Source organism: Tasmannia lanceolata, unplaced genomic scaffold, assembly GCF_043159265.1.
Source record: "Tasmannia lanceolata isolate RefF3 unplaced genomic scaffold, GAP_Taslan_0.1 ptg000023l, whole genome shotgun sequence".
NCBI lineage: Eukaryota > Viridiplantae > Streptophyta > Magnoliopsida > Canellales > Winteraceae > Tasmannia > Tasmannia lanceolata.
In genome coordinates, this window is record NW_027518700.1 from 13,638,205 (window position 1) to 13,710,293 (window position 72,089).

Here is a 72,089-nt window from a genome sequence, read left to right on the forward strand (position 1 = left end):
TTATCCAAACAGTCCATTGTGGACTGTGGAGACTATTTCAATGTTGAAAAAGAAAAACACATTTACAAAACTTCTTCAGATGAAAGCCAAATTCGGGTTTCAGGTCAGGTCGGGTTGCCCGACAGCCCAACCCGACCCGACCCGATTTCCAATTCGTGTTGATTTTTCCCAACCCAACCCAACCCGATTTGCGAAAAAGCTTAACCCGACCCAACCCAAATTCGGGTTGAACTCGTCAGGTTCCCAACCCGCGTGGGAACATCCAAGTGACAACGATGGTTTCAAATTATATATAGTGCTAATGTCCTCACTATCATATTTTATAATGGCACTACTCACCGTATTTTGATGATCGCACTCCTCACTTTATTAAAATGTACGGTATGGCCCATACCATAGGATGATCCAAACCGTCCATTAGATGGGCCACTGCCTACATAGGTTGTGCCCCAAAAATAATTTTCATAGGTTGATCCGAACCCTCCGATCTATAGCGGGTTATAGGTTGATCCAAACCGTCCATGTGATGGAACACAACATCAATCGGGGTTCCCCGTAAAATCATTTCCATAAGTTGATCCTAGCCCTCCAATCGATATAGGCTGATCCTAGCCCTCCAGTCGATAGAGGTTTCCATAATTGTTGTTCCTCTTCAGGTGCCCGGAATCCGTCAATATTTTGCAAGTGTCCTACATGAGTAATATAAAGTAGTTTTTTTCGTCATTGTCATATGTCTTTACATCTTCTTGGTAGTTTTTTTCGTAATTGTAATAGACAGGTACCCTGGTCGGTACTTTTTGTAAGTAGATTACGATTTTACCCTCAAATAATTTCTCTGTTAGATATCAGCAATGGGGTTAATGGGAAAAGAGTAATGGTGATGTGTAAATCTCACATAAAATGAAAAGAAATTCCTTTTAGATTACGATTTTACCCTCAAATAATTTCTCTATTAGATATCACCTATGGGGTTAATGGTAAAATAGTAATGGTGATGTGTAAATCTCACATAAAAAGAAAAGAAATTCCTTTTTTCTCTAGCTATATAATAGTAGATAGATATCTATCTACTACAATAAGCTGGGATGAAAAGAGGAGAGTTTTTTCGATTTTTTTGAAAATTACGTGAGAATTACACGTCACATTTTTTGACTTTTTTGAACAAATGCACCCATTCAACTCATATAATTTCAATCCTACACCCCCTCCTTTATGCTTTTAACAAAGGCACCCATTAAATCATATAATTTCAATCCTACTCCCTCCTTTATGCTTTTAACAAAGGCACCCATTAAAGCCCTATAATTTCAATCTTACCCCCCTCCTTTATGGTTTTTTAATAAAAAAAATCTATAGGGTGATATTAACCATCCGATTTAAGATAAGAGGAATTATGGAAACATTTATAGATTGGAGGGCTAGGATCAGCCTATGGAAATGATTTTTGGAGCACAACCTATTTATGTTGTGTTCCATCACATGGACGGTTTGGATCAACCTATGACGTGGTCCGTACAGTTCTTTGTCGGCCCGTGCATCGCACGGGTTTTTTACTAGTATCTATATAGTAGAAGAGAAAATAAGAGAATTTTTTATAGAATTACACATCACTCTTTTTGACTTTTTTTTAACAAAGGCACCCATTCAACACACATATTTTCAATCCTGCCCCTTCTTTATGCTTTTTAAGAAAGGCACCCATTAAAGCCAAATAATTTCAATCCTAACCCCTCCTTTATGCTTGTTTAATAAAAAATCTATAGGGTGATCTTAACCATCCGATTTAAGAGGAACAACATATTATGGAAACCTCTATAGATTGGAGGGCTAGGATCAGCCTAGTGTATATATACTATATATAGTATATAAAGTATATATACTAGTATGTATATATACTATATGAGAAAACATTTCCTACACACTTGTGTAGGTAAGTTACCTACACACTAGCTTAAAATACAGTGGGGGCCCGCCCACATTGTTTGGGTGATCCAAACCATTCATTTGAATGGTCCTCACATAGATAGGGCATCCACAAAAAATCAGATCCATAGGATCATCCCAACCATTCAAACTATGGAGGCAAAAAATGGACTAATTTGTGAAGGTTTATACATGTCCATTTTACCTCCACAAATCGAAGGGTTGGGATGATCCTATGGATCTGATTTTTTGTGGACACCCTTTCTCTGTGAGGACCATTCAAATGAATGGTTTGGATCACCCAAACAATGTGGGCCCCCACTGTATTTTAAGCTAGTGTGTAGGTAACTTACCTACACAAGTGTGTAGGAAATGTTTTCTCATACTATATATATACTAGTAAAAAACCCTGTGCGATGCACGGGCCGACAAAGAACTGTACGGACCACATCGTAGGTTGATCCAAACCGTCCATGTGATGGAACACAACATAAATAGGTTGTGCCCCAAAAATCATTTCCATAGGCTGATCCTAGCCCTCCAATCTATAGAGGTTTCCATAATTCCTCTTAAATCAAATGGTTAAGATCACCCTATAGATTTTTTATTAAAAAAACATAAAGGAGGGGGGTAAGATTGAAATTATCTGACTTTAATGGGTGCCTTCGTTAATAAGCATAAAGGAGGGGGTAGGATTGAAAATATGTGGGTTGAATGGGTGCCTTTGTTAAAAGAAGTAAAAAAAAAAGTGATGTGTAATTCTCATAGAATTTTCAAAAAACTCAAAAGATTCTCTTCTATTTTTCCCCCGCTATATATATATACTCGCAAAAAACCCCGTGCGATGCACGGGCCGACAAAGAATTGTACAGACCACATCATAGGTTGATCTAAACCGTCCATGTGATGGAACACAACATAAATAGGTTGTGCCCGTAAAATAATTTCCATAGGCTGATCCTAGCCCTCCAATCTATAAAGGTTTCGATAATTGTTGTTCCTCTTAAGGTGCCCAGAATTCGTCAATATTTTTATAGGTGTCCTGCATTCGTAATATCAAACTTTCCGTAATTTGACCCGCACATTGTGAATAAGGAAAAGTAGTTCCCGATTTCCAACCCGACTGGGTTCGACCTGACCTAACCCGATTTGCAATTTCCTCAACCCGACCCAATCTGATTTCCAATTCGGGTTGGGTTGGGTTGGGTTGACCCGATTTGATATGGTACCAATTGTTGACCACCTCAACTCAAGCCGGGTTGTTTTGGATTTTGAGAACCAATAGTGGGTTAGCAATAATCAGTTTTTAACTCACAATCGGTTCTCAAAATCCAAACCAAACAGGGAGTAAGAATTAACGAAGGGAAATGTTATCGGCACTACTATATTTTGATGATCACACTCCTCACTTTATTAAAGTACGGTATGGCCCACACCATAGGATTACCCAAACTGTCCATTGTGGACTGTGGAGACTATTTCAGTGTTGAAAAAGAAAAACACATATACAGAACTTCTTCAGATGGAACCCAAATTCTGGTTTCGGGTCGGGTCGGGTTGCCTGACAGCCCAATCCGACCCGACCCGATTTCCAATTCGGGTTGATTTTTTCCAACCCAACCCAACCCGATTGCGAAAAAGCTTAACCTGACCCAACCCAAATTCAGGTTGAACCTGTCAGGTTCGGGTTGAACCCGACCCGCGTGGGAACATCCAAGTAACAACGATGGTTTCAAATTATATATAGTGCTAATGTCCTCACTATCATATTTTATAATGGCATTACTCCCCGTATTTTGATGATCGCACTCCTCACTTTATTAAAATGTACGGTATGGCCCGTACCATAGGATGATCTAAACCGTCCATTAGATGGGCCACTGCCTACATAGGTTGTGCCCCAAAAATAATTTTCATAGGTTGATCCGAACCCTCCGATCTATAGCGGGTTATATGTTGATCCAAACTGTCAATGTGATGGAACACAACATCAATCGGTTGTGCTGGTAAAATCATTTCCATAGGTTGATCCGAGCCCTCCAATCGATATAGGTTAATCCTAGTCCTCCAATCGATAGAGATTTCCATAATCGTTGTTCCTCTTTAGGTGCCCGGAATCCGTCAATATTTTGCAAGCGTCCTGCATGCGTAATATAAAGTAGTTCTTTCGTCATTGTCATATGTCTTTACCTCTTCTTGGTAGTTTTTTTTCGTAATTGTCATAGACTGGTGCCCTGGGTCGGTTTCTTATGTAGATTACGATTTTACCCTCAAATAATTTCTCATAGAGATAGATGTTAGATATCAGGAAAGGGGTTAATGGTAAAAGAGTAATGCTGATGTGTAAATCTCAGAGAAAAAGAAAAGAATTTCATTTTTTCTCTAGCTATATTGTAGTAGATATATATATATATGAGGAAAGTGTTGGTGAGCTTTAAGCTCACCAAACTTATGGTGAGCTTAAGCGCCCAATCACATTGGTTCCTACTTTGTTAGGATGATCCAAAGCATTCATTTGAAAGGCCCTTACATAGATGGGATGTGTACCAAAAATCAGCTCCATAGGATCATCCTAACCCATCCATTTGGGGAGGTAAAAATGGACATACATTATTTGTCCACAAATCTGCCCATTTTTGTCCTCCACAAATGGAGAGGTTAGGATGATCCTATGGAGCTGATTTTTGATACACACCCTATCTATGATAGGGCCTTGCAAATGAATGGTTTGGATCACCACAGAAAATGTGGGACCCATGTGATTGGGGCGCTTAAGCTCCCCATAAGTTTGGTGAGCTTAAGCTCACCAACACTTTCCTCAAAATAACACTTTTGAAACTGCCCTATTCTAAAAGCATGGGTTTTGGCAAAGGCACCCATTCCAAGCAATTAATCCTAAACTCGACTTTGGTAATGACACCCATTCCGAGCAATTAATCGTAAGTCAAATGTTAGTAACGACACCCATTCCAAGCAGTTATTTATAAGATAAATTTTGATAATGATACTCACTAGAAAAAAAGAACCATAAGTTCAATTGACAAGGACACCTATTTAAAAAAAAATTCACAATGGGCCGGGCATTACAAAACACATCTCAGTTTTTTTGTCTCATGGAAAAATACCCAACTAAATTTATTTTCTCCCCTTGTATCACAACGTAGCACGAGTTTTTTTACAAGTACTAATATAGAAGAAAACAAAAGGAGCCATTAAAAAAAAAGGAAAAAAAAAATGGAACATACAAAATGAAAGAGCTGTGCACCTTTCTAAAGTCAATCAAGGGATAGGTCCACCATCGATCTAGAGCTCTTTGAAAGCATTGGTGAAGAGGGACTTGGTATTCTGGCCATCTTCCCAATCTAATTCTTCAAACCATTCTCTTTCCGCGATAAATTTTCGAATGCTAGGATCAGGAAGGGAGCTTCTTCAATTTTGTACATCTGTCTATCCGCATATATTCCAAGGAAGTGAAAGACACTCTCGTACTACAAATGCTCCTAAATCCCTTTAATCGCTCAAGGTGTAGGAAGCGTAAACTTGGGAGTGCATTGTTGAGAACTAGCATGTTATCCCCCTCTTCAATAATTTCCTCAATTTTATCACAACCACAGATGATAAGATACTCCAAATTATCCAGATGATGTTCCAGATTAGAGGAGAAGAGAGTACCACTCAGTTGTTCACAGGAACCAATATCCAATGTTTTCAATTGTCGAAGACTTAGGCTTCCATGTTTCACGCTTAACTCCTTCAGATTTGGTAAATTAGAAAGTCTCATCCACTCAATATTGTGTCCTACGTCTCCGTTGTCTATAATGCAATCCACTTGAGAACAATTGGCAATCACAAGGTCTCTTAAGGTCAGAGAATGGCCTGCTATTTCAGAAATTCCTTGTTTTAGACCATTACATGCATAAATACCTGTTAGGTCTAAAATTGGTAACAGGTTATGGTAGGGCCGGAAGGGCTGATCTGACAAGCCACAACTGAAGGGCTAGTGGAGTCCTGCGCTGCACAAGCACAGACAAGGATGCAAAGGGTCAGAAGACCAACCGGAGTGGTGCTCCGGACGGGCGCTTCGACACTCAAGTCAGTATGAGCAGGAGTGCAGAGCAATGTCAGAGCAAAAAGCTTAGAGTTTTGATCTCAGATCCCTCACCTTAGCACAAGTGAAGGCTATTTATAGTGGTTCTGAGCCACCTGTCCAGGACAGGTGGTAGCCCCTGTATGGACCAGATCTCATACCTAGGAGGGGCAGGTGGAAGTCCCCGATTGGTCTAGGTGTCATACGTAGGAGGGACATGTGTTGGCTTTGCAGTGGTCCCTGTGAGGGCCACGTGTCAACAGCCGATTGGTTGAAGATTTTGGACCCCATCAGTTGCCCCCTGGTTCTCCGAGTCGTGACAGCGGCTAGGGGAAGCAAAAAGAGGGTTAAAACAGCATCCGGCCGGCCTTAAGGCCTCTGGGCAGCTGAGGCCGGCCTCGGACGGGGCCAGAAAAAACCGCGGCCGGACAGGGGCCTCCGGGCGGCCTGGTCCGGCCTTGAAGGTTGGCCTGAAGGAGCACGGCCGGACAGGAGCCTCTTGGCGATCCAGTCCGGTCAAAATTTGGACCAGAAGTCTGGCCGGCCAAACCTACTAGGCGTCATGGCCGGGCAGATATCCTGTCCGGCTTAGGCGCTGGGTGGCCGGGCCGGGCAGGTCTTTTGGCGTCTAGCGATTGCGCCATATCCTGTCCGGCTTAGGCGCTGGACGGCCAGGCCGGGCAGGTCTTTTGTCGCCTAGCGATTGCGCCATATCCTGTCCGGCTAAGACGCTGGACGGCCAGGCCGGGCAGGTCTTTTGTCGCCTAGCGATTGCGCCATATCCTGTCCGGCTAAGGCGCTGGACGGCCAGGCCGGGCAGGTCTTTTGTCGCCTAGCGATTGCGCCATATCCTGTCCGGCTAAGGCGCTGGACGGCCAGGCCGGGCAGGTCTTTTGTCGCCTAGCGATTGCGCCATATCCTGTCCGGCTTAGGCGCTGGACGGCCAGGCCGAGCAGGTCTTTTGTCGCCTAGCGATTGCGCCATATCCTGTCCGGCTAAGGCGCTGGACGGCCAGGCCGGGCAGGTCTTTTGTCGCCTAGCGATTGCGCTATATCCTGTCCGGCTTAGGCGCTGGACGGCCAGGCCGGGCAGGTCTTTTGGCGTCTAGCGATTGCGTCATATCCTGTCCGGCTTAGGCGCTGGACGGCTAGGCCGGGCAGGTCTTTTGCCGCCTAATCACTTTGGAACTTGTGCCTCGCATTTAATGCGGTAGGTGACGTGGCGCACTCCGGCTGGTGGGAAAAGGGCGGGATTTTTCCCGCTCTTCCCAGCCTATATATACCGGAGTTTTTACTCCTCATTTTTCACTTTTCACATTCTTCTCTCCTCCTCTGCTGCTCGGCTAGTCAAATTTCTGCCCGCTTCGGATCAGTGAGCCCGGAGATCTTCGTTCAACACTTCAGTTCGGTAATTTCTTTTAGCTTTTCTTGTCTTCCCTTTTAATGTCTAGCACTAGTTCGGAGTCGGACTCTGGCTCAAAGGAGTCCGGTTCGATCAGTAGTACGGGGTCCGGGGCGTCGGAGAGGACGAGACCGGCCTCTCCTACGGAGGCCGGTGTTGAGGACGAAGAGATAATAATTGTAGACGAGGAGAGCGGGGAGGAAGTGATTGTGGACTTAGACACAATCCCAGTCCGTGGGGACGGACCGCACCGGGTAGAAACCAGTGGCGACGAAGAAGACATTGAGGCGGTAATTCCTCGCTTGCCGCGCGCGCCCGTCGAGGTGATAGCGGAGGCATGGATGGAGGCCAATCCGCAGTACAACATCGGGGCCCTGCGCGAGGTGAACCGTCTGGGGCCGGACAAACTTCAGGCCGTCAGGGACAAATACTGTATCCCTGATCGGTATACTTTGAGGGCGGCCGTCGAAGGGGACCGGGCTAGCAACGATAGTGCAGATCTCTGCCTATACGAAGAAGCCTTCCGGGCCGGGCTCAGGCTTCCCTTACATCCGTTTTTTGTCGATGTGCTAAGGTACTACGGGCTGGCGGTTACACAGGTCGTGCCGAACTCTTGGAGGACGCTGGTCGGCTTCCTTTATTTTTTGGGAGTTCGTCTCCGTAGGAACCCCACCATACCCGTCTTCAGGATGTGTGCGCACCTGAAGAGGCACAAGGAGGGCGGCTGGATCTATATCAGCCAACGGGCCGAAGTGAAAATGATCACTGGCATACCTACTTCCATTCACACATGGAAGAACAGGTTTTTCTACGCTAGGGACACCGAGCCGGGCTCCCATTGGCCGTTCTCGTTGGAATGGAGAACGCCGGACACCCAGAACCTTAGTCAGAAGCCAGCCCTTAAGGGTTACGACTACATGACCTTCGCTTTGATCAAAGAAGAGCTGAAGCGCGGTCAAATAAACTGCTCGGAGTTCTCCGAGGAGGCCGTCCTGGTAGCGCTCGGGATCAGTCGTGCGAGGCCGGCACGTACGTAGACTCTTTAGGGCCAGCTTTTATTTTTTGAACTGTTCCTTTCTTTTTCTTTTTTATAGTTCTAACTGTGTTCTGTTCTCGCGTCTAGAAATGGTGAAGCAGATGTCCATGCTGGACAAGATCAGGCAGACCTCCCAAGCGTCCCCAACGCAGGAGCAGCCCCAAACCAAGGGCAAGAAAAGAAAGGTTCCGGAGTCAACTCCGGCAATGGCCGCACTGGCCGAGCCACTTAAAAGCAGCCGGGCGACGCATAAGCTTTCCGTTAAGTCGAGCCGGGCAAATTTCGCCGGACAGAGCTCCGGATCTGCAGGGGTGACAGAGCCCCAACACAGCGGGCCGGTCCTGGGCATCCCTGCCGCCACGGCGGCGAGAGGCGACAACGTCTTCCGCCCAAACTGGGCGGTGCAGAAAACGGACACCGGCCTGGGGGATAGCCGGGTGGCCACGGAATTGATGTACCAGGGCGTCCTCCCACGCGACCGGCGGGACGTCGAGAAAGAGGCGCCGGAGACCTGCGAAGAGGCAATCACCTCCGCCCTCTATCAACTCCAGGTCTACTCAAGGGACATGGCCAAGAAGCGTTATCTCTTCTCCGAGACGCTCACACAGATAGAGTCCGAGAAGAGCCAGCTCCAAAAGGACAAGGACGGGCTTACCGAAGCTGTCAAGATCAAAGAGGCCGAATGCAACAGCTGGAAGGACGAGCTGCAGAGGGTCAAAAACCAGGCCGTGCAGGATCTCCTAAATGCGCAGGAGAGAGCCGGTCAGAGGGAGAAGGCGGCTATCAAGGCGGCCGTGAAAGCGGCAGTGAGGGAGGCCGTGAAAGAAACTGAGAAGAGGAAGGACACACAGTTCTTCAACCTGGGCCTCCAGGCCTATAAGGCGGGGTTCCTCTTCTGCTCCGAACAGGTGAAGAAGACTTACCCCGACATTTCCCTGGACGGACTGGCCGTCCCGTATGCACCTCCGGAGGAGGAAGACGAACCGGACTCCTCCCAACCCATCGAGGTGGAACAGGAAGTCGTTCTGGCTTCCGAGGTCACCGCCCCAACCACTGAGGCCGGCCAAGTTGCAGCCCCTACTTCAGGCGCAGTCACCGAAGAGGTGGTCGACGAGGAGGCCTGAGTGGCAGCCCTCTTGCTCCTATCTTTAATTTTGGTTGTGTATTTTTGTAACGGCCCATGAGGCTCATTCTTTGTAAGCCAGCTCGGCGAAAAGAGCACTTTTGTAATATGAATAGAAATTCGATTTTGTCCAACTGTCTGTACGGCTGCCTTGCTTTTTGTACTTATGACTTCTGTACTGCTTCCTTGTCTTTCTGCCGAGCTGGAGTGGTTGTCCGGATGTAATTGGCCGAACTGGTCTGTAAGCCGATTAAGACGAGTCGGAGTGAACCACTCTTGCCCTCTAAGTCTGCAAACACTTAGAGTCTTTGAGGTGGTTTTCCACTAAGGAGGGTCCATGGTTGGAACCGATCTCCACACCAAATTGGACGCGCCAGAGTGCACCACTGCCGCTCTCTAAGTCTGCAAACACTTAGGCTGAGAGCTAAGTCTGCAAACACTTAGAGTCTTTTGGCGTCTAGCGATTGTGCCATATTCTGTCCGACTAAGGCGCTGGACGACCAGGCCGGGCAGGTCTTTTGGCGTCTAGCGATTGCGCCATATCCTGTCCGGCTAAGGCTGTGGACGGCCAGGCCGGGCAGGTCTTTTAGGTGGTTTTCCACTAGGGCGGGTCCATGGTTGGAACTGCTCTCCACACCAAATTGGACGCGCCGGAGTGCACCACTGCCGCTCTCTAAGTCTTCAAACACTTAGGCTGAGAGCTAAGTCTGCAAACACTTAGAGTCTTTTGGCGTATATCGATTGCGCCATATCCTGTCCGGCTAAGGCTGTGGACGGCCAGGCCGGGCAGGTCTTTTGGCGTTTAGCGATTGCGCCATATCCTGTCCGGCTAAGGCGCTGGACGGCCAGGTCGGGCAGGTCTTTTGGCGTCTAGCGATTGCGCCATATCCTGTCCGGCTAAGGCGCTGGACGGCCAGGCCGGGCAGGTCTTTTAGGTGGTTTTCCACTAGGGCGGGTCCATAGTTGGAATTGATCTCCACACCAAATTGGACGCGCCGGAGTGCACCACTGCCGTTCTCTAAGTCTGCAAACACTTAGGCTGAGAGCTAAGTCTGCAAACACTTAGAGTCTTTTAGGTGTCTAGCGATTGCGTCATATCCTGTCCGGCTTAGGGGCTGGATGGCCAGGCCGGGCAGGTCTTCGAGGTGGTTTTCCACTAGGGCGGGTCCATGGTTGGAACTGATCTCCAAACCAAATTGGACGCGCCGGAGTGCACCACTGCCGCTCTCTAAGTCTGCAAACACTTAGTCTGAGAGCTAAGTCTGCAAACACTTAGAGTCTTTTATTGGAGGAGCTGGCATATATTAGTGACTCAAAAATGAGGGACATTGTTTAGTGACAACTCCACTTTGTTTCTCTTTGAAATTTAATTACAGAGATTCTTTACAGGCCTTCAAGCATTGGCTCTGCGGAACTGAGCAAGATCCTGCTGCGCGGCCTCTGACAGGGCAGAGCCGATCTGGACAACCCTCAGGTAGTCATCGCTGTACAAAGGGACGCATTCTTCCCTTTCAGTGCCGCTACATAGCACCGCCTCGACTGGGGCTGATCCCCTCTGAGAACCCCTACACCTCCTGGTGTAGTGAACTTCATCTTCTGATGATAGGCGGAGGGAACAGCTTGGAGGAGATTCTGGCCGGGGCGTCCCAGGATAGCATTGTAGGCCGACTTAGCCCTTACCACCAAGAAGTTCACCATGGCGAAGGACTGGCAGGGCGGCTCCCCGATAAGAACTGGAAGCTCGATCTGTCCTTCAACTTTGACAACTTCTCCGGAGAACCCGAACAGATCAGAGTTGGCCGGCTTCAGACGGTCAGTTCCGATCAGCATCTGCTCAAAGGCGTGATAATAGAGGATGTCTGAGGAGCTCCCGTTGTCGACCAAGATCTTCTTCATTTCCCAGTTCGCCACCAGCATGGTGATGACCAGGGCATCATCATGCGGGAGGATCAGGCCGTCGAGATCTGCATCTGAAAAGGATATCTCGTTCTCTAGCCTGGCCTTCTTGCTGCAGGTATGGACGGCGTTGACCTGCTGGGCATAAGTCCTGCGGGCTGATGAAGAGGTTCCTCCTGCGGTCGGCCCTCCTGAATGGTACCAATAACACCATGAGGTTGAGGTTGAGGTACCTGAGGAGGGGGGCTGGCCGGGGCAGGAGCTTGGATGCGGTCATCCAGAGGTTGAGTGCCCCGGGGGCTTCTGCCTCTGTTCCTCGGCTTGTCCTTGCGCTCTCTTCTGTTGTCATTATTTTTTAAGTACCTTCTGAGGTACCCTCTGCTGATTAGCTGCTCGATCTCCTCCTTCAAATGAAGGCACGCGTTGGTGTCATGGCCGTGGTCCTTGTGGAACCTGCAGTACTGGGACATGTTTCTTTTCCCCGTCGAGGTTTGCCTCTCCGGCCACCGGATGAAATCCTCTTCCCGAATGGCTGCCAGGATCTGTGCTCTGGACGCGGTCAGCCGCGTGTAATGCTCTCTCGGGTGGGGGCTTCTCCCCTTTCGGGAAGGGCTTCTCTCCTTCTTCTGAGGTTTATCATCCCTACGCTGCTTGGTAGGGTTCTTCTCCTCAGGCCTTCTCTTGCTAGCAGAGTCCAGGGCGGCGAGAGTTTCCTCCACCGAGATGTACTCCTCCGCCCCGGCCATCAGGTCTGCGAGGGACTGCGGATTGCCCCGGGCCACTGCTCGTCTGAAGTCAGTTGATCGGGCGCCGGCCAGAAGGGCATTCGTGGCCGCGAAGGGATCCAGGTTGGGAACCTGAAGGGCTTCCCTATTAAAGCGACCAACGAACACTTTCAAGGCCTCATCATCTCCCTGCCTGAGGGCCATCAGCGAAGCCGTCGTCTTCCTGGGTCTTCTGCTGCTCAGAAAGTGGCGGGCCAGGTCGTCCCCAAAGTCATCGAAATTGTCCACGGACCTAGGTTTGAGCCGCGAGTACCAGTCCCTCGCGGCTCCAGTCAATGTGGTGGGGAATGCCCTGCAAAGGAATCCATCCGACGCCCCGTGAAGGAGCATTGTAGTCCTGAAAGTCTCCAAGTGGTCCACGGGGTCAGTGGTCCCGTCATACTGCGAAATCTGCGGCATCTTCCAGCCCGCGGGGGCTGCCGCGCTGAGCACTCTGTCCGAAAATGGGGGAGTGCGTGTGAAGATCCGGGAGGCAGGCCGGCCCTGCTCTCTGGCGAGCTCTTCAATCCGGTGGTCGATCTGCTGGATCCTTAGTAACATCGGGTCGTCTCTCTTCTCTGCCCGGTGGACGGGCCTCTCTCTTCTTGCCGGCGGGCTCATTGCAGAGCCGGACTGACTGGCCGGACTCCTTCGCCGGTGCCGCGATCCTTCTCCGTGCGTGGGGTCTCTCATGCTACCATGCTTTTGTACGGAAGGAGATCGTGACCGGTGATGTAGGCGAGGCTCGGGGCGCACATGCTTGTCCCAGGAGAGGTGATCTCGTCTTGTGGAGTGACGAGTCTGATCCCGGGGGGGCAAGGGCGTGTGCTCTCTGCGGGAGCTTCCCCTCCTCTGGGTGGGCTGAGAAGCCTCGACTGGGTGCTGCTGGAGTGCGGGGGGCGGATTCCTGAACTGCGCAATCACAGCTGTCATTTCTTGGAAAAGGGCCCGCATCTCCCTTGGGGTCGGGGTAGGGTCTGAGCGGTCCGAGCGGGTCGGACTTTGCTCCCCTACCGTCCCGGCCTCTATCTGCGAGGCCAGTCGCTCGCTTCTTCCTTCGCGGGGGGCTGTAGCCCGGGTCGTCCGGGAGGTTGGCACATGCTTTCCGTTTTTCCCTACCATTGCTTGAGTGAGGTTCCGAACAGCTTTTTGTTCCGGGGTCCCACGGATAGCGCCAAATCTGTTAGGTCTAAAATTGGTAACAGGTTATGGTAGGGCCGGAAGGGCTGATCTGACAAGCCACAACTGAAGGGCTAGTGAAGTCCTGCGCTGCACAAGCACAGACAAGGATACAAAGGGTCAGAAAACCAACCCGGAGTGGTGCTCCGGACGGGTGCTTCGACACTCAAGTCAGTATGAGCAGGAGTGCAGAGCAATGTCAGAGCAAAAAGCTTAGGGTTTTGATCTCAGATCCCTCACCTTAGCACAAGTGAAGGCTATTTATAGTGGTTCTGAGCCACCTGTCCAGGACAGGTGGTAGCCCCTGTATGGACCAGATCTCATACCTAGGAGGGGCAGGTGGAAGTTCCCGATTGGTCCAAGTGTCATACCTAGCAGGGACAGGTGTTGGCTTTGCAGTGGTCCCTGTGAGGGCTACGTGTCAACAGCCGATTGGTTGCAGATTTTGGACCCCATCAATACCTATGCCTTCTGCGTACTCTTGTATTATCTTACAACGAGGAGGGAAATACTCACATCCATAGAAGCACACTTTTTTATCGCCACCCGGTTGAATCAGAAGTGTATTGGTTTTACCAACTTCAAAATTGAATTTCCTCAAACTCGAAAGTTGTCGCCGATGGAAAGAATCTTGAGAAAGACAATCAATATCCTTTATTTTGATATCAAGTGAGTACAGGTGTGTTAACGTTGCTAGCTCCGTTAAGCTATAACCAGTGCCTTCATTCACATCTTCTAGCCCTCCTTCCTTTGCCCATTTTATAGGTGTCCCGATCATGCTTAGCTCCTCTAGACTAGATAAACTACATATCGTTGTGCATGGAATTGTTGTCACACGAGACAAATATGATATATCCAAACTCTCAAGGTTAACCAATTCTCCAATGCCTTGAGGTAGTTCTCTAATGCTTTTACATGCTCTGAGATTTAGAAATTGTAGTTGTTTTAGATGTCCAATGGTGGTACCTCTATCAAATCGCGACAAAATTTTAAAATGAGTGCACGTTGATTCACTAATGAAGATAAGGACATTGGAAGCGATTCAATATTGGTGTAACTAAGATCAAGAACCCTAAGCTGTGGCATAAGTTCAAAGAAGCTACTAGGGATGGTCCTTAAGACGTTTTGTTGGAGGAATAAGGACACCGAAGTAGGGCAATTTGGCCTAGTTGGAAGCCTTTCTATTTGGTTTCTCATCAATGAAACCCTCTCAACCCCTTCCCACATATTTTCCTTGGGTGCCTCCTTTAGTCCCATCCCAGCTTTTGCCAGGAATTTTTGGCCTTCTTTCATCGACGATGATGTGATCCATATTGCCAAGTCACGGATCAAGAGTCATGCATTTTGACAGAATTCGTATTCAACTCCTCCAACAGACAAGCGTCCTTTAATCTTTTAATGATGTGGTGCCCTTTCTTTGATGCATCCTCCAAATTATCAACATTATTAGCAAATCCTTCCATTGTCCAATATCGTACCAGTCCATCTACATCTAAATAAAAACCAGCTAAGAAAGGCTCCTCTATATTTCACTTCACCCTGCAAGCCATATTCAAGAAAAAAACACATATATAGAAATTAGTAAGCTATTCTATTGGAATTAAACAAAATAAAAGAGCTAATAGAAACCTACAGTGCCTTACTAATCCAAGAGCTATCATGGCCTTTTAAAATTAAAACACTTCTAATGCAATACTAGTTACCTAAATTGAAATCCCTAAAGAGCATAAATCTCATTAATACTTTATTATTTAGGACCTTTGCTCAGAAGACTTAGTTACTAATAACAAAACATCATATATATAGGATTTTGATAATGGCACCCAACTCAGAAAATAACATTTTTGAAACTGCCCTATTCTAAAAGCATTGGTTTTGGCAAAGGCAACCATTCCAAGCAATTAATCCTAAACTCGACTTTGGTAATGACACCCATTCCGAGCAATTAATCCTAAACTCGATTTTGATAACGACACCCATTCCGTAAACTGGATTTTGGTAACGACACCCATTCCAAGCAATTAATCGTAAGTCTAATGTTGGTAACGACAGCCATTCCAAGCAATTAATCGTAAGTCTAATGTTGGTAACGACACCCATTCCAAGCATTACAAAACACTTCTCATTTTCTTTTGTCTCATGGAAAAATACGCAACTAAATTTATTTTCTCCCCCTGCGCACCTGTCATCTCCTTTTACAGCACCGATTAATGCATGCTCTGTCGTCTTCCCAAAGCATTGGTGAAGAGGGACTTGGTATTCTCGCCATCTTCCCAATTTAACTCTTCAAACCATTCCCTTTCCGCTTTAAATATTTGAATGCTAGGGCAGGAAGGGAGCTTCTTCAATATTGTACAGCTACATATATGCATCGTTTCCAAGGAAGTGAAAGACACCCTCGGACTACAAATGCTTCTTAATCCCTTTAATCCCTCAAGCCGTAGGTGGCGTAAACTTGGGAGTGCATTGTTGAGAACTAGCATGTTATCCCCCTCTTCTATAATTTCCTCAATTTTATCACAATCACGGATGCCAAGATTCTCCAACTTATCCAGTTGATGTACAACGTTAGAGGAGAAAAGAGCACCACTCAACTGTTCACAGGAATCAATACTCAAGGTTTTCAATTGTCGGAGACTTAGGCTTCCATGTCCCATGATTAGCTTCTTCAGATTTGATAACCCAGAGAGTCTCATCCACTCAATATTGTGTCCTACGTCTCCGTTGTCTATAATGCAATCCACTTGAGGACAATTGGCAATCACAAGGTTTCTTAAGGTCAGAGAATGGCCTGCTATTTCAGAAATTCCTCGTTTTAGACCCTTACATGCAGAAATACTTATGCCATCTGCGTACTCTTGTATGATCTTACAGCAAGGAGGGAAATACTCACATCCATTGACGCACAATTTTTTATCGCCATGCGGTGGAATCAGATACATATCGTTTTTGCCAAATTGAAGATTGAATTTCCTCAGACTTGAAAGTTGTCGTCGATGGAAAGAATCTTGAGAAAGACAATCAATATCTGTTACTGTGATATCAAGTGAGTACAGGTGTGTTAACGTTGCTAGCTCCGCTAAGCTATAACCAGTGCCTTCCTTCACATCTTCTAGCCCTCCTTCCTTTGCCCATTTTATAGGTGTCCCGATCATGCTTAGCTCCTCTAGACTAGATAAACTACATATCGTTGTGCATGGAATTGTTGTCACACGAGACAAATATGATAAATCCAAACTCTCAAGATTAACCAATTCTCCAATGCCTTGAGGTAGTTCTCGAATGCCTTTACATGCTCTGAGATTTAGAAATTGTAGTTGTTTTAGATGTCCCAATGGTGGTACCTCTATCAAATCGCGACAAGATATTAAAATGAGTGCACGTAGATTCACTAATGAAGATAAGGACATTGGAAGCGATTCAATATTGGTGTGACTAAGATCAAGAACCCTAAGCTGTGGCATAAGTTCAAAGAAGCTACTAGGGATGGTCCTTAAGACATAGTTTTGTTGGAGGAATAAGGACAGCAAAGTAGGGCAATTTGGCCCAGTTGGAAGCCTTTCTATTTGGTTTTTCATCAATGAAACCCTCTCAACCCCTTCCCACATATTTTCTTTGGGTGCCTCCTTTAGTCCCATCCCAGCTTTTACCAGGAATTTTGGGCCTTCTTTCATCGACGATGATGTGATCCATTTTGCCAAGTCACGGATCAAGTCATGCATTTTGACAGAATTCGTATTCAACTCCTCCAACAGACAAGCGTCCTTTAATCTTTTAATGATGTGGTGCCCTTTATTTGATGCATCCTCCAAGTTATCAACATTATTAGCAAATCCTTCCATTGTCCAATATCGTACCAGCCCATCTACATCTATAGGATAATCCTCTGGAAATAGTGCACAATACAAGAAGCAGAGTTTGATGTTATCTTCCTCTAAGGAGTCATAACTGAGTTTCAAAGATTGAAAAACTTTAGGCTCCATACCTTTTTTCGACTTAAGCTTTTGGAGTATTTGGTAGTTTGATATGGCATCAGAGCAATTGCCTCACAGCACGTGTTGAATTATAAATGATCAAATAACACAGACTCTAACAGCTAAAGCTTGTGAAGTAATTGGTAGTTCGACAAATATAACAAAACAAAAAAGAAGTGTGGAAAAGAAAAGCATCTGCCCACTAAGAATGTGGGGAGTTTTGGTCCACATCTCTCATTTTTGGTGCAGCACTTCACATGTAGTGGTAGGGCCCAAAAAAGGAATCCCAGGCTGTGATTTTACTCTCACCATAACTGGGAACATACACTATAGGATACAAAAGCAAATCCAGAAAGTGACATCTCACGAAGTCACAAACATTATTTCTCCACTATCTCTCTTCCATTATTTCTCCACTATCCTATGGAAGGCTTTGCTGAGTTGAGTTGAGTTGAGTTGAGATCTCTCTTCCATTTTATGGAAATCATCAGCATTATTTGGGAAATGTTATCATCACTACTGTATTTTGATGATCGCACTCCTCCCTTTATTAAAAGTACGGTATGGCCAGCACCATAGGATGATCCAAACCGTCCATTAGATGAGCCACATCCTAAATAGGCTGCGCCCCAAAAATCATTCTCATAGGTAGATACTAACCCTCCGATCTATAGAGGGTTAGTACCAACCACTAACATTCAGATCGGAGGATTAGGTTCAACCTATGGAAATGATTTTTAGGGCACACCTATTTAGGTTGTGGCCCATCTAATGGACAGTTTGGATCATCCTATGGTGAGGGCAAGGTTTTAAATTTCGGTTTCGGTACCTATTTCGGACCCCACCGAAATCCGAAATTCGGTATTTCTTCTCGAAATGTCGGGACCGAAACTCCTAAATTTTGGACCGAAATTTTGAAAAAAAAAAAATTTTAAAAAAATTGACATTTTCTCCAAATTTCAAACCGAAATTATCGAAATTTTGAAATTTTGTGACATTTTTTTTTTTAAAAAAAAAAATTGACATTTTCTAGTAATTTGAGACCGAAATTATCGAAATTCCGAAATTTCGGCAGGATTACAGCAAATTCTGTTTCGGTCCCCACTGAAATCCTAAATTTCGGATTTCGGCCGAAATTTAAAACCATGGGTGCGGGCCATACCATACTTTTAATAACTTGAGGAGGGCGATCATCAAAATACAGTAGTGCTGATAACATTTCCCTTTTTGCTTTTTGCTTCCAACAGAAAAACAAGTTGAAGAGTCCTGTGTTTGGGAGCAATTATAATTGGGATGCCCCCAACAACTTTAAACCTCATACTTTGATGTGTAACTCATTTTATGGGATGGCCCCCCATTTTACACCTCATTCTTTGGTGGGTGGGGCCCACCATCTCCATCCAAACCAATGCATTAGTGTAGGGCCCACCATTTTGCACCAATGTTTTGATGCGGTGGACCCCACCATCTCCACCCAACATATGAGTGTGAAATACATGAATTGGGTTCATTCTGTGTGAAATACTGAATGCAAATTTCAAATACTTAGGGCATGGTTTGTAACTTTGTATGGTTAGAAATCCTGCACCATACAAATTCTAGAGGTGACAGGCAGTTTATAAAGAGCTATCATGGCCTTTTAAAATTAAAACACTTCTAATGCAATACTAGTTACCTAAATTGAAATCCCTAAAGAGCATAAATCTCATTAATACTTTATTTAGTACCTTTTCTTAGAAGACTTAGTTACTAATAACAAAACATCATATATATAAGATTTTGATAATGGCACTCAACTCAGAAAATAACACCTTCAAAACTACCCTATTCTAAAAGCATGGGTTTTGGCAAAGGCACCCATTCCAAGCAATTAATCCTAAACTCGAATTTGGTAATGACACCTGTCCCAAGCAATTAATCCTAAACTCGATTTTGGTAACGAGACCCATTCCCTAAACTGGATTTTGGTAACGACACCCATTCCAAGCAATTAATCGTAAGTCTAATGTTGGTAACGACACCCATTCCAAGCAGTTAGTTATAAGATAAATTTTGATAATGACACTCATTAGAAAAAAAAGTAGCCATAAGTTCAATTTGATAAGGACACCGGGCATTACAAAACACATCTCATATTTTCTCCCCCTGTATCACAACGTAGCACGGGTTTTTTTACAAGTACTAATATAAAAGAAAACAAAAGGAGCCATTCGAAAAAATAGAAAAAAAAGAAGGGAACATACAAAATGAAAGAGCTGTGCACCTGTCATCGTAAGTCTAATGTTGGTAACGACACCCATTCCAAGCATTTACTTTTACATTTTACAAGTACTAATATAAAAGAAAACAAAAGGAGCCATTCGAAAAAATAGAAAAAAAAAGAAGGGCACATACAAAACGAAAGAGCTGTGCACCTTTCTAAAGTCAATCAAGGGATAGGTCCACCATCGATCTAGAGCTCTTTGAAAGCATTGGTGAAGAGGGACTTGGTATTCTCGCCATCTTCCCAATTTAATTCTTCAAACCATTTCCTATCCGCGGTAAAACTGTGAATGCTAGGGCATGAAGGGAGCTTCTTCAATATTGTACAGCTATATATATGCATCGTTTCCAAGGAAGTGAAAGACACCCTCGGACTACAAATGCTTCTTAATCCATTTAATCGATGAAGCTGTAGGCGGCGTAAACTTGGGAGTGCATTGTTGAGAACTAGCATGTTATCCCCCTCTTCTATAATTTCCTCAATCTTATCACAATCATGGATAAAAAGATACTCCAAATTATCCAGATGATGTACAAGGTTAGAGGAGAAGAGAGTACCACTCAACTGTTCACAGGAATCAATAAGCAATGTTTTCAATTGTCGGAGACTTAGGCTTCCATGTCCCATAATTAGCTTCTTCAGATTTGGTAACCCAGAGAGATAGATCCACTCAATATTGTGTCCTACGTCTCCGTTGTCTATAATGCAATCCACTTGAGAACAATTGATAATTTCAAGGTTTCTTAAGGTCAGAGAATGGCCTGCTATTTCAGAAATTCCTCGTTTCAGACCGTTACATTCATAAATACCTATGCCTTCTGCGTACTCTTGTATTATCTTACAGCAAGGAGGGAAATACTCACATCCATAGACGCACAATTTTTTATCGCTGCTACGTTGCTTAATCATAGGTGTCTTGATTTTGCCAAATTCAAAATTGAATTTCCTAAGACTTGAAAGTTGTCGTCGATGGAAAGAATCTTGAGAAAGACAATCAATAACCGTTACTGTGATATCAAGTGAATACAGGTGTGTTAACATTGCTAGCTCTGCTAAGCTATAACCAGTGCCTTCGTTCACATCATCTAGCCCTGCTTCCTTTGCCCATTTTATAGGTGTCCCGATCATGCGTAGCTCCTCTAGACTGGATAAACTACTTATCGTTGTGTATGGAATTGTTGTCACACGAGACAAATATGATAAATCCAAACTCTTAAGATTAACCAATTCTTCAATGCCTTGAGGTAGTTCTTGAATGCCATTAGACTTTCTGAGATTTAGAAATTGTAGTTGTTTTAGATGTCCCAATGGTGGTACCTCTATCAAACAGGGACAATCTATTAAAATGAGTGCACGTAGATTCACTAATGAAGATAAGGACATTGGAAGCGATTCAATATGGGTGTAACTAAGATCAAGAACCCTAAGCTGTGGCATAAGTTCAAAGAAGCTACTTGGAATGGTCCCTAAGACATCGTTTTGTTGGAGGAATAAGGACACCAAAGTAGGGCAATTTGGCCTAGTTGGAAGCCTTTCTATTTGGTTTCTCATCAATGAAACCCTCTCAACCCCTTCCCACATATTTTCCTTGGGTGCCTCCTTTAGTCCCATCCCAGCTTTTACCAGGAATTTTTGGCCTTCTTTCATCGACGATGATGTGATCCATATTGCCAAGTCACGGATCAAGTCATGCATTTTGACAGAATACATATTGAACTCCTCCAACAGACAAGCGTCCTTTAATCTTTTAATGATGTGGTGCCCTTTATTTGATGCATCCTCCAAGTTATCAACATTATTTGCAAATCCTTCCATTGTCCAATATTTTACCAGCTCAGGTACATATATCTCAGTATCTTCTGGATATAGTGCACAATACAAGAAGCAGGGTTTGATGTTATCTTCCTCTAAGCAGTCATAACTGAGTTTCAAAGATCGAAAAACTTTAGGCTCCATACCTTCAATTTCTGGGACCGCCGATTCCTTCAATGCCCTTAAAGCATCCCGCCACACCTCTTTCCGTTCCTTTCCTCGCATAGCTCTCCCTACAGTGATAATTGCTAGAGGTAAACCACCACACTCTTTCACAACCTCGACTGCCAAGGCTTGGATGTCCGGCAAAAGCACTACCTCCCCTGTTTTCTCATGGAACAAATTCCAAGCTTCCTCGCCCCCAAGTGTTTTAACTTTAAACTGCATATCAACGTCCATGGCATTAGATACTCGAAGGAAACGAGTACTCAACACGATTTTGGAAAAAGTAGGGTTTGGAAAAAGTAGTTTCGCAGATCATGACACCCAGATGGCTAAGGGTTTGGAAAAAGTAGGGTTTGGTCGGATTTGGGTTTTGGGTTGTGAAGAAGAAGAACAAGAAAAAGATGAGGAGAATGACACTTGGATGGCCAAAACGAGAATCACAGATTAGTAATAGGCTTCACAGATCAAACCCTTTTTATGTGCCTTTCGATTTGGTGGAGAAGGGGCTGAGGAGCATGATGGTCGTGGGTTTGTGGTGGTTGCAGAGAGAGAGAGAGAGAGAGAGAGAGAGAGAGAGAGAGAGAGAGAGAGAGAGAGAGAGAGAGAGAGTAAGTACCTGGTGCGAATGGCTGAAAATGGAGAGACGATGGAGAGACGATGGAGGCGATGGAGGCGACGATCCGGCCGTTTCTTCTTCTTCTCGCGGAAAGGGCAGGGAAAGGAAGGGTTTCCGATAGTTTATATCGGAAACTCGGGAGAAGAAAAGTCGAGGGAACCTATTTTCCACGTAATTTTTTTTATTTTCCACGTATGAAAAAAAGTTTCCGAGGAAAGTCAAGAGAACACGTAAATTTTTAGTTTCCCTGGAAAATAAGGCTGGTTTCCGGCTGGTTTCCGCAGAAACCAGCGTAAGAGAACAGAGCACGAAGGAAACGAGTACTCAGCACGATTTTGCATTTATTTTTCTTATCCGGCTTTGGAATTCCAACATCATCCAAGATAATTTCCTCCCAAATATCGTCCAACATCAACACATACCTCGAGTTCTTCAATCTTGCAAAGATTTTCCTTCCTCTCGACTCTTGATCTTCATCACCACCAAAAAGCAAACCCAATTTGTCTCCAATGGCTAGTTGGGTCCTTTCTATATTCAGATCCTTGGACACAGTTACCCAAATCACCACTTTAAAGTCTTGGGTGCCAACGAGTTTATTGTTGATGGTTTTCATTAGAGTCGTTTTCCCAACTCCCCCCATGCCGTGCACACAAACCATTGAGTAGTTCTCATCATGTAAGCAACTCCATAAGGTTTCTTCATATGACTCCTGACCATGTGTTAATGTAGTGGGCATCTCCACCACCCTTGGGGGTGAAGGGCACACAGCAACCTCATCGAAATCACCTCTGCCTTTGAGGTTTACAACAATTTCGGTCATTCTAATAACCCTCTTTCCCAATCCGATCCGAGACTTCACGTTGTAGCGTGACATCTGGTCGAACTCTGAGTTTATGGAATTGATGTCCGCTTCTAGGTTGGCCACCTCTGTGACCCAATTTAAAACTTGATTCTTGGGTCTCAACACTTGTCTTTCAGCTTCCCGTATCCTTGCTTTGATGTCAAGCCACTTGCTCTTTAATTCTTTCATTTCTCTATTGAGATTCTCAACGTGGTCCGAGAGGTCCTTGAAGGAACGGACTAGTTGTGCAACAGTCTTGCCAGCAGCTTGAACCACAGCCTCCATTGTGGATTGTAGAGTGGATGAAATGGGCAGCTCCTCCTTGAACGTAAAAGAAGCTTATAAATGAAATGGGGAAGCCAGAGAGATTCAGAGATCAAGGAAGAAGCTGTGATCTCCAACAAACGGGTTTAGAACTTGAAATTTCCAGAAAGTATGAATTGAGTCAAAAAGAAAAATCATCTCACCCTTTTGGTGCAGCAGTGCAGCACTTCAGATAGGACCACAGATACATCTATCTATAATCTATTTATCCAGGGATTTGTTAGGGAATTTCGCATAGGCATTTGGTGCAGACTATTGCATGATAGAACAGCCACCTTGGATGAATTAAATGAATAAGACGAAGTTTGTTCATAAGTGAGCATCAGTGGCTGTTCTCTCATGCAAAAGTCAGCCGGCAAAATGCCTTTCTGCAGAATTCCCTAGCAAATCCCATTTATCTATTTATCTATCTATTATACAGGGCAGTGATATTGGAAGTACCATGTTTTAATAATTGTACCAACTCAGCTTGTCTTTTATAATTTGTACAGATATTTGCACTACCATGTTTTAATTAATAATTGCACTAACTCAGCTTGTCTTTTATGATTTAAACAACTCTTAAATGTTATTACAGTTCCCAAAAGCTCTCAAAGGCCAATAAAAAAAAAGACAAATTGAGTTTGTGCAATTATAAAAATATGATGGTGCTAATATAAGTAGCATAATATATACTAAGTGATAGGGTACAAAAAATAGCAACTAATGAGCCGTCGACACGTGACCCCGGAAGGGCCCACCGTGACCCCGGAAGGGCCCACCGCAAGCCCAACTGTTGCGTAGGGGTAATTTGGTAATTGCCTAAATAGTGGGTGAACCTAAACCCACAGAGGTCCGACACGTCCTGGGGAAGGTGTTATCTCCAACAACTCCTTTATATTAATCTATTCATCTCGTGGGTGTTATCTTCCACGGCCTCCAATAGAGACCAAGGAAGGTGTTATCTTCCACAACTCCTTTATATTAAAAATCCATATATATGCACCCGCAACCAAAAAAGAGTGGTAGTTTTTTAGATACAACAAGACAAAATAGAAATCAATAGCGTGGAAAAGAAAACGAATCTCATGTGGAGGGGTGAATTTCTTTGGCAACCATGAATTTCTTTTCAAGGAATATTAGTTTATCAACTGCTGAGACTAATTTGCAAGCAAGGCCATGTTTGGCTCCTATGAATTTCATTTCAAGGAAAATATTAGTTTATCAAGGGGTGAGAGTATAGTAGGGGGGGGGGGGAGAAGGAGGGACTTGAGAGGGTATGAGTGATGAGAGGAGAAGAGGGTGAGAAGTGGCTAAAAAAAGGGGAAAATAGAGTCTAGCACTACCATGTTTTGATACAGCAGTAGCTCATCTTTGTCTTTATTATTTAAACAGCTGTCAAAGGCAAGCCGCTACAGGCCTCTATCTTGAATCTCCCGCTTTAATTGGTCGCAAATCTTGCATCTGGAAATATTACCGTTCCCAAAAAGCTCTTGAAGCCCTGTAAAAAGAAAAGACAAGTTGAGTTTGTGCAATTATTCAAACAAGTTAGTGCCCATATCTGTAGCCAAAATAAGGAACAATTACCCATGAGGGACAAGAAAATGACGTAATTGTCAACTGGACCCATGCTTTTTTGAAATTATTAACGAGGGACGTCAGAGGTCTTGTCATTATTAGCTGGACGAAAATGCCCTTTGGCATTTACAACACGTTTTCACCTTGTATTTTTCCTTTTTCCCTCTTCTTTTACTTTTCCATTTTCACCTTTTTCTTTTGTACCCTACTAGTCATCTTCCTCCTCAGTCAGCTACCATTGTTGCTGGCAAGTCTTGAAAACTTGAAAGTTGAGTTCTTACCATCTATCTCTCTGTATCTAGGTTTTTTTTTTTCTTTTTCCTTTTTTTTATAAAGGTTTTGCACTATTTTTCATTCCTCTGTTTTTTATTTATCTTGTTTACAGTTTAAGTGGTTTGTATATTAGGGTGTGTTCTGGAGATAATGCATGGATGGCTTCATTCACTTTTTGTAAGACAATTGGTTGTATAAGAAAATCTAATGTAATACATGAATGGATGGCTACATATTTTTTGATGTACTTAATTTTTTTTGTAATACACGAACTGGGATGTAATACATGAAACAAATTTAATGAATACACCATCTATATCTTTTGTTATTTCTATCATGAGTAGAATTGTAATGCCATTAGAAGAGTGGCTATAGGGAAGGGGTTTTGTAGCAGAAGGGGTTTATCAACTCTCTGGAAGGGGGTTAGCAACTCTCAAAAGTAGGGTTACCAATTTCCGAATGGGCTTATCAAGTCCCTGAAAATTGACCAAGGGTACTCGAGTTTTGGAAGGGGGTTTTCCAGTCTTTGTAATTGGGGTTATTTAGTATAAAAATGGGGTTACCAATTTCCGAATGGGCTTATCAAGTCCCTGCAAATTGGCTGAGGATACTGAAATTTTGGAAGGAGGTTTTCAAGTATCTAGGATTGGGGTTATCTAGTATAAAAAATGGGGTTACCAATTTTCGAATGGGCTTATCAAGTCTCTAAAAATTGGCTGAGGGTACTGGAGTTTTGGAAGGGGGTTTTCAAGTCCCTGGGATTGGGGTTTTCTAGTATTAAAAAAATGGGGTTGCCAATTTCCGAATGGGCTTATCAAGTCCCTGAAAATTGGCCGATGGTACTAAAGTTTTGAAAGGGGGTTTTCAAGCATCTGGAATTGGGGTTATCTAGTATAAAAAATGGGGTTACCAATTTCCGAATGGGCTTATCATGTCCCTGAAAATTGGCCGAGGGTACTGGAGTTTTCGAAGGGGGTTTTCAAGTCTCTGGGGTTGGAGTTGTCTAGTATAAAAATGGGGTTACCAATTTCTGAATGGGTTTATCAAGTCCCTGAAAATTGGCCGAGGGTACTGGAGTTTTGGAAGGGGGTTTTCAAGCATCTGGGATTGGGGTTATCTAGTATGAAAATGGGGTTACCAATTTCCGAATGGGCTTATCAAGTCCCTAATGATCACATTTTTACTTCCTGTTTTTTCACTTGTTCATTTTCACTGTTTTTTCTTTGTACCCTGTGATTCATCTTCCTCATCCGCCATTGAAAGGGAGAAGGAGAAATGCAAAACCCTAAAACAAATTAAAATCAAAACATAGATACATAGTGATAGATGGGAATGAACTCATGTTTCAAGTTTTCGAGACTTCCCAACGAGAATGGTGGCTGAATGACAAGGAAGGTGACTGGTACGGTAAAAAAACAAAGTTGAAAATGGAATAGTAAAAAGAAGAAGGAAGAAGAGAGAAGAGGGAAAAGTGGAAAAGTAAAACGTGTTGATTAAGAAAATGACATTTTCGTCCTGCTTTTACTGACAAGACATCTTTTGTCCTTGGTTGATAATTTCAGAAAAGCATGGGTCATGTTTACAATTTCTTCATTTTTGTGTTACCCATTGGTAATTTTTCCCAAAATAAATTGTATTTTGACTAGGGGAAACCTTTTTTTTACACTCCTCAGCTAGTGGTCACTAGCCCTACTGTCCTCACCGTTTATGGGGGTCGGACGTGGCATGGGGAAATCCTTCAGTTCTCCTTGATTTATCTGTGGGCGGTCACTTTCCAGATGGAGTCTTAGGGGCCATCTATATGGCGGAAAAAAGTTTCTTAGGAAAAATGTTTCCTAGAAAATGAGTTCTCCAGTTTACAGCTAAATCATTTTATATGTATTTTCTTTTGTTCAAAATCGAAAATTTCCTACCTTTTTTTAAGAAAATAACATCCCTACTAGACGCGGACTTGTTTTTTCCCTTGAATTTTTCCTCGGATCAAGGCTCATAATAGTTTGTTTTCTTTCTTGGAGGTAAGAAGTGTGGATTTAAAAAAAAAAAAAAGGGAAATGATATCGGGCCTTGTTTTTTCCCTTGAATTTTTCCTCGGATCAAGGCCCATAATAGTTCATTTTCTTTTCTTGTGGGTAGGAAGTATGGATTTTATTAAAAAAAATTGAAATGATATCAGCACTTTTTTTCCCTTTGAATTTTTCCTGAGATCAAGGTCCCCATAATAGTTCATTTTCTTTTCTTGGGGGTAAGAAATATGGATTTTATAAAAAAAAAAGGGAAATGATATCAGCATAATGTTTCGATTAAAGTCCTTGTTTATCAATACAGGTATGTGTTTGGCTTATGCTTGTTTCGACTTTTATCAAAACACATAACCATGTTTTAATAATTGCACAAACCCAGCTAATCTTTTCTTTCATTATTAGGGAATTGCTAGCATACATCGGAAAAGGCATTTCACGGCCGGTGTGTTGTATGTCAGACACACCACCTCGTGAATGGAACAAAAGCTGTTGTCTCCATTCACGAGGTGGCTGGTCTGACATGGATAGACCAGCCTCAAAATGCCTTTTGCGATGTACCCTAGCAAATCCCTTGTTATTATTGGCTCGTGAGAGGTTTTTGGGAACTTTAATAACTTTTGACACCTCTTTAAATAATAAAAGACAAGATGAAATCGTGCATATATCAAAACATGGTTACAAATCCTGCACCATACAAATTCTGGAGGCAGAGGCAGTTTAGAAAGTGTTCACATGAAATGAATATAATTAAATCTGTTCATCTCGTGGATCCTCCCTTGATGGTAGTAATACCCAGAAGTTACCCAAATCAGACAATCCTAACCACCCGATCACTATTTGAATGGTTGGGATCTTCTGGATCAAAATACAGACATCCTTATGGTGGCAGCACATATGAACAACCTAAATTGTGCAAACATAGTGTTTTGGGCCCAATAATGTCCCAGCAGGCAGTAGGATAGCAACATTGATATCACAGATTCAACCCGAAGTTGGCCTAAAAACTTGTTATGATCTTTAGAACATGTAATCTCTGTTGAAACACCAACAGTAGGCAATGAGCTGAAGACGTGATCCAGGCCATCACAAATTACAAAAATACTGGAGGCCTACTTGGACAGACATTCAATAGCAAGGTATGGTGTGGCAGGGCCCAAACAAGGAATCCGGAGCTGTGAAAACTACTAGAAATCCCCCTAGATGAAAACGTATCTACAAGAATCCCCACAAAATTTTCTTAATTACCAACAGCACATCAATCGCTTTTAATTTTTTTTCTTTTATCCATTTAACCCCTTAGTTCTAGATAACTTAGAAATCCCTAAAATCTCTCACTTCACTAAAATCTCTCTCTTAAAAGCAACATGTCTCTTGTAAGATTTTATATGGTGTAAGCCGGTATAGTCCATTATTTTTCAAAAAGTATTGTATGTACCACACTGTAAGATGATGCGAACCATCCATTTGATGGGCACACCGTTGTATGATCCAACTATCCATTTGATGGGCACAGGCCGGAAAATCATTTCCCAACCCTCTGATCTATAGACGAATTGCATATTTTGGAAACTGCTATAGATCTGACAGTTGGGATCATCCATGAAAGTGATTTTTGCGCCACAATCTATTTACATTGTGGCTCATCAAATGGATGGTTTGGATCATACAACGGTGTGCCCATCAAATAGACAGTTGCATGATACTATGGTGTGCCCATCGAATGAACGGTTTGGATCATCCAAAGGTGTGGTCCGTATAGTACTTTTTGAATAATAATGGTCTGTTCTAACTTACACCATCTTGCCTTTATTTGTGTGTGAGAGAGAGAGAGATTTTCAAAGGATTTAATGTTGTTGCCCGTTTGGATGCCGAGAAGATTTTGATTTGGATTTCTCACATTTGGGCATCCTTTTCTGCATTGTAATTTGGATTGGATCAAATTCTTGGATTTCTAATTCAGCAACTGACAGTGCAAAAAATCAGATTTCTAAATATGTTGAGGAAATAAGAAATTGGAAATTCATAGATCTGGCAGTTTCCTTCACCCTCCAAGTCCCTTTGCCACTTAAGACATATGAGGAAAACGTGGCAGTGTATTCCAGCTCCAAATACAGACAACGCATGGAGTCCAAATCTCTCATTCATATTTTTAGAAATCCACAAACTAACTTATCTTCTTTTTTTACTATTTGTTTATGTAAATTTAAGATATTGTTTTTTTCAGTGCAACTCTTAAATTTAGTCCATTTTAGGGACCGCTGGGGATGTATTTTGACTATTCGATCTCACCAATTAAATAACTACCTTGCTTTTAAATTAGAGAAAACGGTTCCTACAAATATGTGTAGAGAGATCTCTACACACTAGCTTAAAATACAGTGGGGGCCCACATTGATTGTGATTATATTTCTTTGCATTTTCATATGAATGGGGGTTTTCTCTCCATAATCCAACCACTACCAGCAGTTTTGAATTGACACTCTTTCACACTCTTTCTTGATGATATTCTACTTCAGCCTGCCAGCAATACCATTATGGCTACACCACCTGCGTCCAAAACCATCCATTTTAGATCGAGGATTTATTTTGGCGCATCAAGTTATTAGACTATATGCACCGGTGAGCTTTATGGAAGTTATGGTGCCACAGCTTATAGAGTTCATGGTATGATCAAAACATCCTAGAGCCCACTTCGTTAAGATGATCCAAACTCTTCATTCGTTGGGCCAGAGGGTATATAGACTGTCCCTCATAAATCATCTTCATGGTATGATCTAACCCTCCGAACTGGGTGCTAATACCTCCCTCAGGCCTTTGGCCTCTTCTCTTAACATGTGAGGTAAAACCATACCTACCAATGACCATTAATTGATCATCATTCTATAATCTTTTGTCACACTTCACTTCTAATCGGACAAAGCTAAATGGGGTATTTTTAGTAACCCCACAAATTTAATGATTTATCTTCTTTACCAACTTCGTATTCTCTTTTAATCAGTACGGCCCAATTTTGACAGTGTGGAACAACCCACTATGCTGTAACCTCCCTCAAGCCCTTGGCCTCTTCTCTTAATATGTGAGGTAAAACCCTACCTACCAATTACCATTAATTGATTAATTTTCCTTTTCATTCTCTAATCTTTTCTTATCAGGCAGAGCCTGGGTTTTTTTTCCCAGAAACCCGACAAATTTAAAAAGTTTATCTTTCTGGGTGCTAATACCTCTCTCAAGCCCTTGGCCTCTTCTCTTAACATGTGAGGTAAACCCATACCTACCAATGACCATTAATTGATTAAACTTCCTCTTTTCATTCTATAATCTTTTGTCACACTTCACTTCTAATCGGACAAAGCTAAACGGGGTAGTTTTAGTAACCCCACAAATTTAATGATTTATCTTCTTTACCAACTTCGTATTCTCTTTTAAGCAGTACGGGCCCAATTTTGACAGTGTGGAACAACCCACTAGGCTGTAACCTCTCTTATGCCATTCATTTATTAATTTTGAAGAGTTTTGGGCGAAAGTCATGTGAAATGGGAACATATATCTCCGAGAAGACGTCTACCTAATCATGCATGTCTCGGAGATGAATAATAAGCACACGCAAAATAAATGAAAGAAGTGTCACCTAAGAGTAGCTAGGTTATGAGTGTCATGCCTAATTAGTGTCTAAGTTCTGGTGGGCAAACACATGCATGCCACAGCTAAAGGAATAAGGCCTGTACATGAAAGTGAGAAAACACAACACAACACATAACACAACTTGACTCCACACACGACTCGACATGACAAACCCTAGATTCTAATGTGAAATTTGACTCGGATCAAGATGGCCATCCATCCCGGCTGCTTAACGTATCCCGGCCTCGAAAAGAATCAGAGTCGACGTAGTTCGGTGACCTATTTTAAGCTACGATGCCTAACTGTGTCTAGACCACACTAGACTCAACACGAAACGACTCGACTCGTGTTTAAATTGTTTAAGTATTTTAGACAAGCCTATATGCTCTAAAGTAATGCAAATCAACCTAGTCTAATGCAGGTGGGCCCTACATCCTATGTGTAACTCGGCTGTATGTCCTAAGAAAAATACTGGGCTAACTAAGTGCTTCTTAGTCTAGCCATCGACTCGACTAAATGTCTAACCGACCACGATTCGAGGCCTCTTAACTCTAGGGACACTCACACGACAAGACACACAAAGCATCAACATAACCAGGACAGACTCCTAACTCTAAGACACCCAAAAAATCTAGGGCGGACTCCTAACTCTAGGGGAAGATCTTTTCGAAAACAGTTGTAAAAGATTCTTTTGAAGAATTTTTTGTATTTTTGGAAGGTTTGAAATGTTTATTTTTAAAGGCTTGACTGAACTTGGGATAAGAATCTCAAGCTGCCTACGTACCCTGTGGAAAGGGATCAAGCCAACGTAGTTCGGAACAGATTTTCCTAATTACTCCTAATGACTTATGACTTTTCAGAAATATTTTTGGATTTTGAGTTGTTTTTCAAGTGTTTTTGGTGTTTTTGACTCAAGAGGACAGATTCCTATCATCATAAGGGTAGGACAAACTTTGAATATCCCGCAAAGGTTGGACAGAATCCTATACTTTGCGGGGGTTGGACAGAATCCCATGACTCCGCAAAGGTTAGCCGAATGCCTTATGGAGTGAAATTAATTCACTTTGGCTTCCGTACATGAAAATTTGAGTGACCCTTTACAATTCATTTCGTAACGTCCAAAAGAGACATTTAAATTAAGGTTGAATCACTTTGGCTAGGGATTCAGTTATCTTCAAGACAGTTTACATATTTTTGAATCAAATTCTTAGCATTAACAAGAAGATCCTCTTTAACGTAGAGAGATGTGAAACAAAGTAGGTGGATGAAATGAAAGCTAGAGTTATATAGGGCTGTTGAGGTGAAAAAATAGTAATAGTGACTTTGTGTTGGATTAAAATCCAATGCAAAGGAACTTTAGGGGGTGTTGTAGATGATGACACAAACACAAAGGGTGGGTGCTATACCGAGGTTCGATATATACAAAAGAAGAGGAAAATCACACCTTGAAAGAGAACCAAACTAGTCTCACATCCAATCTTCGATTGAGGGAAGAAAGACCAACCATGGTCTCTCGTCCAAAAGCCGCCCATTTTAATCACAAGCTAAAAAGAGACTCATTTTTTCCATAAAGGCTTGGCCGGTTTGTAAGAAAGGCAACTGCCTTGATCGATCATGGCAACAATTAAAATCGATTAGGTAAATTGCCTTGCTTGCCCATGACCAATCCAAAATTGCCCTCAAATGTAAATGTGGCCCCTATGTTTGCCCTCAAATATAAACTGGGGGTTCTAGAGGAATGTTTGGAACCATAAAAAAAAATCATGGAATCCATGTTTTTGGACGTCGCGCGATTCCATGGAATTTTGTTACATGGTTGCCAAACATGCTTTTCTTAAATTGGTGTTGTTGTCCTTCAAAAACAAGGAGCACAAATCTACATAGAACTCAAGTGCCTTATGCCCAACTAGCTTATTAGGGAGCTTCCAAAAAGCCATCCCTAATAAGCTACTTAAATACCCTTGTGTATTTGATAAGGGGAGGGTACCCTAGCAAAAATCACCAAAGAGCATTTACTTTTACATTTTTCAGTGCTAAATGTAAAAGGCGCGCTTCAGTTTAGTATTCCTCATTTGAAAAATGATAAACATATCCTTAAAAAGAGACACTAACGAATTATATAGAAACAAGAGCACCCACATCATCTAAATAAAAACAAGCTAATTCCCTTCAAACAAGAGCACCCACATCATCTAATTCCCATCTCTTTTTTTGATTGGTAATTCCCTTCTTATTCTCACCTAAATAAAAACCAGCTAAGAAAGGCTCCTCTATATTTCACTTCACCCTGCAAGCCATATTCAAGAAAAAAACACATATATAGAAATTAGTAAGCTATTCTAATGGAATTAAACAAAATAAAAGAGCTAATAGATGTCAGCTGATAGAAGAAAAAAATTGTGGAAACTATGTAGAAATTCTCCCACCATACTTTATTTAGGTAAGCAATTGATTGGGTCATCCTTATGGCAACAGATCATGCTAATCCAAAAATTCAAAAAAAGAGACACTAACGAATTATGCCCATCTCTCCTACTTTCCCCCTTTAAATAAGATTAATAGGGAAATATCTCTCTTTACACTACCATTTAGGAATTTCGTATTAGAAACCTACAGTGCCTTACTAATCCAAGAGCTATCATGGCCTTTTAAAATTAAAACACTTCTAATGCAATACTAGTTACCTAAATTGAAATCCCTAAAGAGCATAAATCTCATTAATACTTTATTATTTAGGACCTTTGCTTAGAAGACTTAGTTATTAATAACAAAACATCATATATATAGGATTTTGATAATGGCACCCAACTCAGAAAATAACACTTTTGAAACTGCCCTATTCTAAAAGCATGGGTTTTGGCAAAGGCAACCATTCCAAGCAATTAATCCTAAACTCGACTTTGGTAATGACACCCATTCCGAGCAATCAATCGTGAGTCTAATGTTGGTAACGACACCCATTCCAAGCAGTTAGTTATAAGATAAATTTTGATAATGACACTCATTAGAAAAAAAAGTAGCCATAAGTTCAATTTGATAAGGACACCTATTTAAAAAAAATTCACAATGGGCCGGGCATTACAAAACACGTCTCACTGTTTTTGTCTCATGGAAAAATACCCAATTAAATTTATTTTCTCCCATTCCCTTCAAAAGGAGCCATTCAAAAAAGAACAGAAAAAAGAAAATGGAACATACAAAATGAAAGAGCTATGCACCTTTCTAAAGTCAATCAAGGGATAAGGTCCACCGTCCATCTAGAGTCTTCCAAAGCATTGGTGAAGAGGGACTTGGTATTCTCGCCATCTTCCCAATTTAATTCTTCAAACCATTCCCTTTCCGCGTTAAATTTTTGAATGCTAGGGCAGGAAGGGAGCTTCTTCAATTTTGTACATCTATTTATCGACATATGTTCCAAGGAAGTGAAAGAGACCCTCGAACTACAAATGCTTCTTAATCCCTTTAATCCCTCAAGCCGTAGGCTGCATAAACTTGGGAGTGCATTGTTGAGAACTAGCATATTATCCCCCTCTTCTATAATTTCCTCAATTTTATCACAATCACGGATGCCAAGATGCTCCAACTTATCCAGTTGATGTACAACGTTAGAGGAGAAAAGAGTACCACTCAACTTTTCACAGGAATCAATACTCAAGGTTTTCAATTGTCGGAGACTTAGGCTTCCATGTCCCATGATTAGCTTCTTCAGGTTTGATAACCCAGAGAGTCTCATCCACTCAATATTGTGTCCTACGTCTCCGTTGTCTATAATGCAATCCACTTGAGGACAATTGGCAATCCTAAGGTTTCTTAAGGTCAGAGAATGGCCCCCTATTTCAGAAATTCCTCGTTTTAGACCCTTACATGCAGAAATACTTATGCTATCTGCGTACTCTTGTATGATCTTACAGCAAGGAGGGAAATACTCACATTCATTGACGCACAATTTTTTATCGCCATCCGGTTGAAAAGGAAGTGTTTTGATTTTGCCAAATTGAAAATTGAATTTCCTCAGACTTGAAAGTTGTCGTCGATGGAAAGAATCTTGAGAAAGACAATCAATATCCGTTACTGTGATATCAAGTGAGTACAGGTGTGTTAACGTTGCTTGCTCCGCTACGCTATAACCAGTGCCTTCATTCACATCTTCTAGCCCTCCTTCCTTTGCCCATTTTATAGGTGTCCCGATCATGCTTAGCTCCTCTAGACTAGATAAACTACATATCGTTGTGCATGGAATTGTTGTCACACGAGACAAATATGATAAATCCAAACTCTCAAGGTTAACCAATTCTCCAATGCCTTGAGGTAGTTCTCGAATGCCATCACATGCTCTGAGATTTAGAAATTGTAGGTGTTTCAGATGTCCCAATGGTGGTACCTTCATCAAACTGTGACAATTTCTTAAAATGAGTGCACGTAGATTCACCAATGACGATAAGGACATTGGAAGTGATTCAATATGGGTGTAACTAAGATCAAGAACCCTAAGCTGTGGCATAAGTTCAAAGAAGCTACTTGGGATGGTCCTTAAGACATCGTTTTGTTGGAGGAATAAGGACACCAAAGTAGGGCAATTTGGCCTAGTTGGAAGCCTTTCTATTTGGTTTCTCATCAATGAAACCCTCTCAACCCCTTCCCACATATTTTCCTTGGGTGCCTCCTTTAGTCCCATCCCAGCTTTTACCAGGAATTTTGGGCCTTCTTTCATCGACGATGATGTGATCCATATTGCCAAGTCACGGATCAAGTCGTGCATCTTGACATAATCTTCAACCAACACCTCCAAGAGACAAGCGTCCTTTAATCTTTCAATGATGCGGTGCCCTTTATTTGATGCATCCTCCAAGTTATCAACATTATTTGCAAATCCTTCCATTGTCCAATATTCTACCAGCTCAGGTACATATATCTCAGTATCTTCTGGATATAGTGCACAATACAAGAAGCAGGGTTTGATGTTATCTTCCTCTAAGCAGTCATAACTGAGTTTCAAAGATCGAAAAACCTTAGGCTCCATACCGTCAATTTCTGGGACCGCCGATTCCTTCAATGCCCTTAAAGCATCCAGCCACACCTTTTTCCTTTCCTTTCCTCGCATAGCTCTCCCTACAGTGATAATTGCTAGAGGTAAACCACCACACTCTTTCACAACCTCGACCGCCAAGGCTTGGATGTCCGGCAAATGCACTACCTCCCCTGTTTTCTCATCGAACAAATTCCAAGCTTCCTCGTCCCCAAGTATTTTAACTTTAAACTGCATATCAACGTCCATGTCATTAGATACTCGAAGGAAACGGGTGCTCAGCACGATTTTGCATTTATTTACTTTATCTGGTTTTGGAATTCCGACATCATCCAAGATAATTTCCTCCCAAAGATCGTCCAACAACAGCACATACCTCGAATTCTTCAACCTTGCAAAGATTTTCCTTCCTCTCGACTCTTGATCTTCATCACCACCAAAAAGCAAACCCAATTTGCTTCCAATGGCTAGTTGGGTCCTTTCTATATTCAGATCCTTGGACACAGTTACCCAAATCACCACATCAAAGTCTCGGGTTCCAACGAGTTTATTGTTGATGGTTTTCATTAGAGTTGTTTTCCCAACTCCCCCCATGCCGTGCACACAAACCATTGAGTAGTTCTCATCATGTAAGCAACGCCATAAGGTTTCTTCATATGACTCCTGACCATGTGTTGATGTAGTGGGCATCTCCAACACCCTCGGGGGTGAAGGGCACACAGCAACCTCATCGAAATCACCCCTGTCTTTGAGGTTTACAACAATTTCGGTCATTCTAATGACCTTCTTACCCAATTCGTAGCGAGACTTCAAGTTGAAGCGCGACATCTGGTCGAACTCTGAGTTTATGGAATTGATGTCCTCTTCTATGTTGTCCACCTCTGTGACCCAATTCAATACTTGATTCTTGGGTCTCAACACTTGTCTTTCAGCTTCCCGTATCCGTGCTTTGATGTCAAGCCACTTGCTCTTTAATTCTTTCATTTCTCTTTTGAGATTCTCAACATTGGCCGAGAGGTCCCTGAACGAACGGACTTGTTGTGCAATAGTCTCGCCAGCTACTTGAGCCACAGCCTCCATGGTAGTGTGGATGAAATGGGCAGCTCCTCTTTGAACGTAAAAGAAGCTTACCAGAGTCTCAGAGATCAAGGAAGCTGTGATCTCCAACAAACGTGTTTGGAACTTTAATTTTCCTTCCTCAAACAAAACTCTGAAAACAAGTCAAAATAAAAAAGATAAAGCATCAGGATGTTGGTTGGAAGTTTTGATCCACATTTTCTTCCTTTTGGGCAACACTTCACATGGAGTGCAAACAAGGAATCCCAAGCTGTGATTTTATTTTCAAAGGGAAAATCCAGAAAGTGACATCTCACCAAACCATAATTATTTGTCTTCCAATTTATAGAAGGGAAATGATATTTACTTGAAGCAGTGAACCATTCTCACATAAACATTTAAATGGTGATTTTATCCGTTTAGGGGGGAAATGATATTTACTTGAAGCAGTGAACCATTCCCTTTATGAAAATCTTCAGCTCTTTTTTTCTTTTCTTTTTTAACCAAGAGTCCTTTGTTTGGTGCAGCACTTCACATACGACCATAGATACATCTATCTATAATCTATTTAACTAGGGATTTGTTAAGGAATTTCGCATAGGCATTTGGTGCGGACTATTGCATGATAGAACAGCCACCTTGGATGAACTAAATGAATACGACGAAGTTTGTTCATAAGTGAGCATGAGTGGCTGTTCTCTCATGCAAAAGTCAGCCGGCAAAATGCCTAGCAAATCCCCATTTATCTATTTATCTATCTATTATACAGGGTAGTGATATTGGAAGTACCATGTTTTAATAATTGTACCAACTCAGCTTGTCTTTTATAATTTGTACTGATATTTGCACTACCATGTTTTAATTAATAATTGCACTAACTCAGCTTGTCTTTTATGATTTAAACAACTCTCAAATGTTATTACAGTTCCCAAAGCTCTCTAAGGCCAATAAAAAGACAAATTGAGTTTGTGCATTTATAAAAATATGATGATGCTAATATAAGTAGCATAATATACACTAAGCATTTCTTTTCATCGTCATTTGCCTTTTTCTTAATAAATATTTTTATTAGAAAATCTTTTCCCCATAAAAAACCATATTCCTAATCCTAACATTCATAATCCTAATAATTCCTAATCCTCCGTTTTGCAAACGGAGGGGGGGAGGTCCGTTTGCAAAATGCCGTTTTGAACAGGGTTTTTGGGCTGTGGGTTTTTACGTGTTTGCCCTCACCAAAACCCATTTTTACATATATGCGTGCGACTTTATGCGTTACGTCAAATACCAAAAAAGTGGGGGATTAATATCATTCTTGAGGACACAAATTTGTTAAATTATTAATATTTAATTCAAAACAATGGGGCTGCTGATATCATTATATGATCTCTTAATTTTGATTTTTTAAAGACAAAAGAATTAAAAGAAACCCTAGTTTCTTACTTTCTTCATCTACTTTGCAAAGTTGCAAACCCACTCGTCTGCCTCACTGCCTTAGCGCCTCCACTCATCCGTCAAATCCGGCCGTTAAGAAGAAGAAGGAGAAGAACCCCAAAGGTATAGCCTTTTTTTTTTTTTTTTTTCTGCAATGATGTTTAATTTTAATAGTGTTTGAATGAGATCCTAATGACCTTTTAATATTTGGCCTAATGAGAGAGTAGTTGAGTTACATTGAGGCCAACCAAACAATGCCCTTTTTGGTCATTTTACTACTAAAACTCTGTTTTGGGGCATTTGCAACCAAACACACAATACCTCCGTTTGCCATTTAAAATGTCTTTTTGATCTGGCGAACCAAACATGAAAACGCCGTTTGACAAAATGCCGTTTTGAACCAAAACACCGTTTTGCAAAACGGCGTTTTAAACGCTATTTCAAACGGTACGCCAAACACACCCTAAAGTAATTTATATCTTTCAATATCACCCCCCCTGGTTTCTACAATTACCACCCCCTTCTGTCCCTTTCGATTGATAGTGGATCACGTGACTTGCCATATGTCGGTGACACATAAGGTTACAAATAAAGAAAAAGGGTAATTTCTTATTTGACCCCACGCTTTTGCGTTGAACACCCTCCTTTTAGTAATTAAGTACCAGTTTTGACGTCCTTTGTAGGGGTGGCCAGAACCGAACCAGACCCGAAGAACCGAACTGGAACCGAACTGTTTAAAAATACTTTGGGTCCGGTTCGGTGCCACTGATGAAGAACTGAACTTATTCGGTTCGGTTCCGGGTCTAATGTTCTTGGTTCGGTTCTGGAACCGAAGAACCGAACTTTTGAATATATATATATATATATATATATAATATTTGGGAAAGGTGTGCGTACTCGGTCGAGTAGATAAGCTTATCTACTCGGTCGGGTTAAAAACAGTGGGGGCCCACATTTTTGGGGTGATCCAAACCATTCATTTGAAAGGCTCTTACCTAGATAGGGCGTCCACAAAAAATCAGCCCCATAGGATCATCCTAACCCATCCAACAGTGGAGGGGAAAATGGGCAGATTTGTGGACAAGCTGTGTTTGTCCATTTTTCCCCATTTTTCCCTCCACTGTTGCATGGGTTAGGATGATCCTATGGGGCTGATTTTTTGTGGACACCCTATCTAGGTAAGGGCCTTTCAAATGAATGGTTTGGATCACCCCAAAAATGTGGGCCCCCACTGTTTTTAACCCGACCGAGTAGATAAGCTTATCTACTCGACCGAGTACGCACACCTTTCCCATAATATTTTTATATTTCTATTATACATATACTTATTAATATAAATTACTTATAATATTAATAAGTAATAGTTAATACTATTTTTATAATAAGAAAGTAACTTATATTATAACTTTAATTAAAAGTTTTTATAAATTATAATTAGTAATTAGTAATTAGCCATTAGAACCGGAGAATCGGACCGGACCGAACTGATTATGTTCGGTTCGGTCCTACTATGTACTACTGTTCGGTTCGGTTCTTACGGTTCATGGAACCGGGAACCGAGAACAGAAAAAAAAGTAACGAAGGACCGAGAACCGAACCGGTTGGCCACCCCTACTCCTTTGCCTCCCTTGTGCACCCCACTTGCTTTTAATATATACATACATCTAAAGACCTTTTTTTTTTTTTCCTCTGGCACCCCCTTATTAATTAACCGACAAAGCATATTTCAACCCCCATTTTCCTGTAGGACACCCCCTTTTATCAATTGTTACTGTAAGATTCAAACAATCTGTTGCAGGGCGAAAATTGAATTTTCTTTTTCTTTTTCTCTTCTCATTCTCTCTCTACACTTTCTCTCTCCTCTCTCCATCACATTTTATCTCTCCTCGCCCGAGCTATTTTCACTCAAAATTGGCCCTCGACCTCAACACGAAAGTTGTTCGTGACAACTTTTAGAGCGCATTCAGCCTATTTTCAGCAGAGGACAGTAGTCTTCCACACAGTTTCAGGACCCATCTCAGCCGTTGATCGCACCCATTCTTCTGATCATCAACTTTCACTCATCCGATTTGAGATCCGAGACAGGTGTTGTGTTCCTTTCGACATGACAAACAAATCAGACGGTTGATTTCAGTTTTCGATGCCGATTCCAATGGCTCCGCCCTATGTTCCATATTTTGATGGGTACGACGAAAGCTATTGGAATGGCCGCACTCACTTTCGCTATTATGAGGATACATGTTTACGTTGGATTGATGCTCTAGACGCATATCATGAGTACAATGGCCATGATCACCGCCAGACTATCTACTGGGCTAAAAAAATTGTGCGACGACAAGCCCGATGCTCATGGAGCCACATTGAAACGAACCGTCGTAGAAGACGTGAGCAGCCAATCTGTCGTTGGGAGGATGTTCGTGATGCATTTATGAATATTTATGCGCTCGACTATTTGAATCAACAGAGATTGAATCGTGAGCGAGAATATAGAGTGTTGTGTAGTGTTGAAAGTAAAGTCGAAGCCCTCCTTGAACGACTAAAAGAAGACCGTCATTATATATGCGAAGCTAAAATTATAGCTGAAAATTCGGTGCGTTGTATACATGAGCAGAGACAGCTTCACACTTCTAAGGCAGATATTGTAGTAAATCCATGTGAGGATTTTTCCTTGACAGAGTTGATCGAGCATCGTCCTGAGTCAGACCCGAGTGGCATGACTGTTGATCCATTACCTGAGACAGATGATCGTGAGCATATTACAGAGGATTGCCCTATATTTACGCCGATTGATCAGATTGCCGAGACTTGTGCCGACACAGATGAACTTGTTCCGTAGATTGATCATGAGGTCCATCAGCCTGACATCACTGCCCAAGCTTCAGTCCTAGATTCTGATTTTATCATTGATTCTACTGAGCCTGATGAGATAATAGCGGATGACTTCCATGTAAATTCTCCTGTGCCTACTGAGTTACCAGTTGATGTTGATTATGTGGAGGATGTTCCCCGATTGGTACCACCCATAGCTGTTTTGCTGATCACGCCGATCCAGGACGAGTACATTGCCATCTTCCCAGCTTCCCCGATTCTGACGAAAGGCGTGTATTTTGATGATTTTGTATGGATGCTTTCTTCCATATTCCGCCGCCAGCCTTTCAGATCGCTTTCATTGCTGTCTCGAGCATTAGCCATCAGGATTGCTTCAGACGGATTGCGCCCCTCATTCTGCTTCATTGGATTATTTTCATATTTGACCCAGGCAGACTAGAACTCGAGGGCGAGTTCTTTTCAACCGGGGGAGAATGATGCAGATAATAGCCAATAAGTGGCATATTTCCCCATTAGGATTTATATTTCCATGTTATTTAGTTTAGGAATTTATTTTTCATATTATTTTAGTTTCTAGGAATTTTATTTCAATATTTACTTTTTAGGGATTCTTAAATTAGGCAGTTTCCTTATTTTAAGGAGTTCTAATTGCCTATATATATGCCTTATGTAGTAGAGATTATGAACTTTGATTGATATTGAATAAAGATTCTTCTCTCTCTAATTCTGATTTTCTTCTTCCCTCTTCTAATTTCTTCTCATCTTCCTAAATTCGTCTATTCTTCTCTTCTTCTTCTTCTACTTCTCCCTAAATTCGTCTCTTCTTCAGGTTATTTTCGTCTCTTCTTTCCATATTCTTCTAATTCTCTCCCCTTTCGTCTATTTCTCTTCCCTTTCTTCTCTTTTTCTTCACGGTGCGTACATCAATTTGGTATCAAAGCTTTTCTTTGTGAGATCCTGCATCAGGTTATCTAGACCCTACTTCAAAACATATTAAGTTACCTTCTAATTTATTATTCCAAGTGCGTGGAACTTGGCTACGAAGAACATCATTGACAGCCATGGTATGCATGAACAAAGAAATTTCCAATTGTTTATTGAGATTGAATAGTCTTCCAGTTCACATATCTAGTTACCAGTTCACATATTATCAGCCTAGAAAATTTATTTTCTGCTCAAAGTTCAGAGCATTGTGCTTTTGTTTCAACATTTAATACCTATATGATCCAATTGAACTCTCAGGATAAGGTTAATATTAACATGGAAAGAATGACTAGATTGCAAACCTCATAAGCAATATTTACAACAAGCTAATACGGTATACATTATAAAACCATGCACAAAATGTTTTTAATCTTCAAGCTTGGGGAAGTGACTTGGCACCCAAAAGAGGTTGTCCAAATTATCATTTTGAGTCTGGGTGAATCATATATTCTCTCAAAGGTGAGAGTTAGGATCAAATCACCTTCAGAGTGAGAGTTTGAGAAACAATCTTCCATCCTAGATTCTCATGTACCTCTTCCTATTCGAAATGGATTTAGACCCTATATATTTGGGTATAGATGAACACAATCAATATTGTTAATTGGGCAGTAACTGGTTTTTTTTTTTTTTTGTTTCTGTTTTTGTGTGTCAACAACAGCTCATCAGAAGAGAAAATAAGAATAGTCTCACAACATATGAAATTAATGTAAACCAATTTAAATTATGTAATTTATTATATGAAAAGCACATTCACTAACAAAGAAGTTCTAAAGTATTACCGTGTTTTACCTGAAATATTGCATCAACCGGACTTTCAAGAATCATCCATGGATAATTCCTCCTGAAACTCCAATTTGCATACTGAGTATCCCTGCTCAAATGATAAAAATTCCTGGTGGAATACATCATGTTAGACCAAAACACATCTTACGTATCATTAATGAAAAACAGTGTTGTACCTGAAATATTGCATCAACCAGACTTTCTACAATCATCCATGGATAGGACCTCCCGAAACTCCATTTTGCATAATATTTCCTCTCGGATAACAAAAATTCCTGGTAGAAGAAACCAATTTAAGTTTCAGCATTTTTAGACCGTTGTGAAAAGAAAAAACCCTAATCCATCCAAATGGATCTCGTAAGCTTTTTTTTCCAGTATTATGTACTTGAAGGACGTTAAGCTATTTAAAAGAGGGACTTCGTATTCTCACCATCTTCTCAATCTAATTCTTCAATCCATTTCTTTTCTGCTTTGAATATTTGAATGCGAGGGCAGCGAGGGAGCTTCTTCAATTTTGGACATTTAGCTATCTCCATCTCTTGCAAGGAAGTGAAAGATACTTTCGGATTACAAATGCTTTTTAATCCCTTTAATCCAAGAATACGTAGTTTGCGTAAACTTGGGAGTGCATCGTTGAGAATCGGCTCTTCTATAATCTCCACAATTTTATCACAATTCGCTATCCTAAATGACTCCAAGTTATTCAGATGTTGTACCAGATTAGAGGAGAAGAGAGTACCACTCAATCGTTCACAGGAACCAATATCAAATGTTTTCAATTGTCGAAGACTTAGGCTTCCATCTTCCACAATTAACTTTTTCAGATTTGGTAAATTAGAGAGTTTCATCCACTCAATATTGTGTCCTACCTCTCTATTGTCTATAATGCAATCCACTTTAAGACAAAAGGCAATGTCAAGGTTTCTTAAGGTCAAAGAATCACCTGCTATTTCAGAAATTCCTTGTGTTAGACCTTCACAACTATAAATACCTAAGCCTTCTGCACACCCTTGTATTATCTTAAAGCAAAGAGGGAAAGACTCACAATCATATACGCACAATTTTTTATTAATATGCAGGGTAGGCAGGGTAAATTTATATGCACCGGTTTTGCCAAATTCAAGATGGAATTTACTCAAAGTCGGCAGTTGGAAAGAATCTTGGGCAAGACAATCAAAATCCTTTACTGTGATATCAAGTAAGTCCAAGTGTGTTAACGTTGCTAGCTCCGCTAAGCTACAACTAGTGCCTTCATTCTCATCCTTTGCCCATTCTATTGGTGTCCCAATCGTGATTAGCTGCTGTAGACTAGATAAACAACATATCGTACTAGGTGGAATTGTTGTCACATTAGGCAAATATGATAAATCCAAACTCTTAAGATTAACCAATTCTCCAATGCTTTGAGGTAGTTCTCCAATGCGACTACATTCTCTGAGATCTAGAAATTGTAGGTTTGTTAGATGTTTCAATGGTGGTACCTTTATCAAACTGTGACACCTGCTTAAAATGAGTACACGTAGATTCACCAATGAATAAGAGTATATTGGAAGCGATTCAATATTGGTGTCACTAAGATCAAGAACCCCAAGCCTTGGCATAAGTTCAAAGAAGCTACTAGGAATGGTCCCTAAGACATGGTTTTTTTGAAGGAATAAGGACACCAAAGTAGGGCAATTTGGCCTAGTAGGAAGTCTTTTTATATCGTTTACCATCAATGAAACCCTCTCAACCCCTTCCCACATATTTTCCTGGGGTGCCTCCTTTATTCCCATCCCAGCTTTTACTAGGAATTTTTGGCCTTGTTCTACCGATAATGATGATGTGATCCATATTGCCAAGTCACGGATCAAGTCGTGCATCTTGACAAAATATGAATTCGACTCCTCCAAGAGAGACTCCTTCAAGGGTGACTCCTCCGAGCGACACTACTCCAAGAGACATGCGTCCTTTAATATTTCAATGATCTTGTATGCTTTATTTGATGCATTTTCCAAGTTATCAACATTTTTAGCAAATCCTTCCATTGTCCAATATCGGACCAGATCACTTACTTCTATTTTATAATCGTCTGGATACAGTGCACAATACAAGAAGCATCGTTTGATGTCATCCTCTAAGTAGTCATAACTGAGTTTTAAAGACCGAAAAACTATAGGCTCCATACCTTCAATTTCTGGGACCACCGATTCCTTCAATGCCCATAGTGCATGCTGCCACACCTGTTTCCTTCCCTTTCCTCTCATAGCTCTCCCCACAGTGATAATTGCTAGAGGTAAACCACCACACTCTTTCACAACCTCAACCGCTAAGGCTTTGATGTCTGGCAAAAGCACTACCTCCCCTGCTTTCTCATGGAACAAATTCCAAGCTTCCTTGCCCCCTAATGGTTTAACTTTTAACCACTTATCGGCGTCCATGGATCTAGACACTCGAAGGAAACGAGTACTCAGCACGATTTTGCATTTATTTTCCGTATTTGGCTTTGGAATTCCGACATCATCCAAGCTAATTTCTTCCCAAAGATCGTCCAACATCATCACATACCGCAAGTTCTTCAAACTTTCAAAGATTTTCCTTCCTCTAGACTCTTGATCTTCATCATCAGCTAAAGAAGGCAAACCCAATTTGCTTCCAATGGCTAGTTGGATCCTTTTTATATTCAGATCCTTGGACACAGTTACATAAATCACCACATCAAAGCATCGGGTTCCAACGAGCCGATTGTTGATGGTTCTCATTAGAGTTGTTTTCCCAACTCCCCCCATGCCGTGCACACAAACCATTGCGTATTTCTCATCATGTAAGCAACTCCATAAGGTTTCTGCATATGACTTCTGACCATATGTTGTAGTTGTCGTTGTTGTGGGCATTTCCACCCCCCTCGGGGGTGAAGGGCACACAGCAACCACATCGAAATCGCCTTTGCCTATGAGGTCTACAACAATTTTGGCATTTCTAATAGCCTTCTTACCCAATTTGTAGCGAGCCTTCAAGTTGAAGCACAACCTCATCTTGTCGAAATCTGACTTTATGGAATTGACTTCCTTTTCGATTTTGGCCACCTCTGTGACCCAATTCTCTACTTCATTCGTCGGTATCTGCAATTGTCTTTTAGCTTCTTGTATGCGTGCTTGGATGTCATGACACTTGCTCTGTAATTCTTTCATTCCTCTCTTGAGATTGGAAACATGATCGGGGAGGTCCTTGACATAACGGACTTGTTTATCAAGAAAAGTCAACAACCTCGGAATTAGATTCATGACACTGCCAACAGCTGCAGCTTCAACCTCCATAGTTGGCTGTATTGTGAATGAAAGATGCAGAGAACAATGAAGTTGTTTCGCCAACAAAAGAGTTTGGAATTTGCGCTTCCTCAATGAGTTAATATAACAAAACAAAACTCATAAAAGAAGCCCATTGAGTGGAAAAGAAAAGCATCAATTCTCATCTTCTCCCTCCAATTGAGTGGAAAAGAAAAGCATCAATTCTCATCTTCTCCCGCCAATTGAGTGCAGCAGTTCACATGGAGTGGTGGGGCCCAAGGCATGATTTTGTTTTCCCCATAGGCTCTGTTTGGATTGGAAGAAAAACATTTCTGATAGAATTTTTTTCTCTAGAAATTTTTTCCCTACCTAGGCAATTTTACGGAAAGCCATTTCGCGGATGACTTGCGAAATATCATCATGACTCTCGAAATCATGTGCGGTAGCAATACCAAACCAAATACGACGAGTAGTGGGGAGAGAACAGCCACATGGAATGAAATAAATAAATAAGACAAAATATGTAAAATGAGACTACGTGAATGAGGCAAAATGTGTAAAAAAGTGAGCCTGTGTGGCTGTTCTCTCGTGTGCAAGCCATCATTTTGTTTTCTCTAGGAGTGTAAACGGATCGAATTCAGAGCGGATATGGCTATATCTGAATTCGATTACAGTATACACTATCCGAATTCGGATTCGGATTCGGATTCGACGGATATTTTATATCTATTACTGAATTCGTATCCGTCGGATATTGTTCGAATTCGGATATTATCAGTATCTGTTTATCCGGTAAATTCGAACATTTTATTGCAGCACTTTATCTTTTTTCTCCTACTTACTCGAATGAATTTTTCAAACCCTAAAACTAGACCTCTACATTCTCTTCACAAAATTAACTCTCAAACCCTAAAATATATGAGATCCTCTTCTTCCTTTTAAAACAAAGGCAGAGAGAGAGAATGAGGCGATGGGGATGGATGATAGTGTTGGGAGTGGTCTTTGGGTTTTTCCTCTTTTTTTTTTGTATATGATGGAATGGGTTTGGGCTATTTTTGTTTTTATTTTTATTTTTCTAAAAAGAATATTCACTTTTCTTATAGAAACAAAAGATAGTGCGTCATTACTAAAAATAAATATTAATGATATTATTAATAATAAATAAAAAGGATTTACTTCTCGAATTCGGATGTTAAACGGATCAGATCTACCATTTACCAGATTCGCATCTGCTAAGAGCCAGATATCTCATAAACGGATTCGGATAATATCCACTTGAAACGGATTCGGATAATATTCGCTTTAAACGGATTCGGATGCGGACGGTAATTGAATTTCCGAATATCCATTTACACCCCTAGTTTTCTCCATAGGCTCTGTTTGGATTGCAAGAAAATCATTTCTGATAGAATTTTTTTCTCTAGAAATTTTTTTCTTGGAAATTTTACGGAAAGCCATTTCGCGGATGACTTGCTGAGGAGAGAAGAGCCACAACGGATGAAATATTTGAATAAGACAAAATATGTTAAAAATGAGCCTGTGCGAATAAGACAAAATGTGTAAAAAAGTGAGCCTGTGTGGTTGTTCTCTCGTGTGCAAGTCAGCCGTGAAATGGCTTTCCGCGGAATTGCCTAGCAAAATCCCTTATAGTTAATTTCAAGAGATATTATTTTTTGAAAAGGAATTTGAAGAGATATTATCATAATTTTTTTTTCTACAATCCATGCCTATGTAAGCAAGGTTGCAAGAGTCCGAGAATTTTCTACTACTTAATTTCATCGACAACAGTAGTACGTAGTTCTATCCTAATTAGAATGCAAGCTACAGAGAGTGGAAAATCTGTGTAAGCTTTTCCTGTCAGGGAAGGAGGGAGAAGAAGTTCCATTGTCTTCTCTGGCGATCTTTCTCGCGTGCTGTCCACTCTTAACCCATTCCACCATCACCACTCACCTCCATTTCTGCCCAACTACCATAAGATCTCCACCTCATCCGAGCAACCCACCCTCACCAATTTCTCAGTGGACCTCTTCTCTTCCCCATTTCTCCATTTTCCATCTGTCAACAGCGCCACAACCCTGTTAAAAACCTTGGAAGATCAGTCTATGATAGTCAATGAAGAAGCTTTGCAGAAGAAATAAGGGTATAAATTTCATCTCTCTCACTCTCTCTTGTTCTCATTCTCTCCATTGTTAAAAACCTCCTCTGACATGTTTCCGGTAAGATTTAGGACTCTTTCGCAAAAAAAAAACCCTGTTCATTAGCGATTCCGCTCTTCCATCTGGTGAAAAAGGCATGAATCGGGAAATCTCGTCTCTGTTCACAAGTGAACCTAGGCCACCTGACCCAGGAATATCCGGATCTGGAGAGGAAGATGAGCGAATATGGCCTGCCCTAGCATCTCCTGAAGCAAGATTTCCCCACCATGTTGACTCCTTGACGAAATACAGAATCAGGGACCCTGACCTTTCGGCTGATCGGATTGTTTCGTCTGAGGGACTTCTCGCCCCATCCATGGTTTCCGGCATGGACTCTCAAAAAATCCTACCAAGCCAATCGGAAATGAATCCCTTGCCCAAAAACATAGCAGAATCCACCCTGCAAAAATACTGGCCCTCGGAATACCTCCTTGCAACCCAACCCGCCTCCTGCCAACCTATCCCCTTCTCCCTTCTCTCATCATCCCCAATCTCCGATCCAGGTACCCTCTACAAAAGAGGAACTAGAAATCACAAAAATTTTGACAAACCTGTAAGAGCCTTTTCATCTTCCCCAAAAGCCTCTAACCCTCTCCGAAATCCAGTGTCAACTAACCCCTTCAGAAAATCCATCCCTTTCAAAGCCCTTGATGCGGATTCCAGGTATCATCTTACTCCACCTCCTCCAGCCTCCCTTTCCAGCTTCCTTCCCTTCGAAGAGGGCAACTCTGCAATTCAACCCCCATTTCCTCAGGTGACTGAGTCCACTCAACTGGGAGAATCTAACTCAGTGACTCAACAAGGGCGATCGCCAATTCAATCGACCCCCTCCCTCATCTCAATCCCCGCCCCTATTTCCCATCTCTCCCCATCCCTAGCTGCAAACCTGCAACTTAGAAACTCCCCCAAAGATTCCCACTGGCCTGCTCTTCACCAAGATAAAAGCTCAACAGAACCAAATTCGGAATCCCATACCCTCCCAGGTCCTACCTGGAAATCTCTCTTTACCCTCCCTAAGCCTCTAGTGGTAGACACAAAAATTGCTTTTCACACTCCCATTGAAGCAGACACAAACCCAAGAAGGGCAAATATAGTTGAGGAAGACTTCCACAATGCCTCAAACAAATGGAGCCACTGCCTCCTGGGTTATTTTCTTGGTAGACGCCCCTTCTACCTTTCACTAAAAGAGCATCTAATGAGAAAATGGAGGCCAAAAGGAGACTTCAAGCTCATGGCCCTTCCCAAAGGATTCTTCCTCTTCAGATTCAGCAATGAAGAAGACTGTACAATGGTCTTAGAAACTCCAACTACTTATGGAGGAAGAACCCTTATCATTCAAAAGTGGTCACCAGAATGTGCCCTAGAGAAGCCAAGGTTAACCTCCATTCCCCTCTGGATCAAACTCCCCGGTCTTCATCTAAAATTCTGGACCCCAACTGCTCTGGGAAAGATTGCTAGTCTGATTGGGCGCCCTCTATACATGGACACCCAAACTGCTGAAGGTACTAGATTAACATTTGCAAGGATATGTGTGGAGATATCAGTAGATGATGTCCTCCCTGATACCCTTCACATTCAGACTCCCACAGGCATTGAAACCCAAGAAGTTGATTATGACTGGCGGCCCAAAGCATGTCAATATTGCAAGGAATTCAGCCACTCAACTGAGAAATGTTCCCAAATCCAAAGACCAAAACCTAAGTCAAAGCAAGATTGGATTGTAAAAGGTCCTATTGCTGAAATCTCTGCTCCTGCTCAAAAGCTCCTTCCAGAGTCTGATCTGGAAATAAGCCAGGTTGGGGGGGAAATCTCCACCTCAAATGTGTTTGAATTGCTGGGAGATTTTGTTGAGGAAGAAACTCTTCCTCAGCCCTCTCAAGCCCCGCTCCCCACCTCCTTATCTTCGGAAGCAAACCATTTGCCTTACCCAAACCATCGCCAACCCAGTCCTCAGCCCGCTTCTTTGGCTGATTCCCAACCTGAAACAGCCCCAGCCTCTCCCCAATCTGACCCCCAACCGTCGGCTGCAACTCTGCACTCCAAATCCTCTCCCGCCTCTGTGCTAGGAAATCCAAACTTAACCTCCCCTACCCCATCATCCAGAAAAAAAGGAAAAGAGAAATACCCCATTGAGTCCCTTACGGAATGTCCATCCCTCCTTTTCCCTTGTTTCCAAGGATCTGGAAAGCTTTGTGAGAATCGGGAAATCTCCTTGACTTCTCCTGCTGATTCCCAATCTGACGCCGCCCGAGCCACTCCCCAATCTGACCTGCACTCAAAATCCACCCCCTCCCCTGAATCAAAAAATCCAAACCTTACCTCCTCTACCCCATCATCCAGAAAAAAAGGAAAAAAGAAAAACTCCATTAAAAGCCCTGAGTCCCAAGCAGATCAACACTCTAGAAGGGACACTCCCCCACAATCCCCTTCCCTCTTGGGCCAGACCGTTCCCTCATCAACCCCTCTGAGCCCACCCCTCCCCCATCCTCCTGATCTGGCTAGCCTGAAGAAGACCCCTCCCTGCCATTCAGCAAGTCTCTCCATGAGCCCTCCTTCCCTCGCCATTATTCCTAAATGAAGATTGTAAATTCCTGGAATATCAGAGGTCTCTGTACCAGCAACAAAAGAAAAGAAATTACCGAGCTCATCAGAAAGACTCGGGCTCCAATATGCTGCATTATTGAAACAAAAGCAAAGATTCACAAGCTAAATGACTATGCTTCCCAAGTCTGTGAAGGATGGAAAGTTCATGGCAACTATTCTGCTGTCATAAAGGGCAGAATTTGGATCATCTGGAACCCAAACCTTGTAGACATCAATATTCTCGAAGAGTCCAGCCAATATGTCCATTCAGAGGTGCGGATCATCCAAACCAATCAATATTTCAACCTTACTGCAGTCTACGCCCATAACTACTATATCTCCCGTAGAGCCCTATGGTCTAATTTAGAAAGCTTGGAACCTGGAATTTCTCTCCCTTGGTTATTGGTGGGGGACTTTAATGTAGTCAGATATGCTAGCGAGAGACTTGGCAACACAAACCACCACCTCAATGAGATGGAAGAATTCAATGAATGCCTCACCAACTGCTCCTTAACTGATCTTCGTTCAGACAGCCAATCCTGGACATGGCACAATAGATCCTCTGCTAATAGAAAGGTAGCCAAGCTTGATAGATCCCTGGTCAATGAGCTATGGCTTCACCAATTCCCCCGAGCCTTCACTGAATTCCTTCCTCCTGGCATCTCAGACCATTGCCCCCTATCCATTTCCATTCACCCTCAGGAAAACCTTGGTCCTAAACCCTTCAGATTCATGAACATGTGGATTGAGGACAGATCTCTTTTCCCTATTGTTGAAAGAGCTTGGAACTTCAATTTCAAAGGAAACCCAATGTACCAACTCTGTCGCAAACTCAAGGAAGTCAAAGCCCATTTGAAGGCTTGGAACAAAGACATTTTTGGGAGAGTGGACATAACTACCCCTCTTATTCGAAACAAGCTATCTGAAACCCAAACCCTTCTTCAATCTGACCCTCTCAACCTTGATCTCATATCTCTTGAAGACAAGCTCAGGTCTGACCTTATAATAGCCTCATCCCTAGAAGAATCTCTATTCAAGCAGAAATCTAGAGTGCAATGGCTCCAACTTGGAGACTCCAACACCAAATTCTTCCACTCCTCCATGAAATCCAGACATCACCAAAATAGCATCCTTGCCATAAATGGTCCTAATAATTCCCAAACCTCTAACCCCAAGGAAATTGCAGACATCTTTCTCAACCACTTCATTAGGGTGCTGAACAATGGTAAATCCCAACACCTCCCCCCTCCAAACCCCATTAGAAGACTAACTGCTGATCAAGCCTCCTCCCTGTCAAAGGAAGTCACAAAAGAGGAGATTAGAGAGGTGGTGTTCAAGGCAAACAGGGACAAGTCCCCAGGACCCGATGGTTTTAATGCAGCCTTCTTCCAAACTTTCTGGTACCTCATAGAACATGACTTCACCAAAGCCATCCAAAACTTCTTCATTAAAGGCACTTTGCTCTCGGAGATCAACTCTACCTTCATTGCCCTGATCCCAAAATGCCTTGAGGCCTCCACCCCTAAAAAATTTCGTCCCATCTCTCTTTGTAATTTTGTTTATAAAACTATAACAAAAATTTTGGCAACAAGATTAAAGTCTGTGATGGATTCCCTTATTCACCCTGCTCAGTCAGCTTTCATTCATGGTCGGCTAATCCAGGAGAATATCCTTCTTTCACATGATCTCCTTCACAAGTTTCACACCCACTCATTCCCTAGAACTATGTGCCTCAAGTTGGATTTAGCTAAAGCTTTTGACAATGTGAATAGGAATGCTCTTCTGGAGTTCATGGAGAAGCAAGGATTTGATGATAAGTGGTTAGGGTGGATTTCTGAATGCATAAACAAACCATCTTTCTCTATCATTATCAATGGCTCACCCCATGGCCACTTTACCTCCTCAAATGGCATAAGACAAGGAGATCCCTTATCCCCTCTTCTCTTCTGCATCACCATGGAGATGTTATCCGTTTTCTTTGAGGAAGCTCAGAATCAAAAAAGGATTACTTCCCCTTTTTCTAGAGGTAGCACCACCATAACCCATCTAATGTTTGCTGATGATCTAATGGTTTTTGCAGATGGGAATATTTCCTGTGCCTCAGAAGTGTTTAACTGCCTGAATAAATTTTCTATTACAACTGGGTTAGAAGTGAACAAGGTCAAAAGTGTAGCCTTTTATGCGGGTCTGGGAGTCTCTCAAAAAAGAAGAATTTCTCATATGCTTCAAATAAAAGAAGGCAAGCTTCCAATCTCCTACCTGGGCCTCCCTCTCATCTCTTCTAGGCTCTCTGCAAATGACTGCACTCCTCTCATATCGAAGATCATAAAGCGAATGCAACTTTGGTGCTGCAAGAACTTAGCTCAAGCTGGAAGAATTGAGCTTGTAAAATCAGTCCTTAGCTCATTCCATATTTACTGGGCTTCCTCATTTGCTCTCCCCAAAGGTATCCTCAAACAAATCGAAAAAATCTTCAGAGACTTCATTTGGGGTGGCCCTGACTGCATCAAAAAAATTCACTCAATCAGCTGGTCTGAAATGTGTAAGCCGAAAAGTGAAGGGGGGGCAGGTATCAGAACTCTGGAAGATATTTGCAGGGCTCTGCAAGTCAAGCTGCTCTGGCACCTCCTTCAAAAGAAACAATCTCTGTGGACAAACTGGATTCAAAACAAATATGTCAAAAGAAAAAATATTTGGACTGCACCAATGCCGTCAAAACCTTCCTGGGGAATCAGAAACATCTTCAAAGCAAGGGAATTGGCAAAACCCTTTATTTGCTATCAAATTGGGAATGAAGAAGAAGTTGATCTCTGGGATCAGCCATGGCTTCCAGCTGGAACGCTGAGCTCTCTCTTCCACAGAAATAATTCAGATTACTCCCTCAGTTCTCTAAATCTCCTTTCTGACATATGTATGGATGGAATTTGGAAACCCCAGCTCTACATTCCATCCCTCAGAGATGAAAAGGCTGTACTTAGTCAGATTATTCTAAGTGATGATGAATGCAATCATCCCATTTGGAAACCAGCCACAGATGGAGCATACAACACTAAAAGTGGATGGGACACTCTTAGAAATAAGACTCCTAAGCCCCCTTGGCCGGCAACCATTTGGTACCAGGGCCACATTCCCCGTTTCGCCTTCACTGCATGGAAGGCCATGCACAACAAGATGCTCACAAAAGACAGAATCAGGTCTTATGGCATTATGATTGACCCAATCTGCTCTCTCTGCAAATCTGAGCCTGAAGCTGTGGATCATTTATTCTTTCGGTGTAGTTACTCAGCTTGGATCTGGAAAAATCTTCTCGGGAGAGCTGGTTATAGAAGAAGGCTGAGACTCTCCCTGCTGGAAGAGGAAGAATGGGTGAGACTTCACAGCAAAGGAAAAGGTCTGGTGGCAACTACCCTAAAGCATTGTTTCTCTTCCCTAATCCATCATCTCTGGACTGAGCGCAATCAAAGAATCTTCCTATCATCGAGCACCCACAAGAAATACATCCTCAGATCCATCCTCATGGAAACAAGCACCAAGATTAATGGAATGAATCTCTATGACATTCCCACTCAAAAGAACCAAAAAGTCGCAACGCACTTCAACCTCAAACTCTCCCCAAAAACAGCTGAGCCAAGAATCTGTTATTGGATCCCTCCAAATAACCTGGAATTCAAGCTAAACGCAGACGCCTCCTTGGAGCCTGAAGGTGGCGGGATTGGAGGCCTTATCCGTGGCTCCCATGGGCTATCCCTTGCAATGTTCTCGGAAAATGTTGCTAAGCAGGAAATCTTTGAGCTCGAATTTGATGCAGTTGCTAAAGGATTGGAGCTCTCCATTGCCATGGGCATCCAATCACTGTGGATAGAATCTGATTCAATTTTCATTGTTGATATTATTAAGGGGACTGCCATTGTTCCATGGACAAAGAGAACCCCGTTGCGCAAGATAAGAAATTAACTCCTCCTCCTCCACAGTTGGAGAATCTCCCATTCATGGAGAGAAGCAAATTCTGCCGCGGACTTTCTCTCGAAGAGAAACTGCCCCTGCAAAGGGATCTTCACTGATCCTTCTTTGGCCCCCCCATCCCTCCTCAAGATCATTGACGAAGACCGAATTGGAACCCCCTACACCAGGCGGTAATCTTCTTTTGTATCTTTTGTTCTATTGGTTTCCAACGGGATTCTTGCATCCCTTTGAGACTGTTGGCTTCTAAGCCCCCCTAATTGTTTCTTACATTATTTCTTATCAATGATATCTGGTAGGGGTCTTGCCTAACCCCAGCTTACCTATCAAAAAAAAAAAACAGCGCCACAACCCATTTTAGGGTCCGGCTGTCATCTCCAATCTTCGCGGCCTGCAAATCCCAATTCCAAATCCCAATTCCGGCGACTCGCCCGCTCGGAGTGCCATCTGTCTCGCTCTCGCCAGCCAAAATTAGAGGAGTGAAAATTCGAAGAAGAGTAAAATAGAACTCAATCGGTAGTGGATTACCGGAGATTAACGAGCACTTGGTGATTGCAACTATTTGCTCTCAACCCAGGTCTGATTTGTGTGTTGGGTGTGCTTTGATAGGCATGTTTGTGAAGAACGATGATTTGGACTCTGCCCGTCTGGTGTTTGATGAAATGCCTGAAAGATATGTTGTGCTATGATTAAGGCTTTCCTTGATTTCTACTCGAAATGTGGGTGCATCTGTTCTTCTCACCAACTATTTGTCAAATTGCCTCAACCGAGACCAAGACCTTATTGCACTTAGTCCCTTCCGTGCTTAGATTTGGTTTGGAACTTATAGCCCTCGAGTCACTTCATCGCTTTTCTTGAGCAAGACATACGAACTGTGCAAAAGAGGAAAAAAATTTCTTGAAGAAAACTAAAATTGAACTTTCCAAGATGGCGCCTCCACGGGTGGTTACAGGTGCTAATCTGGTTCCGCTTGGTGGTGGTGGGGTTTCGGGTAGAAGAATCTTGGATGAAAACTTAGTTCTTGGTGATGATTTGGGTTTTGCCTCTGGAGCTAATCTGATTCCTTTAGGTGGTTATTGTGGCAAGCGTGTTGGGTTCTCTGAAGAAGTTCCCGATGCTAGGAATTTGGAGAATGATTCTGGGTGGCTTATCTCAAGAGGAAAGAGGGCTAGGAGAATTGATAGGGTGAAGCGGAGGCGTATAGAGAGGGGTTTGGGTGACTGGAGATGTTGTCGGTGTGGGTTTAAGAACTTCAAGAAAAGAGTGGTTTGCTGGGGTTGTCACAAACCTTGGTCTAACCTAGACTTCAATTTCCCTTACCAGGCAAGAGATGGTATAGTTGCTCCTAATCGTGTGGTGGAAAATCCGGTGGGTGTGTAATCTAGGAAGATTAACCCAGCTGTCTCTGATGGAGCGGTGTTCAATTTGGAGGTGGTTCCTCTGCAATCTATAAGCAACGCGGATCTTGGTATCTGGGGGAAGATTAAACCGGATTGGTCTGGTAATCTGAAGGCTCTGGAGAGTTGGCTTATTCGTAAAAATAGCTATACTTGTGAGGTGGTGGTATATAGAATTGGCGAGCTTGAGGTGTTGATTACGCCTGCACTAGGTTTTGACCGCTCACACCTTATGGCTTCATGGAAAGGTGATTTGGATTCTCCATTCTTAGAACTTCTTCTGTGGAATAAGAAATTTCCAAAAGAGGGGAATTATAACTGGTGGAGTGTTGAAGGAGTTCCGCCTGAGGCGTGGAGCGAAGAAAACTTTAGGAGAATTGGGGAAAAAATTGGGAGAGTTGTAAAGCTTGATTCATCATGCCTAGCTGGTAGCGGGTACTCCAAAGCTAGGTTTCAGATATCTTCTGAAGGGGTAGTGGGTAAGGAGTTATCCATCCAGGTTTCACTGGATGGGACTGTTAGATGGGTGCATGTTCAAAAGGTTGTGGAAGAAAGAGAACTCAGTTCGGACTCTGAAGCATCAAATGAATCTGGTAGCGAGCTTGGTTCTAGGAGCTTGCCTCCTGTTGAGGATCTTTTGCAAGAGGAACCTGGTCTTTTGATGGTGGAGGAGCATATGGGTGGCTTTGAGGGAGGAGATTTGGAGGAGGCTATTTCTTCCCACGATGTTCATCGGCCTCCTGTACAGGTTTGGCCTGGTAATTTATTCCAAGCAGGGGCGGAGGAGGGAGAGGTTTTTCCTATTCCGGGTATGGTAGAGGCGAGGGAGGTGGCGCATGATAGAGTGCCCTGTTTAAGTGAGTTGCATGTGGCGCATGATAGCTCTAATCCAGTTGGTGAAATATTTGAATTTCAGAATGAGGTTTCGCCTGTCGAGTACAGGTGGCGCAGCTTGTGTGGTGTAAATAATCCAGCATCAGAAGTTGTGAACCCCTCTGCATCCATTAATTGCTACAACGATATTTTGGCAGCGCTTTCCCCAAGAACCTATAGTAGCGAGGAAAACAGCTATTCTGGAGCCTTGACTCCAAAGTCTCCTATGGCACGCAATGGATATAGGGCCCTGGCCCACATTGATAGTGTAGCTGGTCTTGGGCCTCGATCCATATGTGAGGTTTTTGGTGGGTGTTTAAACGTGTGGACCTTAACAAAATCCCCTTCCTTTTCCTCAAATGATAATCTCTTATCTCCAGAATCGGATTATATCCTAAAAGAAGGGGATGGTGGAGATATGGTAAGTCCTTTCTCCTTGATCTCACCTTTGGAGGAGAGCCGATTTGTTGGCTCTCTGTCTAGAGGTTGCAGCATGGAGAATCATCTCTACAGATTGAGGTTGTCGGAAGTGGCAGCCCATTTCGACTTTGATAATGCAGAGGAGTGGAATGATGAAGCCGAAGAAGTGATGATAGATGACGATATTAGGATGGCCCCTAAGGAAGGAGTTGTGGTTATTGGTCCGTGTGGCCGCGGTAGTTTGAATGATAATCAGACGTTCTTTCGCATCCTTTATCGTTCTAATTCGATTGGGCTTTCTTATAGAGTGTGTGATTCTTTCTGTTTGGAGGTGGTTGATGGATACCCTAAAGAGGATTACGCTTTTGCTAATTTGGCCAAAATATGCTTGGGAAATTTTGGTTTCTGTATGGAATCAATTGATTCTTTTGGAGGGTTGAATCAATATATGGCTTCTATTTCTGCTCGTTGGGGAGTAATGTCCACGGGGGGTTTGAAACACAATTTATCATCTTTTGCAGTGGGGGAATATCCATTAATGGATTTTCGCCATTTACCGCATCTGGAGTTGGGGGTTGGCAGCCCCTGCGTCTGGCCCATCAAAGGTATGAACTCTTCTAATTATGTTATGGGTAATGATTGTTTTTATTCTGGTGTTGAAATGCAGGATACATCCATGTGCAATAAAGCTGCTATTAGTTCTCTTGGCCGTAAAAGGACCAATGGTCCTGGTACATACTCTTACGTCCATACATCGCCAGTCCATGATGTAGCATATGATATAAGGCGAAAGTCTTTGGATGATATTGATTCTGGTTTCTCTGATTTCGTGGATCCTATCTTGGAGCAGGGGACCATGAGTTTGGAGGGGGGAGTTCTAGGTTGGAAGCTGTAGAGGAGTCGGTGAATAATACGGTTAATGTTAGTCACAAGCTTGGCTTGATTTACCCTGGTCCTATGCCCGAGTTTAGAGACATGATTAGAGCTTCAGAGATGAGGGATACTATGGTGTCTGGTAATTCGGTGAGTTATTCTGATGAATATCAAAGAGAAAATTCAGGGAGTTGGCTAGATTGAAATCCGAGGTGAATTATGGTGGGATTTCAGTTGAGGAAGAGTCCAGCATTTGTCTTTCTGGAAGGAAAAATAGTGCGAGGAAGGGGAGGAAATCAGTTAAATTAGTTTCCTTATGAAGATACTATCTTGGAATGTTAATGGATTGGGATCTCTGGCAAAGAGGGCTCAAGTTAAAGGGTTAGTTAAAAAGTCAAAACCGGATCTTATCTGTATACAAGAAACCAAATTGGAGGTTATTGATAGGAGTATGGTAAAAAGTCTTGGTGTTGGTTCGCATTGGGGTTTCTCTTTTGTTGAAGCTATTGGTGCTTCGGGGGGCATTTTCATAGCTTGGGACGAATCTAATTGGGTTAGGTCCGAGGAATGGAAGGGTAGGTTTTCAATATCTATTGTCCTTCGTAGGGTGGAAGATGCGGCTGTGTGCTTGTTTTCTGGAGTGTATGGTCCTTCTCTTTGGGCGGATAAGAGGTTGTTTTGGGAAGAGCTAAACGAAGTTAGGGATAGGTGGTCCTATCCTTGGTGTATAGGGGGTGATTTTAATGAAATTAGGTTTGTTTGTGAAAGGTTAGGATGTCGGAGAGCAAATCAAAACATGGCTGCTTTTGCAACTTTCATTTCAAAGCATAATATTATTGACCTTCCATTATCTGGAGCTAGGTTTACTTGGTGCAGAGGTGAAAGTCTTAGTAGGATTGATCGATTTCTTATTTGTCTTGGTTGGCTGAATTTGGCTTCTGAGGTTCTCCAAAAGGCTCTCGTTCACTCGGTATCTGATCATTGTCCTCTTCTCTTGGATCCTAGAATGGAGTCTTGGGGACCTCCTCCTTTTTGGTTTGAGATTTCGTGGCTTCAAATTCCCCTCATGGAGGAAAGATTGGGTGTTTGGTGGGTAGCGCATAAGTGTGAGGGTCCAGCGGATGTGGTTATTGGGCAGAAGCTTAGGTATGTAAAGAAAAAGTTAAAGGAATGGGTAGCTGAAAGAGGTCAAGCTGATTCGAGTAGAAAAGTTTGGCTAGAAAATAGAATTGGTGATTTAAATGTGTTGGAAGAATCTGGATTAGGGTCCGTAATTTCGAGGGAGGAATTGGGTAGAGTTAAAGAAGAGCATAAAGGACTGCTGCTCCATGAGGAGATAACGTGGAGGCAGAAGTCGAGAGTGAGATGGTTAAAGGAGGGGGACAAAAATACGGCTTATTTTCATGCTATGGCCAGTGCCAGAAGACGGAGAAATAGGATCGAGTCTTTGGTTGACGATGGAATCAGAGTGTCAGGGAAGGATGAGGTTACTAGAGTGATCTTGGATTTTTATACGTCCCTGTACTCGTCTGAGGGTATCATGAGACCACTTCCAGAAGATTTGGAGTTTAGTGGGCTGAGTATGGCTCAGAGGGTTGCATTAGAGAGACCCTTTGAAGAAGAGGAGGTTGAAAAATGTGTTTTCTCTATTAGTAAGGATAAGACCCCTGGTCCTGATGGTTTTTGTTTAGCTTTTTTCCAATCCTGTTGGTCGTATGTAAAAGGGGATATCCTGGAATTTTTTGAGGAGTTCTATCATGGGTTGGCTTTGGATAAAGGCACTGGGGCTACTTTCATTGCCCTTATCCCTAAGGTTCCTGGTGCCTTTAAAATTTTGGAGTACCGTCCAATAAGCTTAGTGGGATGTTTATACAAAGTTTTGGCAAAAGTTCTAGCAGATCGGTTAAAGATGGTGCTTCCATCCATTATCTCAGATTGCCAAAGTGCTTTTGTGGCTAATAGGCAGATTCTTGACTGCTCATTAGTTGCGAATGAGGCCATTGACTTTTATCTTAGAAATGGCAGGAGGTTTTATGTGCAAATTGGATATGGAGAAGGCTTATGATAGGGTGGAATGGGATTGCTTAGATTACTTGCTTGGAAGAATGGGGTTTGGAAGTAAATGGAGAGAATGGATGAGGGGTTGTGTCTCTTCAGCTTGGTTTTCCATTTTGATTAATGGGTCCCCTAAATGATTTTTTAAGTCATCTCGAGGACTTAGGCAGGGTGACCCCTTATCCCCTTTTCTTTTTGTCATCGTGGCGGAGACTCTTAGCAGATTGATGATTAAAGGGAGTGGGTTGGGCTTATTCAATGGTTTTAAGATTGGAAGCCAGCAGGTAGAAGTGTCTCATCTTCAATTTGCTGATGATACGCTCCTGTTTTGTGAACCAAATATGATCCAAGCGATGAATTTAAAATCTTCCCTTAGATGTTATGAGTTGATTACGGGGCAGAGATCCAATTTTCATAAATCTAGATTATATACCCTAAACATCCAGCAGGATGAGGCGCTTGAATTGGCTAAGACTCTGGGTTGTCAGCTTGATCAATTGCCTTCCTCATACCTGGGTCTCCCATTGGGGGTGGGGAGACCAAAAAAATCTTTGTGGGATCCTGTTGTAGAGAGAATTGAAAGGAGGTTGGAATCATGGAAAAGAAATCTTGTTTCTAGAGGGGGAAGGCTTGTGTTGGTTAAGGCGGTGTTGGCCAATATTCCCATATATTTTTTGTCTTTGTTTAAATGCCCGGTCAGTGTTGTATCGCGTATTGAACAAATCCAACGTAGATTTTTATGGGGAGGCAATGAATGGAAAAAGGGTATTTCTTTGGTCAGTTGGAAGAGTGTGTGCTTACCTGTTAAGAATGGTGGTTTGGGTATTAGGAGAGTGAAAGAATTTAATCATGCCTTGTTAGGAAAATGGTTATGGAGGTTCGGGGAGGAAAATTCTCAGTTGTGGGTTAGGGTAATTGGGAGTAAATATGGGTGCAAGCCGAGAAAGTGGGAATCTAAAAACCATTACAAGAAACAAGGTCTGACTGTTTGGCGTGACATTTTGAAAATGTCATTTGCTTTTATTTTGAGGGTTAGATTTAGAGTGTATTCGGGGGATCGAATAAAATTTTGGAGGGATGTGTGGTGTGCTGATGAGCCTCTTATGAGTTTATTCCCAAATTTATATCGTGTAGCCGCTGAGAAAGAGAGTTTTGTTTCTGAATGCTTTGCTCGAGAAGGGGGTAGTTTAGTTTGGTCCCCTAGGTTTAGAAGAAACTTCTTTGATCGGGAGCTAGAGTCGGTTGCCCAATTTCTTAAGCTTTTAGATGGTTGCTACATTAAGAGAAGCGGTATGGATAAAAGAGTATGGACTGCGGAATCGTCTGGTTTTTTCTCTGTCAAATATTTCTATTTCAGCTTGTTGCCTTGCAGTGTATCCTTCATTTCAGCCGAGGTATGGAAATTTCATTGCCCGCCTAGAGTTGGTTTCTTCGGATGGGCGGTATGTCGTGATCGGATTCAAACGATTAACTTCCTCCGGAAGCGCGGTATGATGCTTGTTGACCATTGCCCCCTCTGCTTGAAAGATGGTGAATCTGTGGATCATCTCTTCATGCATTGCTCCTTTACGCGTCAGGTATGGAGTTTGATATTTCTGAGATTTGGCATATGTTGGATTTTTCCATTTTCTATTCCAGAGTTGATTCTTCTTTGGACCTTTGTGCCATGGAAGAAGAAGGGCAAAGTATTGTGGAATTTGTGTCTTCTTGCAACATGGTGGGTGATATGGAAAGAGAGAAACTCCCGTGTTTTTGAAGGAGTTGCAAAATCTCCGTATTGGATATATATGAAAATTATTGCGCTCACTATTTCATGGGCGAGAAGTTTACCGGCTTTCCGTTTTGTATCGGCCTTTGACTTATGGGAGGGTTGGAGGATTGTTTGCTTTAGTAGGAAGATCCGGCATCCGATTGTTCAAAGATGGGAGGCTCCGCCTATTGAAATGTTCAAAATTAACTTTGATGGGTCGAGTATTGGGAACCCGGGCCCGACCGGTGTTGGTGGGTTGTGTCGGGATGCTTGTGGTGAAGCTATATGGGCTTTTGCCGGCCCTCTTGGAGTTTGTGATGCCTCGGAGGCCGAGGTGAGGGCGGTTTATCATGGCATAAAAAGGCTTGAGAGAGATAGCATGGATATCACTATTGTGGAGGGAGATTCTTTGAATGTGATTAAATGGTTGAAGGGGTTGGTGTCGCCTCCTTGGAGATTTTCTTCTATTTTTGATGAAATAGATGATTTAATTGCGGGCTCATCTATTGTTTTCAATCATGTTCGGCGATCTGCTAATGGGGAGGCGGACTCCTTGGCTAGAAGTGGGGTTAGGAGGTTGGAGTTGGAGTGGTTTGACTTCCTCCCTCCCTGAGATTTGTCTTTCTTGTTATTGTTGTTTTATTTTCTTGTAATTTTGGTTGAGGCTCACCTCGGTCCCCTTCCTTTTTAATGAATTCATCTTGCCATTTCAAAAAAAAAGAGATATTATCATAAATTGAAGGTTCCTCTAAATAAAAATTGAGTAGGGTTTCATGAGGGCCAGTTTCTTTCCACGTAAAAATCAAACATAAAATTTCTTTTATCTTCTTTTTTACAACATAAAACAAATTTTACTTTCATTTTTAATTTCCAAGAAAGATTACTGGTTTCGTTGCGTAACTCTAGGAAGGCCCACCTTTGATTGATCCGATCGTCCATTTAATAGTGTCTATGGTGGATCTCCATTTGTCCAAAGATCACGTTTAGTCAAGCAATCGTAATAACCAATTAAATAGAATGATCTTGGATTTTAAAACCACACATGGCATTCAACGACCAAATATACATCAATTCAACGCAACAAAGTCTTTGTCCCAAACTAGTTGGGGTCGGCTAAGTGAATCCTTTAGAAAATTATCATGAAGAAAATTTGGCATAAAGGCATTTGGTGGCTGAGTATTACATGAGAGAACAGCCACATTGGATGAATTAAACAAATAAGACAAAATCTGTTGAAAAGTGAGCCTGTGTGGCTGTTCTCTAATGTAAAAGTCAGCTGCAAAATGCCTTTCCACAAAATTCCCTAACAAATCCGATTTATCTATCTATTATACAGCGTACTGATATTTGCACTACCATGTTTTAATAATTGCACCAACTCAGCTTGTCTTTTATAATTTAAACAGTTGTCAAATGTTATTACAGTTCCTAAAAAGCTCTCTAAAGCCAATAAAAAAAGAAAAGACAAACTGAGTTTGTGCAATTATTAAAATATCGTGGTGCTAATATAAGTACCCATAATATGTGCATTTCTTTCCGTTGTCACTTGCTTTTACCTTTTCCCCGTACAAAATGGTTTTCAAAACATTCATGTTCCTAATAATTCGGTGTTGGGATAGTGCTTAAGAGTCTCTCTTCTTCCTATTAATTAGTTTCCTTCTTATTAATTAGGTTTACCAAAACCAAGTCTCTCGCTCTTAAATAGTACAAATCATCGCTCTCTTCACTATGAATCCCATTTTGCAATCCAAACACCTGGATTTAATGTTTCGTGCTTCTCATCTCTCTCTCTCTCTCTCTCTCTCTGGGCCCGTTTGGCTGCCATGAACATTTTTTCATGATAAACTGGCACCTCCAAGAGGTGAGAAGGGTTGGGTGGGTGAAATTAGGGGTGTCAATGGATCCAGACGGTCCGATGGATCGTCCAAATCCGAACGTTAATGAACAGGATCTAAACATATGAATAGGATCCGTGGCATATTTCGGATCATCAAATTTGGGATCTGAAAATTTTCGGATTGGGTATGGGCACGGATTAGATAGTCATGATCCGAAATGTTTTGCAAAAATACCCTCCAAATTTTGTTAGTGCTAACCATTCTATGAAGGGTATTTTGGTCAAAACCTCTCTTATTACTTAATGAATTGGATGGGAATCCGATTTCACTCATTTCAATTGTTTCATTTCATACTTTCACAAAGGAAAAGAGAGGAGTTTTATGGTTTTGTTCTTTTGGCTACCCGGCTGCCATTAACAACAACGGCGATCCCAAATCTCAATCTCTCTCAAGAAGACAAGAAACTCAAGAGGACTCTATTCGTGTGTGCAATTTTAATTAGTTTTATTGTTTACAAGCATTATTTACACCTAGATTAAACATAGATAAATTATTAATTTAGTTGAAAAAAATGCATAGAGACACACCAATAGTGGACTGCCATTCTAATTTTTTCTAAAAAAAAAGTAATTGTTTACTTAGCTTAGTGGGACATAATAGGACACTCCGATGGACAGTCCGAATTAAAATGGATCGTGATGATCACGTGGAAAGTAGGATCCGAAGAGCAATCCGACTCCAACCTGACCGATAAGGAATTTGAATGGATCATGACTGTGACATAGGTGGATCCGACCCGAAGTGGATCCATTGACACCCCTAGTAGACCTGGCAAACGGGTAACCCGTGCGGGTACGGGTACGACCCGTGCGGGTACGGACCTAACGGGTCGGGTAAAAAATACCCGCGATTCTGCGGGTAGCCATTTCATGTACCCAGACCCCACCCGGGCGGGTACGGGTCAACCCGCGGGTCACCCGCAAATCTCGGAAATATATATTGTAATAATTCTCTGATTTGACCGTATCTGTTTTTCCAGTAATTGTGATAACTTTCTATATTTTATTAGTATTTTTTTTGTAATTTTACAACTTTATAACCCTTTCTAGGTAATTTTTCATTTAAAACTTTATAAACTTTAGCTATTTTACTTTTTCTGTGTAATGATTACTTTTTTTAATTTTTGCTAGCAACATTTGCCATTGCGCAACTTTGCACCCAGATGGCCACATGCCGAGAAGTTGCCAGAGGAGAAGTTTGGTAGCAAATTATTATAAAATAAAAATCAGAAGGAAATGTTATCAACACTCTGTTTTCTTATGAGCGCACTCTCACTTTATTAAAAGTATGGTATGGCCCACACCATAAGATGAACCAAACCGTCCATTAGATGGGCCATAGCCTAAATAGGTTATGCTACAAAAATCATTTCCATAGGATGATCCTAACCCTCCAATCTGAATGTTAGAGGGTTGATCGTAATCCTCTATAGATCGGAGGGTTAGAATCAACCAATGGAAATAATTTTGGGGCATAACCTATTTATGATATAGCCCATCTAATGGATGGTTTGGATAATCCTATGGTGCGGGCCATACCGTACTTTTTATAAAGTGAGGAGATCCCTAAAAAAAACACTAAAACAGTAGTGCTGATAACATTCTCAAAAAAAAATAAAAAAATACCGTAAAAATGCGGGTGCCCGCGGGTTGACCCGACCCGACCCGTGTTTTTGCGGGTTGGGTCACCCGCGGGTTAGATTTTGACGGGTCACTAAACTTAGACCCGTGCCCGCAAATTTGCGGGTGGGTCGGTTTTGACGGGTAACTAAACTTAGACCCGTGCCCGCAAATTTGCGGGTGGGTCGGGTCGACCCGCGGGCACGGGTCGCTTTTTGGCAGGTCTAACCCCTAGGTGAAATTGCTCAAAATCAGGAAACAAAATACATAAAATCAGCATCTCCAAGCGGTGAGAAAACAAAATACATGAAATCAGCATCTCCAAGTGGTGAGAAGGGGCAAAAAATCATGAAACAAAAAACTCAACCCAAAATCTGATCGACTGTTTCTTGATTTTTTGCCACTTCTCGTCACCGGAGACACTGGTTTCTTGTTTTTAGTTCCTTGATTTTTAGCCGCTTCACCAACACCGAGTTACCATGGGGAAAAGAAATCATGGGAGCCAAATGTGCCCATTGCTTTTACAACCCGCGTTTTATGGATGCCACCACCATCTTCATCCAAACCATGCATAGGGTAGCGACCACCATTTGTAGCTCATTTTATGGGATTGGCCCCTCACTGTAAACCTCATACTTTGTTGTGTAACTCATGTTATGCGATGGTCCCCTCACTTTAAATCTCATACTTTGTTGTGTAACTCATGTTTGGGATGCCCCCATTTTTCACCTCATACTTTGATGGGTGGGGCCCACCATTTCCATCCAAACCCACAGATTAGAGTGGGGTCCACCATTTTGCACCGATGTTGGAGTCCACCATTTCCACACAAATCATTTATACGGTAGGGCCCACTAATGCACACCCTTTGGAGTGGGCCCACCATTTCAAACCACATGTTTTGAGGAGCGTGTCCCACCATCTCCAGCAAAACCCATGCATAGGTTGGGGCCGTCTATTTTGCACCACATCTTCCAAGAAATTTTTTTTACTACAAAACCTTTTCCATGGAGAATTTTTAATAGAATTTTTTCTATTAAATCAAGTTAGTGCCAATATCGGTGCCCAAAATAAATTGTATTTTGACTAGAGCGAGTTTTTCCCATTGTTTTTCACTGTTTATTGGGGTCGGAGTGGGGTAGCTCTTTCTGGATGGAGTCTTAGGGGCCATCTATATGGCGGAAAAAAGTTTCTTATGAAAAATATTTCCTAGAAAATGAGGTCTCCAGTGTACAGCTAAATCATTTTTTATGTATTTCCCTTTCTTCAAAATCGAAAATTTCCTATATTTTTAAGAAAATTTCAACCTTGCTAGACCCTCACTTGTTTTTTCCCTTTTTTTCCTCGGATCAAGGTCCCATAATAGTTCATTTTCTTTTCTTCGGGAAAAGAAGTATGGATTTTATTAAAAAAGGGAAATGTTATATCTTACTCTTTTGATCACCAGGAACACCCCATGTCAGTGTTTGTGGCAATCAGGGGCATTGAATTCTTTGGTGCGTGGGGCCCACCATCTCCATCCAAACCAATGCATTAGCGTAGGGCCCACCATTTTACACCAATGTTTTGATGCGGTAGACCCCACCATCTCCACCCAACATATGAGAGTGGAGATTTTTAGATACAACAAGACAAAAATGAAGTCAATAGAGTGGAAAAGAAAAGGAATCCTATGTGGAGTGGTGAATTTCTTTGGCAACCATGAATTTCTTTTCAAGGAATATTAGTTTATCAAGTGTTGAGAGTAATTTGCAAGCAAGGCCATGTTTGGCTCCCATGAATTTCTTTTCAAGGAAAATATTAGTTTATTAAGTGGTGAGAGTAGTAGGGAGGGCGGGGGAGAAGGAGAGACTTGAGAGGGTATGAGTGAGGAGAGGAGGAGAGGAGGAGAGGGTGAGAAGTGGCTAAAAAAAGGGGAAAATAGAGTCTAGCACTACCATGTTTTGATACGGCTGTAGCTCATCTTGTCTTTTATTATTTAAACAGCTGTCAAAGGTAAGCCTCTACAGGCCTCTATCTTGAATCTCCCGCTTTAATTGGTCGCAAATCTTGCTTCTGGAAAATATTACAGTTCCCAAAAAGCTCTTGAATCCCTTTAAAAAGAAAAGACAAGTTGAGTTTGTGCAATTATTCAAACAAGTTAGTGCCGATATCTATAACCAAAAAAAAGGAACAATTACCCATGAGGGACGAAAAATGATGTAATTGTCAACATGACCCTTTGGCATTTACAACACGTTTTCACCTTGTATTTTTCCTTCTCCCCTCATCTTTTACTTTTCCATTTTCACCGTTTTCTTTTGTTCCCTACTAGTCATCTTCCTCCTCAGTCAGCCATCATTGTTGCTGGCAAGTCTAGAAAACTTGAAAGTTGAGTTCTTACCATCTATCTCTCTGTACCTAGGTTTTCTTTTTCTTTTTCTTTTTTCTCTTTTTTTTTAGGGTTTTGCACCATTTTTCATTCCTGTTTTTTTATTTATCTTGTTTACGGTTTAAGCAGTTTGTATATTAGGGTGTGTTCTGGAGATAATGTATGGATGGCTTCATTCCCTTTTTGTAAGACAATTGGTTGTATAAGAAAAATCTGATGTGCTATTTCAAAAAAGAAAAAGAAATATATGATGTAATACATGAATGGATGGCTACATATTTTTGATGTACTTAAATTTTTTTGTAATACACGAATTGGCATGTAATACATGAAGCAAATTTAACGAAATGGGTCTTGTTTACAATTTCTTCATTTTTGTGTCACCCATTGGTAATTTTTACCAAAATAAACTGTATTTTGACTAGGGGAAACCTTTTTTTACACTCCTCACCCAGTGGTCACTATCCCTACTGCCCCTCACCGTTTATGGGGTCGGACGTGCGGTCACTTTCCAGATGGAGTCTTGGGGGCCATCTATATGGCGGAAAAAGGTTTCTTAGGAAAAGTATTTTCTAGAAAATGAGTTCTCCAGTTTACAGCTAAATCATTTTATATGTATTTTCTTTTGTTCAAAATCGAAAATTTCCGACCTTTTTTTAAGAAAATTTCACGCCTACTATACCCGAACTTGTTTTTTCCCTTGAATTTTCCCTTGGATCAAGGCCCATAATAGTTTATTTTCTTTCTTAGGGGTAAGAAGTACGGAATTAAAGAAAAAAAAAGGGAAATGATATCAGGACTTGTTTTTTCCCTTGAATTTTTCCTCGGATCAAGGCCCATAATAGTTCATTTTCTTTTCTTGGGGGTAAGAAGTATGGATTTTATTAAAAAAAATTGAAATGATATCAGCACTTTTTTTTTCCCTTTGAATTTTTCCTCGGATCAAGGCCCCCATAATAGTTCATTTTCTTTTCTTGGGGGGTAAGAAGCATGGATTTTATTAAAAAAAAAAAAAGGAAATGATATCAGGTGTGTGTTTCGATAAAAGTCCTTGTTTATCGATACAGGTGTGAATTTCGACTTTTATCAACACATGGATAGACAAGCCGCGAAATGCCTTTTGCGATGGACCCTAGCAAATCCCTTATTATTATTGGCTTGTGAGAGCTTTATGGGAACTTTAATAACCTTTGACACCTCTTTAAATAATAAAAGACAAGAAGAAATCGTGCATATATCAAAACATGGTTACAAATTCTGGAGGTGACAGAGGCAGTTTAGAAAGTGTTCACATGAAATGAATATAATTAAATCTGTTCATCTCGTGGGTCCTACCTTGATGGTAGTAATACCCAAAAGTTACCCAAATCAGACAATCCTAACCACCCGATCATAAATATGCTTTTGCCAATAGAACCAGGGTCGTTGTGCTCTATTTTCCTATTGTCCATTTGCAGATCACTATTTGAATGGTTGGGATCTTCTGGATCAAAATACAGACATCCTTATGGTGGCAGCACATATGAACAATCTAAATTGTGCAAACATAGTGTTTTGGGCCAAATAATGCCCCAGCAGGCAGTAGGATAGCAACATTGATATCACAGATTCAACCCGAAGTTGGCCTAAAAACTTGTTATGATCTTTAGAACAGGTAATCTCTGTTGAAACACCAATAGTAGGCAATGAGCTGAAGACGTGATGCAGGCCATCGCAAATTACAAAAATACTGGAGGCCTACTTGTACAGACATTCAATAGCAAGGCATGGTGTAGTACTTCACATGGAGTGGTGGGGCCCAAACAAGGAATCCCGAGCTGTGAAAACTACTAGAAATCCCCCTAGATGAAAACGTATCTACAAGAATCCCCACAAAATTTTCTTAATTACCAATAGAACATCAATCGCTTTTAATTTTTTTTCTTTTATCCATTTAACCCCTTAGTTCTAGATAACTTAGAAATCCCTAAAATCTCTCACTTCACTAAAATCTCTCTCTTAAAAGCAACATGTCTCCTGTAAGATTTTATATGGTGTAAGCCGGTATAGTCCATTATTTTTCAAAAAGTATTGTATGTACCACACTGTAAGATGATGCGAACCATCCATTTGATGGGCACAGGCCGGAAAATCATTTCCATAATATAATCCCAACCCTCTGATCTATAGAGGAATTGCATATTTTGGAAACTGCTATAGATCTGACAGTTGGGATCATCCTATGAAAGTGATTTTGCGCCACAATCTATTTACATTGTGGCTCATCAAATGGATGGTTTAGATCATACAACGGTGTGCCCATCAAATAGACAGTTGCATTATACTATGGCTCATCGAATGAACGGTTTGGATCATCCAAAGGTGTGGTCCGTACAGTACTTTTCGAATAATAATGGTCTGTTCTAACACACCATCTTGCCTTTATTTGTGTGTGTGAGAGAGAGAGATTTTCAAAGGATCTAAAGTTGCTGCCAGTTTGGATGCCGAGAAGATTTGGATTTGGATTTCTCACATTTGGCAGCCCATTCTGCACTGTAATTTGGATTGGATCAAATTCTTCGATTTCTAATTCAGCAATTGACAGTGCAAAAAATCAGATTTCTAAATATGTTGAGGAAATAAGAAATTGGAAATTCATAGATCTGGCAGTTTCCTTCACCCTCTTTGCTCCTCAACCTCCCCGAAATTTCGGTACAAAACCGAAACCACTATTTTATTCAATATTAAATTTCGACCGAAATTACTGAAATTTCAGTGAAATATTAAATTAATTTAAAAAAAAAACAGATTTATTTAGGTCAAATTTTGGAAAAACCGAAATTTCCTTCACCCTCTTTGCTCCTCAACCTCTCCCCTCTACTAGGAAGTACCCCTTTCCCTCTCTGTCTCCCTCTACATGAGCTGATCTATTCATTTTGTATTCAAAACTCAATTCCAAATCCAAATACAAAGTGGGAGGTATCCAAACGGGCCCTTAGTGATGGAGAGATTTTAGGGGTTTCTAAGGGTAATACAGTGAAGGGTATAATGGTTAAAAGAAAAAATAAAAAGCAATTTTAGGCACAAAACAGTATAATCGAGGGTGATTTCTAGTAGTTTTCCCTTTTATTATGAAAAATTTGAGGAGATTCAGATTTGGGACAAGTCGAGCCCAGCTTAAAGAGTTTAATACCGTTTTTATCCTTTCGTGTCCAATTCCTCTGTCTCTCTTATGCTTTTACTCTTCCGCACATCGAAAACTTATAAATGCCCTCCAAGTCCCCTTGCCACTTAAGACATATGAGGAAAACGTGGCAGTGTATTCCAGCTCAAAATAGAGACAACGCATGGAGTCCAAATCTCTCATTCATATTTTTAGAAATCCACAAACTAACTTATCTTCTTTTTTTATTATTTGTTTATGTAAATTTAAGATATTGTTTTTTTCAGTATATGCACCGGTGAGCTTTATGGAAGTTATGGTGCCACAGCTTATAGAGTTCATGGTATGATCAAAACATCCTAGAGCCCACTTCGTTAAGATGATCGAAACTCTTCATTCGTTGGGCCAGAGGGTATATAGACTGTCCCTCGTAAATCATCTTCATGGTATGATCTAATCCTCCGAACTGGGTGCTAAGACCTCCCTCGAGCCCTTGGCCTCTTCTCTTAACATGTGAGTTAAAACCATACCTGCCAACCACCATTAATTGATTAAACTTCTTCTTTTCATTCTATAATCTTCTGCCACACTTCACTTCTAATCGGACAAAGCTAAACGGGGTATTTTTAGTAACCCCACAAATTTAATGATTTATCTTCTTTACCAACTTCCTATTCTCTTTTAATCAGTACGGTCTAATTT

The 72,089-nt window shown here is 41.9% G+C and overlaps 3 protein-coding genes across 3 annotated transcripts; all 3 read right to left on the reverse strand.

Moving 5' to 3' along the window:
- Positions 1-15,616: 15,616 nt before the first annotated feature.
- LOC143855826 (disease resistance protein At4g27190-like) lies at positions 15,617-17,392 on the reverse strand. The gene has a single exon (XM_077365883.1). The coding sequence runs from the start codon at positions 17,390-17,392 to the stop codon at positions 15,617-15,619; it is 1,776 nt and encodes a 591-aa protein (XP_077221998.1).
- Positions 17,393-19,451: 2,059 nt separating this feature from the next.
- LOC143856246 (disease resistance protein At4g27190-like) lies at positions 19,452-21,877 on the reverse strand. The gene is made up of 2 exons (XM_077366407.1): positions 19,798-21,877; positions 19,452-19,646 (listed from the first exon to the last, which is right to left on the reverse strand). The coding sequence occupies exon 1, from the start codon at positions 21,855-21,857 to the stop codon at positions 19,836-19,838; it is 2,022 nt and encodes a 673-aa protein (XP_077222522.1). The 5' UTR covers positions 21,858-21,877; the 3' UTR covers positions 19,452-19,646; positions 19,798-19,835.
- A 12,231-nt stretch (positions 21,878-34,108) lies between these two features.
- On the reverse strand, positions 34,109-48,460 carry LOC143855827 (uncharacterized). The gene is made up of 6 exons (XM_077365884.1): positions 48,414-48,460; positions 48,260-48,326; positions 45,040-46,287; positions 43,424-44,913; positions 42,992-43,073; positions 34,109-37,123 (listed from the first exon to the last, which is right to left on the reverse strand). Exons 1-6 carry the CDS (start codon positions 48,458-48,460, stop codon positions 34,109-34,111), a joined length of 5,949 nt encoding a protein of 1,982 aa, XP_077221999.1.
- Positions 48,461-72,089: the final 23,629 nt, after the last annotated feature.

What these genes read in the sequence shown, in the direction of transcription:
- LOC143856246 (XM_077366407.1), bottom strand. Translation starts at nt 21,857, where the DNA reads ATGGACGTTGATATGCAGTTTAAAGTTAAAACACTTGGGGGCGAGGAA.
- LOC143855827 (XM_077365884.1), bottom strand. Translation starts at nt 48,460, where the DNA reads ATGTCAGAGGAGGTTTTTAACAATGGAGAGAATGAGAACAAGAGAGA. An exon ending in AGAGGTCCACTGAGAAATTG is followed by an intron (nt 46,288 to 48,259) that starts GTGAGGGTGGGT and finishes TTCACAATACAG; the next exon opens with CCAACTATGGAGGTTGAAGC. An exon ending in CAGACGATTATAAAATAGAA is followed by an intron (nt 44,914 to 45,039) that starts GTAAGTGATCTG and finishes CTCTTGGAGTAG; the next exon opens with TGTCGCTCGGAGGAGTCACC.
- LOC143855826 (XM_077365883.1), bottom strand. Translation starts at nt 17,392, where the DNA reads ATGGAGCCTAAAGTTTTTCAATCTTTGAAACTCAGTTATGACTCCTTA.